Here is a 72,089-nt window from a genome sequence, read left to right as displayed (position 1 = left end):
TGATGATTCAGAAAGTGTGATTGTTCTGAATTTCGCTACCTACTATGGGAAGCATTATCTTTGACAAAGATCACTTCTAGGCTGATGAATAGTGATTTTTCTGTACCCAAAGTTGTTCATTTGATGAACAATAGTTTTGCTTGTATCCATCTATTAAGCATCATGGCAGCTTTATGAACAATTGACATGCAGTGGGCACTTCCTATTCTTTCTTTTATTCATTTATTCTCTGAGACGGGCGCGGTCAGTTGACCCAGGTCGACATCAAGCTCTTCATTGTTCGATTTCACAGTGCTCTGAGGCTCGAGACGCTCATCTGCCGGGGTGCCGCACCATGGCTTTACTGTGGCGCCACACCGAGCCTCCAATCCGTGGAGCTGAGAGTTGTGGATGCTAGCAAAGGGGAGCACAGGCTGGCCTTCTTCACCAGGGGTATTCATACAGTTGAAGAGCTCACTTTGTTCTCAAGACCGAGGGTAAGTCCATAAGAAAATTAGCTCTACAATTAATTTGTTAAACTGCAAGGCATTATCATATTTTGCAGGTACGAATCATTTGACTAAAGCTTTAGTTACACTCTAAACACCTTAAAACAGTGAAGTACATGAACGATCTGAATTTAGAAATGAAGGTAAATTGGTAATCCAGAGTTTCAGTTAGTAAATTCATGCGTTCATCCTGGATAGCAGTAGCACAGTAGCACATATATAAATTGCACAATTTCGAAGTACATGCATCAAACAATGTAAGTTATGTAAATAAAAATGATTTGTTTTAAATAATTTAAAAGTTTTTTCTCGAACACGCAAGAGAGTTACGTGTCATTATATTAAAAGAAAGAAAGCGTCCAAATACAAAGCTATGTCCGAATACAAAGCTATACCGACTTCCGGGTTAGTTTTTAGTTACATGCGCGCCGCTGTCGTAAAGAAAGCAACCCCGACCTAAGACTCACGGCAACAAGGACCGCAACCCCACTACTCCCCCTAAGCACCAAATTCTAGCTTCCTCATTGATTTTTTGTAACAGAGCCGTCACCACAGACCAAGCATTCTCGAAGACACAACGATTATGAAGCTTCCAAATGGCCCAAGCCACCAAGATAACCAATGAGTTCAACCCTCTAAGAGCCTCCTTGGGAGTCCTTCGGTAACCATGCCGCCACCATTGCTGGAAGTCACTGTCAATAGCTCCCGGCGCCAAATCTTGTAAGCCAACGTGTTGTAGCGCCTTCAACCACACCTCCCTCGCAAAGACGCACTCTATGATAAGGTGTTGGATAGATTCATCCGCCTGGTCACAGAGAGGGCAACTATGCAGGTGTTGGAGTCCGCAGCACGCTAGACGGTCCGCCGTCCAACAACGATTGATCGTGGCTAACCAGGTGAAGAACTTAGCTCGCGAAGGTGCCCATGACCTCCATATCCTCTTGTAGGGATCGAAGTGGATGGCTCCTATGAAGAACTGACGGTAAGCCGATCGAATTGAAAACCTGCCCGAGGCCGGTCATGAACCAGCGCAACACCTTGTAGCATATCCCAAACCTACAGGTACTCCTCTAGCGCTGGCAAGGACAAATCATCGCTGATGTCTTGTATCCAGGTCGTCCCGCAAGGCCTCATAGACGGTACGCCTGGCAAAAGCTCTCTTCGCCACAAACTGGACCAGAGACAACGCAAAGTCAACTAGGGAACGTCCATGTAACCACCGATCAGACCAAAAGGACGTTGATCTCCCATCACTGAGGAGAGTAACTACCGACAACGTGAACATAGCACGGACGCTGGAATGTACTGTAATGGCCAGCGTCATCCACGAACGAGCCGATTGCGTTTTTAGTAGCCACAACCAACGCATCCAAAGAGACTAGGCAAGGAACTCGAGGTTATGTATGCCAAGGCCCCCGAGTTCTAGCGGTCTGCAAACTCGCGACCAGGCGGCAGAACAGTGACCTACATGAACATCTCGCTTGCCTTTCCAGAGGAACGCCCAACGCCGCTTGTCGACCTCTTTGTGCACCCATTTCGGCACGTCCAAAGCCATGAGCGTATAAATAGGCACATCGGTGAGCACGGTGCGCACCAAGACAGCCCTTCCCGCAGTATTCATCAACCCCGCCTTCTAACCCGGGAGCAAATCGTCGAGTCTATCTAATAGCGGATGCAGGTCAAACTTGCGGAGCTTACTGATGGACAGCGGTAGACCCAAATACCTGCAAGGGGAGCCGAAGATTGTGCACGGCAATTTGGACCGAACAAGTTCCAAGTTGCTTTCCGTGCACAGGATTGGGACGACAGAGCTCTTGCTCATATTGGTGATCAGACCAGACGCTGCTCCGAAGCACTCCAGGATGACCTTTGTTGTGGAAAGATCCCTTGCCAACGGATGGATGAACAAGACTATGTCATTGTACATGGAAACTGGGTGACCAATGTCCCTGATCACCAGCGGCAATAGCAGCCCATCTTGGTCGGCTTTCCGGAACAGCGCATTCAACACATCCACGATGAGGATAAACAACATCGGCGACAAAGGGTCACCCTGTCGAAGTCCTCGGTGGTGCTTAATCACTTCTCCTGGCCAACCATTGAGGAGAACTCTGGTTAACAACGACGCCAGCAAGAGGCACAACATGTTCCTCCACCTGGGTCCGAAGCCCAGATGGACCAGCACCTCGAGTAGGAAAGGCCACGAAACCGAGTCAAATGCCTTGGTGATGTCGAGTTTGAGAAAAATCCGAGGCTTCCGCTGGTTATGAAGGAATTTAGCCATTTGCTAAACAAGGAGGAAGTTCTCATGGATGCAGCACCCCTTGATGAAAGCGCTTTGGTTCACTACCACCATCGATGTCAGCTTGAAGCTATGTATCAAGCTGATTGGCTGGAAATCCCGGACCTGCTCGGCGTCAGGTGATTTGGGGATCAAGATCAGGAAAGCGGAGTTGAGAAGATGTAGCTTTCTCCCATCGCCGCCATGTAACGCGAGTAGCGCTTCCAAGACATCTTCTTTTATCACAGGCCAGCATTCCTTGTAGAATCTGCCCGTGAATCCGTCTGGTCCCGGCACTTTGTCTGACGGCAAACGCTTGATGGTTTCCCAAACTTTGTCGTCGGTGAACGGCAATTTTGAATCACCAAGCTCTAAATTCAAATGGTGAAAGGAAGCTAGGTTCAGAGAGAGGTGCCGCTGGTGTGGTGAGCCAAGCAGGTTGTTGAAGAAGGACCACACGACAACTTCTTTGTCTTCTCAAGAGGTCAAGACCTGATCGCCAACCCTCAAACTAGGCACAAAGTTTTTCCGCTTGCGATAACTCGCGTGCAAATGGAACAACGCAGTGTTCGCATCCCCTCCTGTAGCTGGGAAATCCGTGACCTAGAGTGCACAATGGTGCGGTGGAGGGATGCTAGAGCCAGGATTGTTTCTTCAGGCGACGGCGCAACCAAACTTTCGGACGCGACAAGGCCCTGCCATCTTGCGCAATGTCAAGCCGGTGGAGTAGCTCTCTCGCTAGATTGAGCTGCAAGGTCATCTTGCCTATCTTATGCTGACTCCAGGACTGCAAACTTCGACTAAGCCGGCCAAATTTTGAAGCTAGGCGTTGGAACGGGCAAGTACCCTCCACCGACATTATCCAGGCCTGGGTCACGGCCTCATGGAAGCTGTCAAGCCCCAGCCAGAAGCCTTCGAAGTGGAAGCGAGCTCTGCCCCTCACATTCTCTCTGAGGCCCAAGATTAGTGGGAAATGGTCCGAGATTCCAGCGGCAGAGCTCTGGAGGAGGCACTCCGGAAAAAGATGTTCCCAATCAGGTGTGCAGAACACACGATCTAGGCGAACAGGGGTCAGCGATGTATGCTCGTTGGACCAAGTGAAACGTCTACCCAGGAGGTCGATCTCATGCAATTCCAAGTCATTTATGAGGTGGCGGAAACAACCCATCATTGCCCGATCGACGTTAGCATTGCTTTTGTCCGTCAACCTGTAGATTAGATTGAAGTCCCTGGCCACTGCCCAAGGCCCCACGCAATTGGACCGCACGACCCTCAACTCTTGCAAGAACAGGAGCTTCTCCGCATCGAGCTGTGGCCCATAAACACTCGTGAGCCACCATTGCCGACCATCTCCAAGTGCAAAATGGACAGAGACGGAATAGGAGTCCGTCCTCGAGGAGATGGCCGGGCAGACGGATCCATTCCAAGCTAACAGGACACCGCCGCACAAACCCGAAGCCAATAGCACCACATGACGATTGAAGTACGAGCCAAGTGTGGTGAGAAGGATCCTGTTGGACATGTCGGCCACCTTCGTTTCTTGCAGTAGACGATGTTCGGTCTCGCCGCGGCCACGACCTCGCGCACGGAGTCCCGATGTGATTGATTGTTGAGACCACGCACATTCCAAACTAGAATATTAGCAACCTCCATTAGGAAACAATCATACAGACGACCAAAAAGGAGTACATGCGAACATAGCCGATAGCTCAGCACACGACAGCGGTGAAGACCACCGATCGCACCTGCCCGTCCTCCGGCACCACCCAACCAAACAACGCCGCCAGAGCAGCCAAATGGGCCCTGGAGAGGGGTTTACTGAAAAGACTTGCGTAGTCATCTATCGCCTGCTGGTCAATGTGATCAGTGTCTGCAATGATACCTAGCTTCTTCATGAGTACCGGTTGTGCCTGACGAAGCATGTTGGTCTGAGAAGCGCGGCCAAAGTCAGCCAGCCACTTGCTCCTCTGGCAGGGCAACACTGAAGACGATGAAGCCCTCGGCCTGTGCTTGGGAGTGGGCGGTCAAGCGAGCGCGGGTGGCGCGGGCCTGGTAATCTAGGCAATGAAACCAGACGTAGGCGACCCTAGAGGGGGCGACGACGTACGTGCTGGTGATGACGGCGTAGACACAAGCGTAGCTCACAAACGACATCTATGATATACTAGGCCACACGACTTGGGATGGTAGACACGTGGAGAGCGATAATCCGACCCGTTTTGGTTTTAAGCGACCGCGTTAGCTGCTACCATCTGGGCGACGATCATATCTGCTGCGACCAACGGCGCCTGGAGGTCTCGTCTTGGCACCTCTGGAGTTACATCCCTCGTAGATTCTTGGGCGAAATCGAAAGGGCCTGATCCAGAAGGTAGGGCAGGGAGGGTAGCACATGAAACCCTCCCATCTAGCCCACCATCCAGGGACCTCAAGTCCAACTCCGGGATGAGAGAGACGCACTGGAGTCCTGACGGATTTGAACCGCCACCAACTAGGCAAGCCAAATTCTCCTTCACATGGGTGGCAAGAGGAGAAGATGGCTGGTTATCCATGATGGTTTCACCACATCTTCCTGACCTCTGTGGCACACCATGGCCAGGACAGGTAAAGCAGGGCTGCGACGTAGACACGAGGTTTCCATGAGTGTCGGGTCCCAATCTCGTGACGGAGGGACGTTGGAGTGCCTAAGCACATCCCCCAGCACTAGAGGACACGCGGTGCTTGCAAGGAGGGTGGGAAGCACACTCCAAAGACATCAGGTCAAAGGAGACCGGAGGCAGAACCCGATGCACAAAGAGATCGAGGACAAGCAGGGCAGAGGCATGGATTGTTTCTCGCTGTGATCCGGTCAGGGAGCATCTGCTTTTTGTTTTTGCAGTTGTCAGAACCCGCCCATGCCAAATCACAGACTGTTCTCCGTTTACGCGACCAAACCGAAGCAGGGCCGGCAGGGACCAGGACAAGGCCGCTGGCGAGCTGCCACTCCGACCAACAACCGGCAGTGGAGGAACAACGCCCTGGTGCGCGTCAACGTCGAGAGACCGAGAGGCCACACCCCGGACGCCGGCATCCCCCGTACCGACGCCACCAGCACCCCTGCCTACAGGTGGATCATGGAGCCTCGTGTGCTTCGGCCACAGCCTGGACCGGCCTTTAGGCTAAAACCCAGGATAATCTTGGCCATCGTTGTCCTAGGTATCAGGCGGGGTACCATCATCGGAGGAGTCCGGAGGCAAGGTCCAATCCTGGATCTCCCTGAGGCGGATTTCAAACCTGTAATGGAGACAGAGTTGTTTGGAATGGATAATTTCTTTTAGTCACAGAAAGAGCCTGTTCTCCACGTACTCCTCTGTGGGTTCGGGCACGAATAGGGTCACCTCCACGGGGATGAGGGTAGGATCAACACACCAAGCGACCACCCAAAAAAACGACATAAATCATCTCTGGTGACTGTGTCCGACATTGGCAAGAGATTGGAACAGGTAGAACACAAGATACGCTCCACTGTGGAAAGGTGCCAGGCATGAGCTAGGATTCCCCCGAGATCCGCAAGGACCCGGAACAACAACGACCCCGCCTCCGTGGAGGACTGATGCGTCCATGGCCTGAAGCTCAATTGGAACAACAACCTTGAAGGCATGGCTAAGTGGAGCACCCAGTCACGAGACACCCGGTTATGGAAGACAATCAGGAAGCCCTCGAGGCAGCCGCGATGGACCGAGAACTCGGCAACGACAACACTGTAGGAGTTCTCCAAGAGCGTGGGGACCTGGTCCACGCAAATCGAAGGTCTCGCACCAACAATAAGCGCCACTAGCGCGTTAGCGAGGTCGGCCTCATCTTGGATTAGATTCCCCAACTTGGGAATGAAACACATCTGATGACCCGGCCGATGCCCCTGGATGCCAAGGCCCGGGCCGGGAGGGGAGAGAGATGGTCCGAGGAACTGCAGCGTCGAGGGCGGGATCTCAGCTGCACAGATAGCCAGTGGAGAGAAATCTCTCCCCGTCGATTGGGAGTCCGCGGACGGCGTCAAGGAGGGCGCCGACGGGGAGGTGAGAGGTGGCGACCGGACTGGGGAAGGAGGCGCATGCAGCGAAGCATGAGCTTGGTGCGGCACACGACAGGAACGCCTAGAGAGGGGAGGTGGGCGCACGACCTGAGAGGTGTGAGACCTCGACAGCGACATGGACGTGGAACGAGGCCCCTTGCAGTGGATCACAGGACCTGAATTATGTATTGTAAATTGAATTTTGCCTGAAGTCAGGGGATCAGCTAGGAACCCTAGGAACTTTTAGATTTCGCATACATTTTTCCCCTTTCTATTTAGTGAGGAATTGATTTCAGGATAGGAGAAGGATTTGAGTGATTCAGAATTCCTTAACTGCTTTTCAAGTTGTTACATACGCTGTCCAAAGAAATTATTCAGCAGAAATGGTTTTTGAGGACCATCTTTTTCCTGCAACAATGGCAGAACATGTAAGTGGGAGATTCTAACCTAATCAATGTTCTAAGTTTTTTAACTGATATTGGCATGCAAATTTGTGATAGTTGCAGAACTCCATGAAATTTGACTGCTACGATTGTGCATGAGACTATAATTTAAAGTCTTACCTTTCCATCGAGCATTTGCAATGAAAAAAAATCATACAGGGAGCATGGGCTGTATCCTGTAGATTAACTGCATTGTGCAATGTAATGCTTATGTGTTTTACCATACTGCATTTACACAAATTTGATTTGTTTGGTTATATGCATTCTGTTAAGAAATAATGTATCGACTTGTGTTTTTACTTATTATATAGTGCTGGTTTCCTCCTAAAATCATCAGCTGTTGGTGGCAACTGAAAGAAAAGGTACCACTAAATTAAAATCTTGCAACTGCCTCTCATAACACAAGGTATTTCTCAATTTTATATTCAGAATGCCATGTTCAACCTAAAATTTGCTTAACTGATCCTATGTAGCATAATTTGGGTACACCATTTTTTAGTTAAACGCATGGTGATATTCAGTCTGATTTTACAGACCCACTTTTGCTGGCTTACTGATTGTTATTAATATGTTGTACTCCTCTAACCTTTGATAGCATTGGATTCAAAAGCTTTTAAGCAAAAGGGATCCACTTACTGTCAAAATAAAAAATGCTCAGTTTGCTTAAGTTTTGATGAGGTAGTATTCAACTTAATAATATTATTCTGGGGTTGCACTTTTCAGCATAGCGAGAGGTCAATAATAAGATGGATAGGTATAATATATTGTAATCCTATATATGATTGTGATGACCATCATTGTGTTTATAGCAAGCTGGCATACTCTGATCCCACCTTTCAGGTTGTCAAACATGTATTAAATAGGCAATGCTATCGAAACAATCGCTTTTCTGTGAACGGTTGTTACATGCAAGTATTTGTTCCCCCAAAAACTTTATTTCAATCATACTCTTGAAAATGTTCACACAACTGAACTCACAGCTAATGATATCAGCTATGTTAAAAATATCATCTGATGAGTAAGGATTTTCATATTCATGCATATTGAACATAAACATGTACTAAAGAGTATATAGGTTCCATCGACTATTTATAGAAAATTGGGGGGGGGGGGGGGGGATCGTCTCCAAGGCCCGCTGCGCCAGTACTATTTCAGTACTTGCTGTTTCCTTAATGCTAGGATTCCATGCTCCCTTTAAATATTTCTACATTATTGCAGTATTGATAAAATCTTTCCTTCTTTTTCCCCTGAAATGCATCTCACTACAAAAGACATTTATGGTTCCTTCATTTCAGAAGAAATATTGGAAGTGCAGCCTAAGGCCTCGTTTGGTAGAGCTCTGGGAGCTGATTCCGCGCTGGAATCGCTCCCAGCGCTGCCAAACGGGCTGGTTTCGGAGTGATTTCGCACGGGAATCACTTCCCGTTTTGTATAGCGAGGTGGGAGCTGAAAAAACTAGCTTTCACTTGATTTCTGACTGATTTTCCTCGATTTCAACACAATATTCTCTCAAGAATTACTTCCACCACTAGCATACCAAACGATTTTACAAACAAAATCACTTCCACCACAGAATCACTCCCACTCTACTTCCACCATAGAATCACTTTCACCACAGAATCAGAGCTTTACCAAACAGGCCCTAAAGAATCTAAGTGGGGTGATAAATTCAGCGTGTTACATGTTTCTATTTTGGTTTCTTCAATAAAATTGTTCTACTCAACGCAAACTGTTTGGTTTCTTTTAGACATCCAATTATAGTTTGTTTCAAACCATTATACACTATGATTCGAAATACTGTTTCATAGAATTAGCACACACACTATGTCTGGCCATAGGGCGGCAACTGCCGTGCCGAGCTTCTAGTTCTAGTGGAAGTGGCAACATTGCTGACAGCCCATATTGAGCTTAGCCCAGGCCGAATGCACGGCACTAGATACGGAGGCCACGTGGGAGGGCGCTACCAATGGAAACCCTAAAAATGGCGTGTCGTTTTTAGCTTTAGCATAGGTTGCTTTGAGATTCGTGTGGGAGCGGAATGGGAAGACACGATAAGGCGTGACACGGGCACGGACGCCGGCGGCAGAATTGCCACGTGGAAGACTGCGGTTGGTGGAGGTGGGTCAGTGGGTGCGGGAAATGACTTTGGATTTCAAGCTTTGAACACCTTTTTTTCTCTCTTAAACTGTAGGTCTAGCTTAAAATCCGTTTTAATCATGGTGTTTCTTATGATTAATTTTACAAAAAACAATCCAATATGAAAATTTTCATGTTTGTTTTTTAAAATTTCAATGTTTGAAATGTAGTATTTCAAATATTGAAATACACTATTTCAACATTTCTAATATATTATTTGAAAGATTCATACAATTTTTTTGAACTAGTTTCCTTAAATTGTTGGATTAGGTTTCATAAAATGTTGAATAAGATTTGAAAAAAATGTTAAGTGCATAAAATGTTGAACATGTCATATCAATTTGTTGAATTACGTTCAAAAAATGGGAATAAAATATTTAAAATTATTCAATGCATATAAAAGGGCACAAAATCATGTAATCTAGATAATAATGAATTAATGACAAAGATTGAGAAAACAAAAAAGAAAAGCGTACCCCCTCTCTTAGGCTGCGTCCACTGGGTGCTGCTCTCTTGGGCTAGAGGTCCTAATCTAGTTGTTTTCTATCTATTCACTTTTTTCTGTGAACACCGGAAGATCCGTCGTGCATTGGCTCACACGCCAGATCATTCGGTGTGTACCTTCTTCAGATCCCTGACACGGCCAGCTATTATTAGCCGTTGCTGCTTTGAAATACACCGGCGAGGTCTTTGCACTCACGTTGGACAATCCGGCGTGCATAACCACGCCAAACCGACTATTGACATCCTTCCTGAAAAAATTTCTCCAGCGAAGTCATTCTTCGAATGCTGGACCATACGACATGTACACTCATTTTTTTAAGTAGAAATTCTAGTTCTATATAAAAAGCTCTGGTGTGTTTCATCCTCAGCACCGGACCATCCGACGTATTGACTTGAAGCGCCTCTTCAGACGAAAAACACTGGCGTGTTCAACCTGTAGACCGTCAGACCAGACGTTGACTTGTACTTTTTCTAGCTACATCACTAGAAAAATGCTCCGGTGTTCATACCTTTTGTGTTACCGAATCATCTGGTGAACTCAAAGGATTTCTAACTTAAACCATGAATGCTTCGATGAGTTCAACATGTTAATCGCTGGACCATTCGGTGTAGGCATATTCTTCTGAATTCATCCAATTCAACCATTCTCGAATTCTAACTTCTCGACATCTCATCCATGGACTTCTTTGAGCTACCTAGTACTAGAATTTCACAAGTGTGTATCCTACCAAGTGTAGACTAATCTAGGTCAAGCTATTAATCTTAGACTCTTTTTATAGTACGGTCAAAAGACTAAGAAAATAGAATCTATACTACTATAAGTGTCCTTTATCTCCTTGTGATATTTAGAACTAGAAGATCTTTAATTTTGATGCACATATCATTTGATCGTCCATAGAATCGTCTTAGGGACCAAGAATACTAGAATATCATTGTGAACTAAATTTTTGATACCCTTCAAAACACACTTGTTAATCACAATGATAGGGTTGTCATTAATCACCGAAACACTTACCACTTACCTAGGCGTCTAGATGCTACAACGGCCTAACCTCGTTCATGGCTTTTCCAGGGATTGAGAAGCACGAACTGACGAAGGTCTTTCTCATTTAGTTTGTGGTATTTATGTCTTGTACTGTTTTGTCATCTCCTGTACGTTACTAATGGATGAAGATATTTGTAATTGTTTGTTACTGGCAGATAACATCTACTTACTGGCAGGCGATGAGGACGTGTTCCACCACTTAGATGCATACCTCTTGTGGTTGTTCGGATGGGTCATGTTCATCGAGACTCACGACAACACAGCCTTGAGGAGCATGATCCCCTATGCTAAAGAGGTCGTGGACATCGACACGGGGGAGGTTTCACAGTACAGCTGAGCTTCTGCTATGCTGGTTGTGACGTACCGTGACCTGTGTGACGCATGCATCAAGACAGATGACAATGCCATTCTCACTAGGTGTCCCCTGCTGCTTTAAATGTGGTCCTACGAGCGCATTGCCATCGACAGGCCCGTTCTGGACCGTAGCGCTTACCAGTTCCCTGCGAACAACGTCGACGACCCGACGATGGGATCATTGTGGTGCAGACAGAGGGTAAGAGATCTGAACTTTACATGTATTTGTTAATTACTTTCTTTCTTTGTTTGTCTAACTTAGTTTGATTGCATAGACATCTTGGTCCAGTGTGCAGACACACCGCGCATATTCGGACTTCGTTCACCAGTTCGATGAGCTGATGATGAACGACAGCCACTGGAGGTCGTACACGGCAGAGGACGTACATCAACGCACTCCATTTAGACTTTCGGTCATGTGCTTATGGGACTGAGACTATTGGTTCATGCGGTGCGCCCTTATCTGTGACATCTATGTTGAGGAGTACTCACCGCATCGCATGATATGACAGTTCGGGAAGTTCCAGCCGTTCTTGCTCCTGATGACTAGGACGGTGCCTACCAATATACACAAGTGTTTAACAATATACTTATCTTTTCATTGTACATAGTGTAATGCGTTAACTCATTTGTTTATGTTTTTTTAGGTTAACACATAAGGGGCTAATAGCATGAGCACATTTACGACTTGTGTGCAAACGTGGGTTGACAAATGGGACCATGATGTTGAGAACATCGTCGACGAGGATCGGATGCAGTCTGAGGAGGCGTACGCGGAGTACTTGTCCTGGTTCGTGGCTAGGACGTGCACCCGGGTCAGGTACACACCGGTCGAGCTTCTGCGGCACGTCCCCAATGTTCGCGACATGTATTTGATGCACAGGGACCAAACACGCTCGCTTGAGGTACGTACAATACTACGCGACTCCTCATTTACTACACTTGTTGTTAAAAAAAATAAGTAATGAAATGAAGCTATTATTTGCAGAGGGATATTCTACACCAGATTGACGTCGTGGCATGGGGTGACCAAACTCCTGATCGCCGCGTTAGGCTGAATTATCCAGCAGGTGAACAAGGTGTTTAGGGCACTCAACTGCAGGTCGTCCTTGGACGTTGAGATGAGAGCACGAGCATCTGCTCCTCTCCTGGCATGCCCATCTGCGATGTTCGCCATGCCACCGCAACTACTGGTGCGTTCGACCTTCGCCGCTGAACTGTCGAGGCCGTCTTCCAACCTGACTTCTCAACACTACTACAGTGGCCCCTCGGCAAGGTAGTTCTTTTCCGGGGCCACTGACCCGCACTACGGTGGTGCCTGGGCTAGCATTGTTTCTTCGGCGCCGGTGACCCCCGGTACGGTGTCACAGCGTTCAGGCCAGTCTTCACCGATGTTGGTGACCACTTCTACACCAGTAGCGGGTCCACGTAACCTTCTGGCGCAAACCTAGGTCTTTCGACTTCTCACATCCTCGGCTCGGGTTCGATATTTCCTTCATGCATAATCAATTGTTACGTAAATAACACTTTATCGGTGATAACATGTTATCTTCATTGTTTCATGTGTAGAGATCGACGATCTATGGATGTAGGGATGCAGGGTAGCTACATGGAGTTGCTCACCAGTGAGGGTACTCAAGTCTTTGGGTACTTATACATCGTTGCGTCGTAGCTACTTGGTGCGCCAGTTATGGGGACACAACCCTCCTAGAACTGCTACGCCATGCCACCGCCCGCTGCATGACCTACACAGACGAACGTGCCATAGGACCCGCTGACATACTCAGTTGACCAGGTGAGAGCGCAGAGGTGCAGGGTCCCAAGGGCCAATGTGACCGAGGGGCGTTCCCAAGAAGGGGCGTGACCTATAGGCTACTAGGTTATTGTTAGTTTTATGGTCTTATGTTATTATTGGTGTTATGGTACTATGACAGTGCTAGTGTAATACTATTTTTTTCATTCTACTTTGTTATTGTTACTGTTATAATATCTTTAATATACCATATTTTTATTTTGTGATTCTATTCAGTCCATACACTCATACCATGATCATTCCGTAATAATCATAATAAACATGTCAATCGAGTAAATGGCATATATGATACCCCTAGTGGTGTACAAGAGTTTCGCCTAATATGCCTAAAGGAATGTAAAAAGTTAGAACATCGATGGGACGATACACAAAATACAACGTCATCATAACAGTGCTTCCAGTCGTACTGATTTAGAGTGAACTGCGAGGAGGCACATGAGTCCCAATAATCTCCAGCATTGTATTGCGTTTACAGAGGAGGACGAAGAGCACGAGGTGGAGGAGGACCATCCCTATTGTGGCACGGGCAGGTGCACTATGAATCGATGCATACAAAAAGTGTACTTCAGGTGTATTACAGGAGGACTTGGCATATTATCAATCTCCCTCTGCAAGTCGAAGATTTGGTCTCGCATGTGGTCCACTTAATCTTGGATATGCTGCAGAACAGGATGATCGACCCATCTCGTGTCCATATGTATAATGTTTTCAAAAAATGACATGGACGGTCATGGTGATATAGTTCTCACCCTACCAAGAGGACATTGGAAGAATCGACACCCCTCATAAAAGCTCCCATCGTACATCTAAATAACGCAATCGTAGCTATGGGAGCCTTGGGTCACGGCTCATTCGGGTATTTGTAAATCTTTAGATGACTTGGAGGACAAAAATCACTCCTATCCTGCAAAGGAAAGTTGTATAGAGGCTCATCATACTCGTTAGACCAAACGAACCCTCCTATCTCATCGTTGGCCTAGCCGCCCCCTTTTTCCTCGCCCCTACCCTCCATTGATCAATGTTGCTTCAGTTTCTAGAGGCATGAGACTTTTATAGATTTGTTGAAGCAACATACGCCCTTTAAACGCGACATAATATTTGTGTTACCCGCACACATGCAACCGTGATAATAAAATATGTACTCCATTTTCAGACATATCTTTTTCAAACTGTGATAATAATTATCTTTTCTTACCGCCTCAAAACAGGTTGTCATGGATTCCTGTAGGAACCACCCTATGGGATTGCCACAATGGCATGAGCGTCCATTGTGCAGGTGTGGTGATTGAGCTTAAATGTCGATGTCCTTCGAGGTCCAGACTTTTGGTAGGTAGTTGTTTATGTCTGGAGCTTGATGACGATTTCATGGTGCGTCTCTCTCTTTGCCTTCGTCCACACCTCCTAATTATAACTTCAGTACATTACTTTTAACTCTGGGTTTGTTATCCTAAGCCTTGTCGTTTTAATGAATGGATCAACCTTGTCAGGCCTCCATACTGTGGGGGCTACATCACAGAGACTGAAACAAAACGTGAGTACGAGATTAGGATGGAGGAAGCACGACTGAGGTAGGAGGCACAACATGAGCGACAACAAGAACGTCAATGCCAAGAACAAGAACATAAGTGACAGACTGAGGAACTTTAGAGGCGTGAAGTGAAAATCGTTTTCGATAGGACATTCTACGGAGGTAGGAGGCCAAACTTCAAAGGCACGAGGAACACCTACAAAGGTATGAAGCACTTCTGCACCAGCAAGAAGATGCTGAGCGCGAAGCAACACGTTAACCAAGGGGGAGACATCCCAAGTCCACCCAGTAGAAGACTTTTTTATCCGCATCAATGTAATATTACCGTCAACTTTGTATTACCCGCACACATCCAACTGTGATAATAAAATTGACGATTTCTACTACAACTTGTCACGTTACTAAACATGTACTCTATTTTCGGACTTAGCCTTTTTAGAATTAACATTCTCATCACTTCTCTTTTCAGATATAGCCTTTTCAGACATAGCCTTTTCAGGTCTAGATTTTTCAGAAGTGGCCTTTTCAACGCTAGCCTTTTAAGACGTAGCCTTCTCAGATGTAGGCTTCCAGAATTAGGCATTTTAGAAGTAGGGTTTTCAGAAGTAGCTTTTTCAGAAGTAGCTTTTTCAGAAGTATGCTTTTCAGAAGTAGTCTTTTCAGTTGTAAGCTTTTTAGAAGTAGTTTTTTTTTTTCAGAAGTAGCATTTTCAGTTGATACGACCACATCTTATTGCAGAATCAACCACTTTCTAGGACTAATTTCCATGGACTTAGTCCATGAACTAGGACGAATCGTTGTATAAATAGACGATCTCCTGCCCACATGTAGAACCACATTAGTATCCTCAACCTCCAAAACTCGGACGAAAATGGCGTCCGATCCATTCCCCAAGAAATACACGTCGGATAGTACGCCTGATGGTGTCGAAGTGTCTATGTGTTGGTGTGGAGACCTTTATAGGGTGATGAAATCTTTCGAGTTCTTCTACACCTATGGAAGGAGGTTCTTCATGTGCTGCAACTACGAGTTCTCGATTCTTGAGTCGGCCGACCGAGTCACTGACGGGCGAAGCGAAGCGTCACCACCGACCATGCCAGGCACCTTGTGAGAATTTTTTATTTTTATTTTTCAATATTTGCAAAAGTATATGTTTATTTTAAAATATTGCATATCTAAGCTACCGTCGTCTGTTGGAAGAGCGACAGCGAGGTGTTGCTCTTCCAACGGGCGACACTTTAAATAAAGATATCGCCTTTCTAACCAGCGACAGTTTAAAAAAAATACACACTACGTTTCATTACTCTTAAAATTGAAAGACTATCGAAATAGTTATGACCAATTCTGAAAAAAAATATGTTGTATAGGATACAATATTTTAAAATAGACATGTATTTTTGCAAATATTAAAAATAAAAAGATTCCACCTTGTGATGTGTAAAGAGTAAGGACGAATACGCAGTAGTACGAGCATAAAAACAGTGCGGTTTATAAGCCAACGAGTTCCCATACTTTAACAGTACATTTATTTCTTGTGAAAAATGGAGGTGCGCATCAATGGAAGACACGAGCACAAAATACAATGGAACGAAGATACACATGTTCGTACCTGAAACGTGGATGAACAGATAAATACACATACAATTACTGTGCAGCTACCATATATGCAAATTTGGAGCAGTTGTATCTAAATATGTTTTTCAAAGTTGTTGGACCGCAACCCGCAAAAAACAAAAAACAAAAAAAATGTTACACCGCGCGCGCGCGCCATTCCGCTGATCACTTGCTCGGCACAAGTGGTGGAATGCTCTGCTCGTTCCTGAAGTAGTCATCGGGGTCGATCTCACCCTTCGCGACCGCGAGCCTCTTATAGTTATCCTTGAAGTACTTCTCACCCCAGACCTTGCCGGCCTCGTAGCTGCTGACGTTGCGCACAACGACGTTCTCGCCAAGGCCAAGGTCCCTGTAGTTAAAGTACGCCTCCCTCGGATTCTTGCTCACGTACGGCTCCATGAACGCGTAGAAGTCCCTGATCCACTTCGTATGAGCTTCTCCGTCTCCACTAGCGAACCAGAAGTTCACGTACTGGATGTTGTATAACACGCCGGCACGGTGCGGGAACGGCGTCGCCGACTCCGGGATGCTGCCGATCGCCGCGCCGTAGGGGTCCAGGATCATGAGCCCGGCCTCGGGCTCCGAGAGCCAGGTTAATATCTCCGGCCACACGTCCCGGGCGATGGCCTGCCGGACGTAGTCGGACGTGGCCTTGGTGTATATGCTCAGGGAGGTGGTGCGGTTCAGGATGTCCTCCACTGTCGCGCCGCTGCCCAGGAAGAAGTATGGCACGGACTGGATCCAGGTCATCTCTTTGCAGTGCGTGCGGTTCACCCCGAGCTCCGGGAAGCGGCTGGTCATCACCGGCAGGAGCGCGTCGCACGTGCCGAGGTACAGGGACTGGAAGTTGGCCGTCTGTTTCTGGACGAGAACCCTGATGAACAGGTCGTCCGGGAGGGCCGGGGCGACTTCCTGCCATTTGGTCACGATACCTACGGCGCCCTGGTCGACGGACACTGGGACGCTGAACGCCGTGACCGTTGGCGGGACGGGCACAAGCCTCACCTGCCACGACAGCACTATGCCGAAGCTCTCGCCGCTGCCTCCTCGGATGGCCCAGAAGACGTCGCTTCCCATGGCGTTTTTGTCCAGAAGCCTCCCCTTGGCGTCCACAAGCACGGCATCGAGAACGTTGTCGATGGCAGCGCCGTACTTGCGCAGCAGCATGCCGAAGCCGCCGCCGCTTAAATGCCCTCCCACTCCGATGGTTGGGCACAGGCCGGCCGGGAACGCCAGCTGGTTGCTCACCTGCCCGATGGCGTAGTACAGCTCGCCGAGCGTCGCGCCGGAGTCTACCCACGCGGTGGACGTCTGCTCGTTGATATGGACGGCGCGGAGGTTGGACAGGTCGACCACGGCGAACTCCTCGGGGCGCTCGGACCGGTACGACAAGCCCTCGTAGTCGTGCCCGCCGCTGCGCACGCGGAGGCGCACACCGTGCCGGCGGCCACAGACCACGGCGGCCTGCACGTGGGAGGCGTTCGTGGGCGTGACGATCCAGAGCGGCCTCACCGTTCTAGGCGTGAAGAACATTGGGTTCCTGATGGAGGACACCAGGACCGACGTGAACGAAGGCGAGCTCTGAGTGTACACGAGCTGGCTGGGGATGTTCTTCGTGAGGCATTGGAGGAAGTCACCGGACGAAGCTAAGGAGTAGATGGAGAGGTAGCAAGAGAAGAGGGTGAAGATGACCGGCGCTAAGCTTTTGGTCATGACCATCTTTGCGTCTTCTTGCAGCGTCGCAGTGTTTGTTGGCATGCGCTGGGCTCGATCCACATATGTAGCCCTACGAGTTGCGACTTCGAAACACGTGCAGACTGGTCTCCTTTCCCGGAAACGGCCGTGCCTGGTGCTCTAGCACGTTACTCAAGCTGGAAACGTAGAAAAGTAATGGTCAAGCGTCTAGATCGCCTCCGACCTGGCGACAGTTAACTGGCTGGGTAAAGTCAAGGTATAATCTTAACTTGGATCCGATGACTGACACCTATCTTCTTTCTATATACAAACGCTCCCACGTACGCCCCCACCTTATTGATTTATTAAGAGTTGTTTTATGTCCTTGGGAGGTACCAAAATTTGCACTAGCGGTACCTCCGAATTCTACCACCGGTATATCTTTTTTCACGAAGAGGTGTCAAAATTAACGTCAGCAAACATGGTACCTCTCTAAGAACCGCAAAAGAACTCTTAATTACAGATGTAAAATGTTAGAAATTCTTACATTAATCAGAGAAAAATAAAATAAGATAGGTATTTGTCCGTTAAGCACCAAAAAATATATAGAAGATGTGGTCCATTGAGTTCAATTTGTCAATACGTTTTCCAAGGTAGAAATTTTAAGTTCACATTAATAGTAAAAAAGAGAAGGAAAATGAAGCTAGAAATTCTAAGTGCAGATAGTATAAATGGTTCGTCCCTAGGTCCACGAATTACTAGCTTTGTATACGCTTATACCTATCTGCCAGAGACGGGCTCAAGAAGGGGCATATATGTAAATATGCACATCCAATTTTTCTTTTACAAAAAATTTCATATATATCGTCTAGCCCAAGCAGCCCAACAACTCACAGTGGAGAAAGAAAGCGGTCCGAATAAAGAAATTAAGCCCACGGTCCAAATTGCAAACTGCCCGTTTGTGACCCAAATCAATTATCCAAGCCGTCCAACTCACCCTAACGCATGCAGCAAGCCGGCTATGCACCAGAGAAGATGGAGGAGGGTAGTGCCGGGGCACGACGGCTTGAGCCCTCAGGCGAGCGTGGGCGGCGCACTAGGTGCAGACGTAGGCACAGGCGCGGCGAGCGCGTCGAGCACGGGCAGCACAAGTGCAGGCATCACGAAACCTGGGTGTGACCGGAGCATCGTACTGTTCTCATTTGCTGTTACCTCTACATATTTTAGTGTTGCACATGTGCTGTTGATTTGCTGCATCTTTGCTCATGCATATGTATCTATTTGTTTTCTTGTACTACCACAGTGAGTTCATAAGAACAGTATGTGTTTATTTGTTTTCTTTGCTCATTTTTTGTCTCCTGTGAGTGCCCCCCCTTCTTAGCCCCTCTCTGCTGCCCTCTCTAGACTTTTTTTCTTCGATTGTGTCTACATGGACTAAGTGAAATAGAAATTTTGAGAAGAAATACGTATGGACAAGTTCAATTTAAATGATGTTTGTGATTCAATTCGTGCTCAATATGATCATGGCGTTGGTCGCGCTTTGTTGTTCATGCCGTGTTCGAAGTGCTGCTGTGTGGTAAAAAGGCTACCAAGATAGAAAGTACATATAGCTTTTGCTGGATTGGCACGCGAACAGATAACAAACCGCTACGGCGAAATTATGAAGAAGAGAAAAAATGATTCACAAATACAGTAATGAAAATGACGGTTCAGCAGAGAAAGAGGAGGTCAGACCATATAATGACACAAAAGCTAATATATGCCATTGATCCAAACTGTGGCGCAGGCACAAGCACAAGCCAGGTGGGGCGCGGCGGCGGCCATGCGGGCACGAGCGAGGCAGGGCGTGGCGGTGTTGGTACTAGCACAAATCCTGATCCCGCTACTGCTGTCTGCAGCTAAGTTGTTTGCAACATGATTGTTGATTTATCTACAAACTGTCGTTGCATGTACCATCCTTTGTCTATCTTTTAACGTTGGTTGTTTTTTGTTTCAAGCTTATTCAATGATTGTGGTTGATTGAATATCTTCTCATCAAAAGGATTTCCAAAGTCAATTATATGCAACTTTGCCACTAAATTATATTGCCGTAAATCCGAATTAATACATAAAGTATTATTATAAAATTATTTATTTCCCATGCCAAATCTACTAATATCATTTTCATATGTTTTAGCTGTAACATTATAGAATGTCAAGCTTTTTGGCTGAAGGGAGTACGACTCACCAAATAGAGGGTCAAATATTTTGCCTTTTCCTTTTAGAATCTTCTATTATTTATTAAATGGAAAAAAGAGTCTCTACGTTTAACCTCAAGGGATAGAAATTACCATGTTAATTGTAGAAAAAGAAAAAAAAATATGTACCATTGATTTGGTGGGTCCTAATTATAACGGTGTAGATTGATTTGATGAGATAGCAATAGTTAGAACATTCCATATGTATTTGAAAGGAATAAAAGATGGAAACTGAAACTAGATCGCAGCAATAGTCCAAGGGTTAGGCATAGGGGTGGATTCAACGAGGGGCTTGAGCCCTTTACTCTGAAAACACTTAAGATCTTTTCTACAATTTTTTGGTACGAAAGAAGAAGGACAGAAGGAGAGAAGGAGATGAGGAGAAGGAAGGAGAGAAAAAAAAGGAAGAGGAAGGAGGAGGGAGTTCTTCCTAAAATTTAGCTTTGCATAGCCACTGGTTATACAGTGTCGTCGTGGTCATGGATAGGGGTGGAAACGGATGGAAGACGCATGAAATCGAATTCGGATAGTACGATTCACCATATTTTAATTCGAATGCACGGATCCAGATATCCTCGAATACAAATACAAATCGGATAGTTCGAATACGAATCCGCATTTGGATATCTACTCGATCTTCGAAATTTAGGTTGGAAATTTAAATTTTTGAAAAAATTTGACTGAAATTTGATAAAATTCAACTGAAATTTGTTCTAATTTGATTGGGCCGGAATTTTAGAAATTTGTTCAAAATTCATGTTGAAAATTTAAATTTTTCATCAAATTTTTAACTGAAATTTGATGAAATTTGACTGAAATTTGTTCCAATTTGATTGGGTTGGAATTTCGTTCATATCTGAAATTTCTAAAACTTTAGCAAAATTTGGTTCCCTGATTGACGGATATAGATACAAATCAGATACATCTCGAATTCGGATATCCACATTTGAATCCGAATCTCGAAAATGAATTCAGATATATCCATTTTAGTATCCATTTCAGAAACGAATACGGATACGAATATCCATATTCGTATTTTAACAGATACGAATATCGAATAATTCGAATTTCCTACCATACATTTTCACCCCTAGTCATGGACTACGCACGGCAGACTTTTATTATCTCTAAGAAAAGAACTGTATTGTAGGGCTCGATCTATTGATGGCTGAAGTATTTAGCGTTGCGCCGCTTAGACCTCGCACCGGGTCGTCCTACTTCCGTGCCCGCCGCCGTGGAGGAGTCTGAGTCGCAAACGACGGCCGGCAGCCGCGCGACTTGACACGAAGCTGTGCACGACGAGAGCATCGCGAAATCCCGCCTGGTCTCAGCAAGCGCGGGTGCTCGGCTGCCCTTCTTGCGCCCTTCCGGAACCACAACAGGTGGTGTCCTGTGCCAAGCCAGAGCTGTGTTGCTTGCTGCGGTCATGGCACGGGAGACCTGCATACCCGCACGAGCGGTGGCTCTGTTTGCATGCCTGATGCAATTAACTCATAGAACAAAGTAAGCACATTGGGATGAACATGTATACAGGATGATGACACCATGGCCACAGATGGGATCGGCTCCCTCGTGCTGTATCTACGACCGTACCAATTGTCCTATGCGGCAATCTTACAATGCATTGTCTGGTATCAATCTGCTAGAAGTTCGCCTTTAGGCTATGGTATCTCTTGGTTCGTCGATCCCCGTTCCCGTGCGGGACCGCGTCAACATGACCGTGTACCGTCCACCCGGCGCGATCGGCATACATGCACCAGAGTAACAATAATCGGCATAAGCTCCATGAATCGTGCGAAGGAGCGGCAGGACTTAGCAAGTCGGACTTTGGGAAGGTGAATGAGGATTGGTAGGGCGGCAGGCGAGACCGTCGGCAAGGAGATCCACACACAGCGCCACCCCTCTCGCTGGAAAGACGTGGGTATTAACAAGGAGAAGATCGGGTGGTGGGAAAGGATGCATGTCTGCGGCGGTGGCATAGTCGCAACACGTGGCTAGCAAGCTTCATGGCGCGCACGTGCGAGTGCATCGCGTGGCAATGCTGCCATTTAGAGACAAATGCAAGGGCAGGCGAACAACAATTCACAGAGGTATGCAAACTGTTGGGGGAATGCTGCCGCGACCCTTGACTTTGGTCATATCAGCCAATCCTAAACGCAAGGTAGCAATACTAATATCGCGATAGAGATATTTTTACTATGCTCTGTAGGGATAAAGTCGAATGACATGTAACAGAGGACAGGAGGTCCGGGGGTGCAAGCGATAGTCCTGAAGGGAACATGCGGAGCGAGAAGCCTGAAGGGCGGAATCGATAGCGAAGCCCGGAAGGCGACCAGGCGCGAAGCAAAACCCAAGGCCCGGGTGCAAAACGAAGGTCGAAGCTTGAAGGGCAGCGCCGAGAGGAGCACAGGGGTCAAATAGGGTCTAGCAGGAAGACGAATAGAAGGAAGTTGAAGTTAGGCCCGAAGGGAGGCTCGGAACGTGTCCTTTAGGACACGTGTCGGGCACGGCTAGGTTAGAGTTTTGCAAATGTATATGGACTGTAATACCTAGGAATATTCTGGGGTTATCCTTAGGATAAAGGGGGATATTCTTGACGATAAGGGGTATAAATGTAATGATGATTAGGGTGGTTGAGATATAATTATAAATACCCCCACCCAACTAATATGGTATCAAGGAACAATTATTACACAACTTATTTCTAATCTATTATGTGAGCATTGTTCTCTATGTTGTGACTAAAATCTTAACATTTAGTATCGTCCGTGGGGATCGAACCCACGACCGCGTGGTGATCCATCATGCCACCGAAGACTAGGTAGGGGAAAGCGCGGGAGACGGAAGATGTCAAAGGTGGTTTTGTCACCCCTTCGTAGCGAGGAGAGGCCACAAGGTCCGGAGTTTCGGTTGAGGCCCCAGAGTCGAAGCACCTAGAGGAGGCGGAGTTGATGCAAGCGAACTGCACTGAATGTTCACTAGGACTGTGGGGCCTGGGCCTGCGAAGGCAACAATGCTCAATACATGAAGCAAGTGGAAGAGGCAAACAAGAAGATACAAGAGTTACACGAAGAGCTCAGGTCTCTCTGTCAATCCATGTCCTCCTAGCAAGGACCTTCGGGAGGACTCAACGAAAGCATGGATCTAGAGGTGGCCCATCAGCAAGACTCAAAGGAGCCTATCCACCTATGAGCAATAGACCAAAATTCCCCGCTTTCCCTCGGTCTACAAACACGGTTGTGGCCTTTGGGATTCAAGATGTTGTGAGTGCACTTGTACTATGGTGAAATAGACCCAAGGGAGTTTGTGACAAGCTTCAAAGCCAGAGTGGAGTCCGGTGGGGGAGATGATTCCACCATGGATCTTGGAAAAGGATAAAACATATTGAAGAGAAGCTTTCACAAAGGCCAATAGCCGATAGTTGATGTCACTAGCCTTAACTTCTTTATCTACTGGATAAGGGCTTCGTCCTTGCCATCAAGGGGATCGCTCTCTTGTGGTATACTTCCCTCCTTCTAGGGAAAATATACTCTTGGGAACATCTTCGAGAAGCATTGTTCTTGCATTTCTAGGGCAACTATGCAGCTCCAATCACCGCTGGGGGTCTATTTGCGGCAAAGAAGGAGGTGAAAGCCTAAAGGAATCCACCCATCATTTCGTGCGAGTGAAGTGTCAAGCAAAGGGTCTCAACGATGACATAGTGATAGACACGGCACAATAGGGATTTCGGGCTAGGGCATTGGCATCACGCTTGCATTGGCATGGAAGCCGATCAAAGACATTCATGAGCTATTTACCAAGATGGAAGAATACTCGAGGGCCAAAGAGGACAACCTTCGGAGGCACGTCGATAAGCCACCTTCAAATGCCCGAAGCCACAAGACGAGTAAGGAAAGTAAACCCTGGGAAAGAAAGGGATGAACACCTTAATGGGACCCACCGGTCCTTGGACAAACACATGTCTCACCACCACTTCCATCAATCAAGGGGCCAAAAGAAGCATGTTCAACATTGAGGATGATCAAGACAGAAGAAGGCAGAGAGGTTGGAGGTCGGTGAGGGGTCATGGGCGTCGCACCAGGCACCCCAGGTCGTTTTCCTACGTAGTGCATGGTGAGGATGACCAGACCACTAAGCCATGCCCCCATGTCGTGGCCATGAAGGAAGGGATGAGCGGGCAATATTTGGGACCTCATGGTTCTGTACCTTCTTATGATCTCTAAGTGGTGCACCATATGGAAGTGCGAAGTAGTCCGACCTTCAGGTCGCCTCCGATGGCTTCTCACCCAGCTTACTACCCCATGGCCTAGACTGAAGTGCCCCCTCATGCCATTCCTAGACACCCAAATTATCACCACTGCCACCCAGAATGGCAATCAAGGCACCTTTGGAGGGGCGAAATCAATCCTGAACGTGGAAGGAGCTAGGAATGTGATATTGGCTATCTTCGGAGGATCAAACTATGACTTAGGGTCAAAAGGCAACAAAGGTAGTATGTGCAAAGGATCAATCAAGTGGGAACAAGTTCACCAATCGTCAAGTCTCGATGGTCTCACTAGCCGATCACTTTTTCTTAAGAAGACATGCAAGTTCTCGATTACCCACACACGGATGCCTTGTAATTTCTGCGGACATGTCTAGGTTTGATGTACACCGAGTATTGATAGATGAGGGGAGTTTGATAGATCTTTTATTCATAGAAACCTTTGATCAAATGGGATTTTCTAAGAGCCGCTTGTGACCTGCAGGGACCCCACTACAAGGCTTCGGAGGAAGGTCTATTGAAGCTCTCAGACATATTTTGCTCCCTGTAACCTTCAACGAGGGAGGGGGAGAGCAGACAGAAAGCATTATGCTTAATGTGGTGGTTGTTCCTTACCAGTACAATGTAATCTTTGGGAGAGGGACACTATCTAGCTTTGGCACAGTCATCCATCAGGGCTACCTATGTATGAAGATGTTAGGCCCAGAGGGGGTTATTTCTATATGGGGGGATCAAGTCATGGCCCAAAGGGTGGAGCATAGTCATGCTCCAGGTCAGTGAAGATTACACTTGTTGTTTGAGGCATATAAGGAAGAACAAGAGACCCCATCATCAAAAGCCAAGGCAGAGGGCAACATTAAGCGAATCTTGTTGTGTCCTAAGAACAAAGATAGATGTGTGCACATGGGCACTGAATTACCGCTTGGGCAAGAGGCGAAGCTGTTGTCTACCCTTTGGGCCAATGAAGATATCTTCTCGTGGCCACCGCAGGACTTGCCAGGGGTTCCTAGGGAGCTGTTAGACAAATGGGTAGCCGAGACATCCCCATTATGCATCACCTTCGTGGCACGCATGACCATAAAATCCCAATCCTTGGTATATTTAATCATTGATTGGATGCCTAGGGCAGGAGAGCCGAAGGAGTCACAGCCTGACCAGATATGGACCATAAACACTAACAAAGCCTGGGGACTTTTGGGTGCAGGTGCGGCAGTAGTAATCACATCGCCCGAAGGGTCGAGTTTTGTTATGTAGACAAGCTTCGGTTTGATGCTACAAATAACATAGCCGAATCTTAAGCAGTACTATTGGGTCTTCAAAAGACGAAAGCCCTAGGTGCAAAACATGCAAGGGTGAAGACAGATTTGCATTTGGTAGCGAGCAAAGTGGACAAATCCTATCAAAAAAAAACTGGAGTTGGCCAAGTACTTTCAATTTGTGATTAAAATGCAAAAAATACTTCTCGAGTTTCACATTGAGATCCATATCGAGGGGACAAAACTAGGAAGGAAACGCCTCGGCAAAGGCCGCGACTCAAGGTACCCCTTTACCCCTTCGAAGTATTCTTTGACATCCTCGAAGCCCCTGCCTTAGGATCCGATGAGCCTTCAACAAGTGTTGCCATGATAATAGAGTAAGATTGGTGGATGCCTTTATTGGCATACCTTCAGGATCAAATAGTACCGGGTCTGGAGCAATAAAGAGGATATCATATCGGGCCTGGAGCTACCGGGTCATTGATGAAAGGCCATAAAAGGGGGTGTGCATACCTTTACTACGATCAATATTGAAGGTTGAGGTCATAGAGTTGCTCAGAGAGATACATCAAGGACTGTGTGGATCTCACATGGGCCCGAGGGCCCTCATCGCAAAGGTGTTTCGGCAAGGTTTCTACTGGCCCACAACAGCTTTGAACATGAAAGTATTGGTTTGATCCTGCCCTAGGTGCTAGTGAATGGGAAGGCAATCACACGTTCGGCAATACGCTTTGCAACCCATCCCTCTTGTGTGGCCATTAGTGCAATGGGTAATTTGACATCATCATCCCATTGCCTCATGCGCCGGGAGATATTCAATATGTAGTGATGGTAGTACACTATTTCTCCAAGTGGCCTGAGGCTACGCTGCTTGCCCGGATCACAGCGAGAACATCCAATGTTTCTTTTGGCAGTCCATAGTATGCCAGTTTGGGGTGCCTCATGAAGTAACCATCGGCAATGGAATGCAATTCAATTCCACTTTGCTTTGAAATTTCAGCGAAGGGTTAGGAGTGAAGTTATGTTTTTCACCAGTTTGCTGCAATCCAATGGAGTAGTAGAAAGGGCCAATGGAGGCATCTCCACTGCACTAGCCAAGTGGTTGGTAGGATCGCCAAAGGGTAAATGGGTGAAAGAATTGTCGAAGGTTTTGTGGTCCCTCCGCACAACAGTCACTCGACCTACAAGCTTTGCACCCTTCCACTTGTTATTTGGAGACAAAGTCATGACCCTAGAAGAGGCAAGAATCAAATCTTTGTGGGTTTCCTCCGCAGTCTCCGGGGATGAAGCACTTTCAATAAATCTCACAGAAGAGACTCGCCTGGTAGTGGTGTTAATCCTCGTGAAGTACCAAGAAGAGATACGGCGATGGGTATATAAGAAGGTTGGGGGCATCACATATCAGCTCAGAGACCTCGTTCTCTGACAAAATCTAAACCATAAAACAATGGGAAAACTCCAATCCAAGTGGGATGGCCCCTTCATTGTGATGGAATCATGAAGACCAGGGTGATATCGTTTGGCCACATTGGAAGGCAAAGCACTCTCTCACACATGGAACATGGATTCTCTCTACAGATTTTGGGTCTGAGGACTACCCCTCGTTTATGTGCTTTAATAAATAGGGTTAGTTAGGTTGTTTTTACTTTTCTGCGAAATGTAAAAGTAGATGTCTTTGGAGCTATACTCTTTTCCTTACAAGGGAATCCCTACCTCGGGGTGCAAGGTTTTAATGAGACAACCTCCTTGTGTAATCCCTAAATGAATTAAGATATATTCCTTGAAGAAATATTCGACTTTGCTTCATGCACAAAGGGTCATAGTCTAAGGACTCCCATGTGGATGATGTCTAAGGACTCGCCACTTCAAAGACCAGGTGAGCCTAAGGTCCCCGGAGGGCTAATGTTGAAGGACTCACCCATGACGACAAAGGGTCATAGTCTAAGGACTCACCTGTGGTCGATGTCTAAGGACTCACCACTTCAAACACCGTGTGTGAAGAGCCGTCCAAATTGTATTCAAATTAACCAAATTGGGTGATCGTCCGTTAATATGAGAGCTAGCACACGCCCGCCTCTCAACATGCCATGTGCTAAGCCACATCTCAAAGCAACAATTGCAGTCACGATTAAGGTGAATCCAATCCCAGTAGTCCTAGTATGTGTTTAAACACAAGATCCGAACACACAACTTTACAACATGCTTCATCATATCAAGGTGCAATAAAGAGCAAGTAATGTAAATATATTACAAGCTTTTAAGTAATTACAAGTTCAACAATTTAAAGTACTACTTGCTAAAATTAAAGGATGAGAGCCATTTAAACAAGTTCGAGCTCTCTACATAACATCAACAAACACTAGAAGAACAAAACACAATAAAAGAGGTGATGCCATTTGCCCTAAGGCACCAGCGAGTTTCCACAAGTAGCCCACCACTACTCTTGCCCATCATTGACATCAGCAGGCATAAAGTAGTTGTACACTAAATCATCCTCACATGCAAAAACTCAACGATAGTAACATGAGTACTATCAACGATTGGTGAACCACCAATCTAACGAATATGTTGAAGAAGTAGGGGATGCTTGAAGTAGACGAATCGCAAGGGAACACATAGGGTTTTTATACATGTTTGGGTCTCCCTAAGGATAATAACCCTACATCCTGGTTGTCTTGTATTGATGTGAGCCTGTTATAAGGGAGTTTGTTGCTAGCCTAGATGGATTCAAACCTAGTCGACGACTTCCTCTCAGCTTATGTTGGCTTGTATAGTTTTTGATGACTTCATATTGCTCATCCTCCGTAGGGCCCCTTGGCTCCATATATTTATGGGGATGTCATATGTCCTCTAGACTCCTCCTTTTTATTCTTGGCGATAAATCTTCCTGATTACAGGATGCCTTGGATACATATAAGTAGTTCCCTTTCATCCAGGGATCCTCTTTCTGGAGATAAAGATATGCCACAAGAATTACGAGAAATCCTGGGGGCACCTAAATATATTAACTATCCATTATTCATCATCAAGCCCTCCATCAATATGTGAAATGATGGCTCTGATGGGTCAAGTATATGGCCAACAAAGATAAGTTTTTTGTTCGACCATATCATCGAGTAGAACTCGGGTGCCCGATTAGGGGAAGCTTTTAACCGTATTTTTTGATCTTCTACTTGGGATTCCGAATGCCTCTGAGTCCCCAGGAGTCCTCAAGAAGGTGTTCCATCTGGGTAGATTATCTTGTCAGTCTGTAAAAAAATCATCCCATCCTTGCAAAGGTACGAGGGAGATAAGACTCATTGCTAGCCAGGCTCGGAAGTTGGACTGTTGTAGCGTAAGTTTTACATGGTGGTGAAGAGATTCTTTCCTTCTTTCCTGGCAAAAGGTCATGATGACATTTGGAAACTAAGCACATTTGTCAGTGTAGTGCGTCAACTCTCCTAGTATTCGTACCAATAGCCCCCTCATGCACAGAAGGTCATAGCTCTGAGTAGGACTCCAAACTGCCGCGGTGGCTAATTGGATAATCTCTGAGACCTCTTAGGCTTTCTTCTGTAACATGTGCTTAGGAATAGAAACCTATTCTTTTATTAGTAAAAAACAAAAAGAATGTAAATGAAATCATAGGACTTCTTAGGAACTAGATACTAAGGAGATAATGACAACCTAACATGCTTAGTGTTACTCGCTTCCTCCTCTGGCTTGGGTAGGATGACTTGGTCACTAATCGGGGAGCTTAATCGAGTCAGCCCTAGGTCCGGTGTGAGTGGGAAGCATCATAGCCCCCGAGCACTTAGGGACGTGATAAGGAACCTTTATCACATCCCGCAAGGTCATAACTTAGAACATCGTCCCCATGCGAAGGAAATCGCTTTGGCACACGCACATATGTCGTCGTTAGCTCTTGGTATCTTGTATTCATCCAGCCATGATTGGTTATCTGGGAAAAAACTTAGATAAATAGTTCAAGATAATAAGATAAAAATATTGATGGCCATTGTAAATCAGCTGGCTGAGGTAAGAGAAAAGAATTGAATGCTCATACTTCCCCTTTGGTCATAGAAATTCTTGTTTCCTGAAATTGGTTCTCGTGTGACCTTATCCAGCCTTATCCAGGTGCGTGTGATAGGTAAAGGTACCCAAATTGTGGCTTACCGCTAGTGTAGCTGTCTTATAGGTGCCAGACGTTTAGTTTATGGAAGACAAAAATGAACACAAAGGGATTCAAGTGACCTTACGGGAAAGATGAAGATTTACTAATGTAAAATTACTTTTAGTACTTACACATTAAACTTTTGAAGTTAGTCAATATTCCAAGAATTTTTAAGGACTTAACCATCCTCCATAGCTAACCTATACGACCCTGGTCGATTGAATTCAACGACCCTATAGGTACCTTCCCATTTCAGAGATAGCTTGTTGCTATTTTTCTAGCTTTTTACAAGTCGTAGAACAAGATCTCAGGGCTCAGAAGATCTTTTGTGGATGTTTTGGTCATGGTAGTGTCAGAGAGCTTGTGGTACCTTGTTGATCTTACCAACATTTGTGTCCTTTTTCCTTCGAGAACATTGAGGTCATCCTGTCTTCTCGATATTTCATCCTTGTTGATGTATAGTTAACTTGGGGAGATTGGATCTTTAGTTCACATGGCAACATTTCTTCAGCCCCATAGAATAGGAAGAAAGGTGTTTCACCCATTGCCCTACTGGACATCGTTCAAAGTGCCCAGAGTATGTTTGGCAACTTAGAAGCTCAAGCTTTAGCGTAGGTGGATAAGTAGTTTCAAACACTGGTTTTGATTCCTTGAAGTACGAGGTCATTTTTCCACTCAACCTATCCACTACTTTGTGAGATGTACCACAGACACAAAGCAGACTGTAGTGCCGTGGGTCCTAGGGTTACACCTCTCCGAGTCTGATGCGTCTCATGATGGGGGATTGTCTGGACTACCCCGATTAGCACTATTTCTGGCAAGGGCCTAATGAGAGTTCTCTGCCTGGATGATGATCTCCTTTGTTAAGTTGACCACCGAGCTCATCTAATCCTTACCGGCTGGGGTAGCCAGATCTATGGTTAGAGGGCGTATGTGGTCCTCTTGTAGAAGAATGATCCTATTAGCTATTACAGATTTCAAGCGGTCAACCCCATGTTGATGATCGAGAGACTGTATGATCAGGGCTCTTTTAAGGACTAAGGTAGGTGTGCCCACTTGGGACTGACCATTGCCTGCCACTAGAGCCGAAGGAGCCTGTCTGTTTGTAGGGTCATCATCATTATGACCCAGATCATCATCCCCATCTCTGATAGCGAAAACCTCTCGGGGCTAACCTTTACTAGAGGTGGTGTCAAGATCCATCATGGATGCTTCATCGAATTACTTCAGGTTGGTACAATCCATGTTGTCAGAAGCTGTGGGGATTGATCGCAACTTGTTGTGAATTGGACATTCACAGTTGTCTTGGCAGCCGAGTTATTCGAACTCGATGCTGTAATCTTTGGCGCATTGATCCATAAATCGACCTACCTCATTGTCAGAAAGTTCATCATCAAAGTTCACCCAATCGATCACAGGCTCGCAAGGAAGAGTGGTAAAGTTGTCGTAGAACCCCTCATCCGAAAAACCAATTCTTAGCAAAGGCTTGGGTGACACTAACGACATGTTCTGTGTAGACTCTTCAACGCTTATTGTCATGATCCCCATAGACGGTGCCAACTGTTCATGATTTGTGAACTACCTATCCAATAAACTTGTTAGAGAGGTAGGGGATGCTTCGAGTAGACGAATCACAGGAGAACATATAGGTGTTTTTATACAGGTTTAGGCCTCCTTGAGGATAATAACCGTACATCATGTTTGTCTTGTATTGATCTGAGCCTATTGCAAAGGTGTATATGGCAAGCCTAGACAGATCTAAGCCTAGTCAACGACTTACTTACTCAACTTCGGGTGTCTTTTGGCTTGAATCGTTTGAGCGACTTCTTTGTCTTCTAATGGCTCTCCTTTACCTCAATTGGACATGTCTTCCACAGGAGACCCAGGATTTGTATATATATGGGGGTGTTGTATGTCCTCTAGAGTCTTCCTTCCTATTCTAAGAGATAAACTTCTCCTTTTAAGGGATACGCTAGGTACCTATGGGTAGTTTTCTTTCATCTAGGAATCCCCTTCCTAGAGATAAAGATATACCTCAAGAATTACGGGAAACCTTGTGGTGCCTGGATATGGTAATTACCCAGTATTCATCATTAATCATAGTCTAAGGACTCCCATATTGCTGATGTCTAAGGACTCACCACTTCAAAGACCAAGTAAGCTTAAGGGCCCTGGAGAGCTGATGCATAAGGACTCACCCGTAATGACGAAGGGTCGTAGTCTAAGGACTCCATTGTTGCTAACGTCTAACGACTCACCACTTAGAAGATTAGATGAGCCTAAGGGACTTGAAGGGCGGACATCTAAGGATTCTTGAGCGGTTAGGGTCTGAAGAACCGCTATGCCTAAAAAGCTAAACCGAGCGAAACTAAAGGCTGCAAAGGCCAACACCATGCCAACACCTAACATATAACTAACTGCAACGAAGGGTCCTCGCACCTAGATATCTCATTTTGAGCAAAATAATCAAGCGAGACAAATTGAGCAGCGAGTTGAACAAGTTACAAGGAAGGCAGAGGTTTGTTTGAGGATCTCGAAGGTTCGCTCGCAAACATCTCCCTGTACTTAATGCATCAAGTATAGTCACCCCAGGCTCTTCGATAGGCCCGTCCTTTGGAATCAGAAGCTCTACCTGTAAAAAAGGTTGCACACCCCCACGCTTCCTCCAGACCTCTAGGACAAAATCATCGAAGCACTCCCAGAACTCTTGAGCCTTGATATTATAGCCCACCCTTCACAATAGTAATCTTCGAAATCCCCATCGGGATGTTGAAACAGAAACCTTCACCAACTTGCACAAAGCATGTAAAAACCTTTATACACCATAGCCAAAGGTAGTACATCAACAGAGACCTCTTTGGATCGGAGCCTGAAGACAGGGTCTTCTCCCGCCTATAGGAGGCTGGGGACGTTGTCCAATCGCGTGTTTGAAACATTGAAAGGGTGAAGGTGTAGTATACAAAGTAATATGTGTAGCCAAATTTTTTTTTCATTAATAAAAGCATGTTTACAAAAACTCAAAAAGATTAAGATATTTACAAAATAGAAGCAACGCTTTGGCATACGACATATCATATGACCTAATTAAAGGATTGGCAGAGCTAGGGTCAAAGGTTCACACCTAGGCTCTGCCAAGGACTGTCCAAACATTATTATAATTAATCATGAATTCAATCATTTACTTAATCACGACTTTAATGATTAACCAGAATACTATCCCAGTAGTCCCAGAACGTGTTTTGTGCCCAAGATCGAAACACATGCCTTTCCAACATAAGCAATCACAACCAAACTTAATAAAGAGTGAGTAATTAAATTATATTATAAGTTCTTAAGTATTAACAAGTTTAACAATTTACAGCAAAAGCGATCTAGGAGGAAACTAAACCTGATCAACTCCTAGCCAAAAGAGAACTACGCAGCGGAAACAAAATCTATATACCACAAAAGGTGGGTGAAGCCATATGCCCTTAGGCTTCACCCCAAAGCATGACCACCGAGTAGTTGTCTGCTCATGCCCGTCACCCTCGGCAAGCGTGAAGTAGCCAAACACCGCATCTTCCTCACTTGAAAAACCTGTAGAGCACCTGAGTACGAAGGTACTTGCAAAACTTAATCCATATAGGATATATATAAATAACCTAACTCCAAGGATCATGCATTGATTCATTAGCAAGAAAAAGGCCACAAGGTTAAGTACAATAATATGCTTGTTGGAGCAAGACTTTGTTTTTCCCCAGCAAGTACGATGAGAGTTTCTTCTAAGGAGGAAACTCAAGCTTGGAGACGAAGTTTAAGAGGAAGGAATACCACGAATGTATTGATGGTAGGAAAAATGGATCGATCTGGGGTGAGTATCATAGGTTCGCTGTGATGCGTGTTCTGTGCCCGTCCAGCCCCCCTTTGCCCAGAGGACCATGGCCTCCTATTTATAGGGCCATGCATAGCTTGGCATACAGGTTATCATAATGTACAAACATCCGGGATCCGGCCAAATTACTGAGCCTTATCCCGAATGACTACCTTCTATCCTGTGGGGAGATAAATATCCACCGTGGTAATTATCGTGGTGCCTGCCCCCTGAAGGGGGCGAGTTGGTCGCCAATTGCGGCCCAGGGCCGCACTGTCAGGAGTGTCAGGATAGCCCTTATCACGCTGAGGTGTCAGAGTGGCGTCTATTCAGCCTAGGCCTTTAATGCCAGTCACTTCCTTGTAGGCAAAGCATGATTGACGCTCCCCTCTCAGCAGATGTTCCTAATGCCTGATGACTCACCCAATAACCTCTGGGAAGCTGGCCCGGGTAGCGGGAGGCCGAAGCCTCAAGGGCCGGGCCTTCGGGAGGCTAAGCTCCGGAAGGATGGGGCTTCAGAAGGGGGAGGCTTCGGGAGGCCGAAGCCTCGGAGACAGAACCTTTGGGAGGCTAGGCTCTGGAAGGTTGGGGCTTTAGAAGGAGGAAACAGGCTCAGCCTTTGGGAGGCTGAGCTAATTAAGCCAAGGGGCCGTCAGGGGTCCTTAATAACGACCCCCAACAGTAGCCCGTTGCGGGGCGGCCAGCGGAGCAGTTGGGCCCGCAATTCCTTCAGAGAAGGGCCCACTGCGGTCCCTGTCTTATGGTTGATGGCTCATGGTTCGAGAATCGCTTGGCTTGCACAGGATGATTTGACCCAGGTGACGGAACGGCATGTTTGATGACGTTGGCAATGGAGGGCATTGAATGCGCCCTGGGGATAGGTGTAGTCTTGCCCTATCTGGCGGAGCATGGGACGCATGTCATCTTGTCATTGGGGGGAAAGGGAGTTGCTTTTGCTCCCCCATGATTTCAGCCTGGCAGGCAAAAGGACAGCGTGTGCACCCGCCGCCTGGAGGGGGCAAGTTGCTCCCTATTTGTAGCAGGAGGGGGATTGCCCAGAGCAACCCTTTTGTCAACTTCTCGTTCTCATCTGCCTCTGTCTTCGGTGCCTCTTTCCTTGCATGATTTGTTCCTTGATCTCTACTCCTCTCTCTCTCATAGTTTAGTGCCTTTCTCCATCCTCTTGCGGTTCATATGGCTGACCTGAGTACCCCGAGTGAAGCCGAAACTAGGGCGGCGGGTGAGATGGCCGGAGTAGCCACGGTGGGGGACCCTCGGGTGTCATCGGCTTCCCCGTTGCTAATGGGGCCGCCGCTGGGAGTGGAGCTCCGGTGTGCTAGCAAAAGCCACTCCCGGCAAACCACCGCGCTGGGATCGTCTGTCATTGGTGACGAGGAGCTCGAACGGATGGTTAGGATCCCCTCCCGAGCCGTTGCTCGGCCTTCGCTGGGCGAGGAGGTCCTGAAGCCTCTGGCCCATGAGGTCGTGGTGTTTGAAGCCTTCTTCGATGCGGGCCTGGGTTTTCGTTCGGTGTCGTTACTTGAAGAGGTGCTCCACCACTTCTACGTGGAGCTCCCGCAGCTCCACGCCAACGTCATTGCCCACCTAGCCACCTTTGAGTGGGCCATGCAGGCGGAGGGGTGTGAAGGGAGGGCGAATTGCTTTGCAGCCCTCCACTTTGCCAGTTGCCAGCCGAAGTAGATCAAGGTAGAGGGGACGAAGAGGCCCCTCAGTTTCAGGAGTATCAACTTCCAGATACGGCCGCAGTATCGTGATGCCTTCCCGACGGCCATCAACGGCCGGTGGTATACCGACTGGTTGCAGCAGTGGTTTTAGTACAGCATCAGCCCTGCATGGCCCCTTCGCTCCATGAACCGGAATATCGCATATGTTCCAGAGCCGGAGACAGGGATTACGGATGACCAGTTCGCCTCACGGCTGGCCCTTCTCCGTAGGGTGGCCGAGAAGATGAGCATGCGTGACCCCATGGAGGAGTTCACCATGTTGTGTGTCTGGCCCCACCAAACAGGCTAGAACTGCATTTTTGAGCAAGGTGCGGAAGAGTGACCGAAGGTGTATTCCAATCTCCCTGTCAGCGCTAGTGAGTTCCTTTTGTACCATGGTTCTCGATCTGCCGATATGAGCCTTCTTTTTTTCTTTCAGAGAGCTGCCTCCCCCTGGAGCGCGCGGCAGAGATCGTGGAGATGATCCTGGGCCCCCTACTATTGTAGAGCAGGAGCGGCGGGTGGCCCTGGCATGGATTTGGGAGCTGTACAATCGTGTCTGTTTTTACCTTGGCGTGGGGGTTTCGGCATGGCGGGATCCTCCAGAACCTAGGATCCTCATCTGCCTCCATGGACTTCAACTTCAGTCTTGTTCACTCAGATGCTAAGGATGCTACGGGTCCTCTTGTAAGAGGTTCAGGGGAACCAGGTGTGGTTTGCTTTGTTAGTCATGCCCTTTTGGTCATGCGCTGGAATCTTAATTTGTATTTCTTTTTTCTAGCGACCTTCGAGGTGGATGCGACCTTGACTCCACCCCTCGGGGCCTTAGAGGCCCAGCGGAGATCGTGGACTCCTCCAGAGGGGTCTTCGAGGGCTGTCTTGGGGGACGTGGCTTCATTCCTACGGGGCCCAGAGTTAGCTGGTGGCCCGCCCGTGGTGGCTGGTGCCTGTGGCACCATGCCCTCTGCCGGGAGTCCCGTCGGATTGCTTGAGGGGGCCCTGGCCTCGGGATCCTGACCCCGGACAACTTCGCGTTGTGCCTGGAGGCGTCAAGGGCTTTCACTGTGGCCTCCTCTCTGCTTCAGAGTGGGGAGGTCGAGCGAGCGTTGGCCCAGCGTCCCCTGGAGGAGCTGGCAGCGCGATTGGCGACGGTGGCCCTTCAGATCGGTAGTGTTAGTTATGATCGCCGGGTCTGGTGTTGGGTCCTAGGTAGGTTATCTTGTCTTTTTCCATCTTTTTTGTGGTGCTTTGTAGCAAGTAATTTTGACGAGGACGCTGGGAGGTGTCGGACGCCAGGCTTTGGAAGAGGCCCAAAAACGGGCGGTGTCCGCGGAGGGCTGTCTTCATGAGGAGATGGTGCTTCGTGAGCGTGCGGAGGCTAAGGCGCGGAAGGCTGCCGAAGACCTCCGGGAGGCAAAGGATGTTGCTTATGTGGCCAACGTAGCCCATGTGTCTGCCGAGAGTGACGTTGACACCCTTCGGGCGGCAGTGGTAAATATGCGGCGAGAGCTGGAGGAGGTTCAGGCATCAGAGGGGGCACTACGTTCGAAGTGCCAGCAGTTAACGGTGATAGCATCAGAGGTCGCCTAGATTACCTCTGATGCCTTAAGCAGCCTAGGGGCTCGGTGTCCGCCACTACCCTCTGACTTGGAGGCGTTGGTCATGCTGCTCTTCTGGCTTTGATCTGTCGTGAAGGTTATGGTTAGGGCCACGGAGGCCTATGCGAGGTCCAGCGCTTGTGTGGCTATTGTACTTCAGCTGGCCCTATTGCACCAGGTGGGGGTTGGTCCCTTCGAAGCACTGGAGCGGCAGGTGCCGAACTCCGTGGTCGAGGCCTTCCAGCCGGAGGCACCTCCGGTGGAGATTGGCGCAGCCTTGGAGGGCTTCTGTCGCGGCATATGGGCGAAGCATGGCCGGAGCTTGACGTTGCGCTTTATGGCCGGTCAGGGGACTCCGGGTGCCTCGCGGGGCCTTCGCCTGAGTTCTTCTTTGGGAGGCCTGGAGCTTCACTCAGAGTCTACGGGTGCTTCGCGGCCCTCTGGGGGAGCTTTGTCTGGCTCTGTTGCCCCTCAGGAGCCAAGTGTGGATGCCCCGAAGGTGTAGCTCTATCACGGCTGTCTTTGTTTTCTTTTCTTTCCCAGGGAGGGGGGGGCTGACTTCTAGTATGTTTACCGCCTCCTTCTCCTTTATGTATATAATCATTCCTTTATTTGATGGAAACCGCGCTTGTCTTCCTGTGTTCTACCTGTGTTTGTTTTTGGGACGTTTGAGCCTTTGAGTTTTAACCGGAGTCTGCTCTGCGTGTATAGGTACGGCGACCCGAGGCTGGAGGAGGCCTCATCCGTACCTTGGATAGTGCCTCCAGGGAGGGATCGAGTGCATCTGCTGTGTCAAAGGCTACTCCGTTCGTTCATCGGTGAAGTCACTTTGTTATGCCCCACGATTCCGATGGGCGTGTTGACCTGCATGTGGCTGCTGATGTTTTGGTTAAGGTAAAGCCGAAGGATCCCCTGGTGTCTGCTCCGGATGTTTGATTTACCACAAGAGATGACTGGTGTGTGGCCCGAACGGCTTGGGAGGTTGTCGGCTCACACTTCTTACGGTGCTTTGTCCTTCCCTAGGGTTCTGACGGAATGGTGCCTTCGGAAATTCTCTAGTCTATCTTGGGTGAGGTGAAGGTGGAGGAGGCACAGGCCGCGGAGGCCTCTTCGGCGGGGTAGGGGAAAGAGCTAGACTTCTCAGCCTTCGACTCGTATCCCTTCCCAGTGGATTTTTTGTCTTCCCAGGGTCAAATCTCTGTTTCGGGCAGTAGCCCCTTTGGTGGAGGGGGCTCGCGTCGGCCTCCCGTGCGTAGTTGTCATGGATGACTCTCCAGGTCTTGTGGTGTGTCCGGGAGGCATGGCGATCAAGCACCCTCATCTTCTCGTAGTGGTACAGGGGGGCGTAGTAGGCTAGCCAGTTTGCTGGGCATAGATTCGAAGTACAGCGGTTAACTGTATAAAAAGACTTTTGTATGTTCTTTTTCCTCTCCCTTTTTATGATTAATCGCACCGACGTTTCGCCTGTGCCCCTTGTCCCAACCCTTTTGCATCCTGTGGTTGTCTGGCAGCCACGTGCTACAAGACTTCGAGGGGCATCAAAAGGGTGGGTGAGAGACTCAGTTTTTTTGGGGGTTTTATCCCCTCGCCATGCCTAGGGCGACCTGGCCTTAGAAATTACTGGGGGTGTTATGCCTGTCCAGTATGAAAGCACTACCTTCAAGATGCCGGAGCAGTCTTTGCCTATCCGACATTTTAGGTTTGCTAGGCCCAAATGATAATGGATCGAATGCCTGTCCAGCACAGAGACTTTTGTCTTCAAGATGCTGGAGCGGTCTTTGCCTATCCACCACATAGGTTAGCTAGACCTTAAAGATGGTGGACGGAATACCTGTCCAGCACGGAAGCTTATGCCTTCAAGATGCTGGAGCGGTCTTTGCCTATTTGCCGCGTAGGTTAGCGAGACCATAAAGATGGCAGACGGAATGCGTGTCCAGCACGGAGGCTTATGCCTTCAAGATGCTGGAGCGGTCTTTACCTATCCGCCATGTAGGTTGGCGAGACCTTAAAGATGGCAGACATAATGCCTGTCCAGCACGGAGGCTTATGCCTTTAAGATGCTAGTTTTTTTTGGGTATTGAGGTTGGGGTTCTTTATACATAATACTTGCGGAGGGTCTTTGCGCTCCAATTGTGTTCGAGGGGGTCCCCTCTGCATCGACTAGTCGGTAAGAGTCGGGTCTGTTAGACTTGAGGACCAGGTATAGGCCTTCCCATTTGTTGCATTGCTTTCCTAGGGCTAGGGCGCGTCGAAGCACAAGTTCGCTGGGTTTGAAGTTTCACGGCGCAACCCTTGGATCGTACCAAGCCTTTGTTTTCTTAATGTAGTGATCTAGGTTCTGAATGGCATGGAGCCGTGAGCCTTCGGTAAGGTTGAGGGAGAGCTCCCTTTCTCCCTCAGTTTGTGGGAGTTGTACCCTGAGTGAGCAGGCCTTGACCTCGGTGGGGGTCATGGCTTCGTCTCCGTATAGGAGGCAGAAGGGTGTGAACCTGGTGGCCCACGTGACAGTGGTGTGGACGGACCATAAAACCTTGGATAATTCAGTGACCCATAGGCTTCGAGCTAAGCCGACGAGGCGTCGATTTAGACCGGAGAGGATGTTGTCATTGGCCCTTTCAATGGCTCCATTGGATTGAGGGTGTCGAACTGCTGTGAAGTATAATTCGATGCCGAGGTTGTCGGTAAACTGTCTAAAAGGCCCGGAGTCGAATTGTGTGCCGTTGTCTACTGTGAGCTGTCATGGAACGCCGAAGTGGCAGATTATGTTCTTCCAGAAGAATTTCTGGACATTTTTTGATGTAATCGCAGTGAGGGGTTTGGCCTCGACCCATTTGGAAAAATATTCCAATGCGACCACTGCGTACTAGAGGTTTCCTTTGGCACGGGGAAATGGCCCGATGAGGACCATACCCCAAAAAGCTAGGGGCCAGACAAGGGCGATTGGTTGCAAAGGAGTTGGAGGTCGGTGGCTTCGTCGTCCCATCCATTGGCATCCTTGGCAAGTGCGGACGAGTTCTTCTGTGTCGGACATGATCGTAGGCCCATGAAGCCCCTGGTGAAGTGCCTTACCGGCTAGAGCATGAGGCGCCAGACGACTGCCGCACAGGCCTTCGTGTATTTCTCTAAGGAGGGTGGCTCCTTCTTGTTTAGTAATGCATCGAAGGAGGGGAGTGCAGACACCTGTCCTGTAAAGGGTGTTATTAATGAGGTGGTAGCCCCTGGCACGATGTTGGATGCAGCGGACTGCAATTGGGTCATTCGGTTCTACTGTTCCTCTCTGGAACGATAGGAGGGGGCCCTCCAGTCCGCAGTTTGGATGGGGAGGATGGCGACGGCTATCTCGTCAAGGGTTCTGGCGGTTGGCTGGTGCAGGATCTTGAGGAAGGTGTCTATTGGTGGGTTTTTGCTCGTGGTATGCTTCATACGGATACACCATGGAAGTGTGCCTCGACTTTGTGAATGGCCTCGAGGTATGTTACCATGTCTTGATGGCGGACTTGGAAGTCCTTGTTGATGTGACTGACGATGACCTGAGTCGGTTCGGATGATGACTCTGGCTGCTCCTAAGGCTCGGGCCTTTCGGAGGCCTAGGAGGACGGCCTCGTATTCGGTTTTGTTGTTGGTCGTCTTGAAATTTAGGCAAGCGGCGTATTGGACCTGCTGGCCTGTGGGGGAGATGAGGACTGCGCCAGCTCCAGCACCCGTGGAGCAGTATTCCCCGTCAGTGTACATGGTCCAGATGTCTTGGGTGGGCGTCGTGTTGGGTTCGGTTGATGCTGGGGTCCATTCGGCGATGAAGTCTACCAAGATTTGGGATTTTACGGCGGTGCCAGCTACAAACCTTACGATGAAGGGGGCTAACTCTACCGCCCACTTGTTGATGCATCTTGTCGCCTCCCGGTTGCGAAACATGTCGCCTAGCGGGTACGAAGTTGGGATACTGATGTCGTAGGCAAGGAAGTAGTGTCAGAGCTTGCGCGAGGCCATCATCAGGGCGTAGGCTATTTTTTCGAGCTCAGTGTAATGTGTCTTGGCCCCAGCTAAGGCCTTCAAGACGTAGTATACAACCCTTTGAGTAGGGCTACCGCCACTTTTTTTCCTCTCGTACTAGGGCGGTGCTGACGGTGGATGCGGAGACGGATAGGTATAGGAGTAGTCCTTCGCTGGGGAGGGGTATCGCGAGTGTTTTGAGGTGGGAAAGGTGCGCTTTTAGGGCCTCGAATGCTGCCTGGCAGTCCGATGTCCAGCTAAATGGCTCGGAGCCCCTTAGCGTTTTAAAGAAAGGGAGGTTGTGCTCAGCGGATTTTGCGAGGAAGCGACTAAGGGTTGCCAGACGGCCGACCAGGCACTGTACTTCTTTAGGATTGGCGGGAGGTGACATTTCTGCGATAGCACCAATCTTGCCCAGGTTGGCCTCGATGCCTCTTCAGGAGACAAGATACCCTAGCATTTTTCCACCTCTAGCGCCAAATATGCATTTTTATGAATTTAGCCGTACGCCAGCAGCTCAGAGGCTGTTCAATGTTTCTTGTAGGTCGGCAACGTGGGTGGCTTCTAGTTGGCTTTTTATCACGATATTGTCTATGTAAGCCTCAACATTGCGACCCAACTACTATTGCAGCACTTTGTGTACTAGGCGGGAGGACGTGGCCCCAGCGTTTCAAAGACCAAAGGGCATTCGGACGTAGCAGTATACTCCGAAGGGGGTAATAAAGCTGGTCTTGCTTTCATCCTCCATTGCCATCCACACCTGGTGGTATCCGAGTAGGTGTCGAGAAAGCTTAGCATTTCGCAGCCGGCGGTAGAATCCACCAGCTGGTCGATGCGGGGGAGAGGGTATGGATCCCGGGGGCATACTTTCTTTAATGAGGTGAAATCGATGCACATATGCCATTTTTCGCAATGTTTTTTGACAGGACGGTTTTGGAGAGCCAATTAGAGTGGATAACCTCTCAGATAACACCGGCTTTCAATAGCTTCTGGACTTCTTCTTTTGCGGCTTTTGCCCACTCTGGGGAGAGCTTGCAAAGCCCTTGGCGTACGGGCCTTGCCTTCGGGTCGACCTGGAGCGAGTGCTCGATGATGCTGCGGTTGACTCCTGGGAGGTCCTGTGAGGACCATGCGAAGATGTCGAGGTTACTCTATAAGACGGCCAGAAGTTGGGTTTCTTGCCTGGAGGCGAGGTCTGCCCCTATTTGGAAGGTTCGGTCGGGTTGGTCTTGGTGTATGGGGACTAGCTTTATGTCCCCTTCTAGCTGTGGCCTCAGAGGGCAGCGGTGCACGGGGTGCACCGATGGAGGATCCTTTGAGTCCTCCCATGTCATAGTGTGGATATGGCAACTGGGGAGCGGAGCAGGGTGCCCTTACTCGATGTGTCTAGCCAGGTCTTGGTCATCGTGGATGGTTATTAGCCCCTGGGGTCTGGGTATTTTCAGGTAGAGGTAATTGTGATGGGGTATAGCTTCGAATCTGTTCAGGGTCCCCAGTCCTAGGATGGCATTGTAGGCGTATGGTACGTCCATAACGTCGAAGGTGATATCCACATATCATGATGCAGATCCCTCGCTGAAGATGACTGGGATTTCTATCTATCCCAGGGCGTTGAGGGGGGCTCCATTGAATCCCTGGAGGGGTCTGCTGCTTGGTGAGTGCCGGCTTCGCGGAATTCGGAGCTGGTCGAAGGCATGCATGAATATGAGGTCCGTCGAGCTGCCTCTGTCGACTAGTATTCTTCGGACCTTGACTTCGGCGATATTAGCTGAGAGGACCAAGGCATCGGAGTGGGGAAACTTTACCCCTTCGGAGTCGTCGACGGTGAATGTTACAGGGGTGTCGGCCTAGTTGGGGGCCTGTCGGTGGATGCTAGTTGCTCCGATATGGTGCACCCCACCGACGTAGTCTCACCGCTGTCGTTTTGAAGTGCCTCCGGAGCTCCTTCCGCCAGTAATGGCGAGGACGATCCGTTTTCCCCGCGCTCCATCGTCACCATGCGGTTCTAGGGATGACTGGGGTGGTGAAGGTAAGGCTAGTTACGGAGGATTTTGTGGGGCCAGGTGGTCTACCCGTCGGTTGGCCAATGGCCTGCGATCTTCGGACTGCCCCTTGGGGGCCCCACCGTTGGAGGCGAGGGTCGCCTGCCTCCCGAGGTACTCCTCTCGGAAGGTGGTGAGGGTTCGGCGGTTATCGGTATTGTGCCCTCGTCCCGTGCCGTGTAGAGTGCACCAGAATTCTTCCTCAGAACGCTGGTTTGGGGCGTGGCTTCGCTCTGGGAGGCCCCCGGAGCGTCCTCGGCTATGTCCCCTGGGGTGGCTTTGGTTCGGAGCCCTGTGGCTTGGGCTGATATTGCTGATGTTTCGGTGTTGCCGTTGCCGCCCCCTTTGGGACCCGGCCGTAAGGGCCTCCTCAAGCTCCTTTTTGTCGGGGGAGCCGAGGCGTGTGACGATCCAGCCTGTGAGTGTGGTCTCTCAGTACTGGCATGGGAAGCTTCACCAGCTTGTGAGTGCCTCAGGCGGAGCTTTTCCTCCTCTGCCCGCGCATCTTCCTCAAACTTGCCCATGAGGATTTCTACCGTGCGTATTGGGCGCCGGTTTAGTCGATCATACAGGGGGCCTTCGGCCAGGCCCTAGGTTGCAGCATCGATGATCGAAGAGTCTGATATGCCCCTAATCTGGGCTTTGGTCTGGGAGAACCTTTGAAAGTAATCCCAGAGGGTTTCATCTGGCCCCTGCCTGATAGTGAAGAGGCTGCCAGAAGTTACTGGTTCGATGAAGGTGCCCTGGAAGTTGCTGCGGAAGAGGTCTCGGAGTTAGGACCAGGTGTGAATGGTGCCGGGGTCCAGCGCCCAGATTAAGCGTATGGCCACCCCTTCTAGGGCAAGGGGGAAGCATTTAGCCATGGTGGCCGGTCCACCCCCGTTGGCCTCTATGGCTAAGGTGTAGGATCGAGCGAACTCGTCGGGTTCTGAATTGCCTTTAAACTTGGGCAACTTTGGGGTTTGAAAACCCTCCGGGAAGGGTTGGGCCTGCAGGTCGGCCCGTAGGGGAGAGTCGTGGTCCTGCAGGGGGTCCTCACAACGCTGGCCCGGGGCTCCGGGAACGGGTCGTGTCCTTGCGCCGAGGGGCTCACCTGTTCATAGAGCTTGGGTCAAAAATGCACTGGCCGTCCCGGGAGCAGCGGCAAAGATGCGGGCAACTTCCTGCTCGGCCCGTAGGGCCTTCGTAGCTCGTCCATCTATGCCAGGAGTGCCGCCAAGCGTGATTGCTGCTCGAGCAGAGCGGTGTTTCCGACGGCAGCGCCGGCCGCAGCCCCTAGGGGCGCAACGGGGGCCTCGCCTTGCTGCTGCTGGGTCCCCCGGGTAGAGAACCCTTCGATGTCACCTGCAGCTATAGTTATGGTTGGGTCAGTGGTGGCTGTAAGGTTCCCGTTCCCCCCGGCTGGGGGGCCGTTGTCGATGCAGCCTTGGTGGTCTTTTTCTTGAGTGGCATCCTACCTCTCTTAGAACTTCTATGTTCGAATCCCCACGAACAGCGCCACTATTGGAGCAAGAGTTCATCTTTCCCCAGCAAGTACGATGAGAGTTTCTTCTAAGGAGGAGACTCAAGATTGAAGATGAAGTTTAAGAGGAAGGAACACCACGAATGTATTGATGGTAGGAAAAATGGATCGATCTGAAGGGAGTATCACAGGTTCGCTATGATGCGTGTTCTGTGTCCGTCCAGCCCCCCTTTGCCCAGAGAACCATGGCCTCCTATTTATAGGGCCATGCGTAGCTTGGCGTACAGGTTATCATAATGTACAAACATCCAGGATCCAGCTAAATTACTGAGCCTTATCCCAAATGACTAACTTCTATCCTGTCGAGAGATAAATATCCACCATGGTAATTATCGTGGTTCCTGCCCCCTAAAGGGGGCGAGCCGATCGCCAATTGCGGCTCGGTGTCGCATTGTCAGGGGTGTCAGGATAGCCCTCATCACGCTGAGGTGTCAGAGTGGCTTCTATTCAGCCTAGGCCTTTAATGCCAGTCACTTCCTTACAGGCAAAGCACGACCGGTGCTCCCCTCTTAGTAGATGATCCTGAGGCCTGATGACTCACCCAGTAACCTCCGGGAAGCCAGCCCGGGCAGCGGGAGGCCAAATCCTTGGGGGTCGGGCCTTCGGGATTGAGCTCCGGAAGGCCGGGGTTTCAGAGGCTAGGCTCTGGAAGGCCGAGGCTTTGGAAGGCGGAAACAGGCCCAGCCTTTAGGAGGCTGAGCTAATTAAGCCAAGGGGCCGTCAGAGGTCCTTAATAACGACCCCCAACAATGCTTAAGCAACCTAGACATATATGTGTGAGCACTTATGCTTAACCAACATACCCTGTAACAAACAATTTGCACATAAATGTGAATGGACACATAGCAATACATCAATAGCCAACAGACCATCCATGCCAACATCCCATACTCATAACTTTATGACCAGTGCAGATGGACAGAAGCATTCTCATGACTGAGAGCATGGCAATTCGAATTATTTTTACACCCTGCAGGGGGTACTCCTTTACCTACACGACTTGAGGACCATACGGCTCATGTGCCCACACAGGTCCATGAAAGGGGGTACTCGAGTCAACCTTTCCCAATAAGCCCAAATCGTTTGCTCATTCGTCGATAGGTGTGGGGGTTATCCAAAACTACTCCCGGAGCAAACTGGATACCCCTATGTTGGGGGAAAATGGACCAGCCTGAGGATAATAGTTGACGGTCACTATCAAAGGTCTCTCTAGAGCCTTCGTCCTCCAGACTCGGTAGGAGGCCCCATCCCCGGAGGCTACAGGTCCCTTCGGACCACTTCTCTAGCTCATGGCCTTCCAAAGACTCGAAGCTATAACAAGTACACCCGGAGCCTTCGGCCTCCAAACTTAACAGGAGGCCTTATCCCCAGGGGTTGTGGACCCCTTCGGGCCGCCCCTCCGGTGCCCATGCGGCCTTCCGAAGACTAAAGGCGCAAACGGCCTCCGGAGATAATGTCGGGGAAGAAAGGACACCCCCTCTCTACCACCGACCTGACGCGAGGTGAAGGTTGATAAATGCCGGTGCAAGTGGTGCTTATCCTGACACCCTAACATGATGCAAGTCATCCTAACACCCCCGGCAGAGCGGCGTCGGGCCATAATTGGAAGTCGGCTCACCCCTCAAGGGGAAAGCACCGATATAGTTACCATGGTAGATATTTATCTTCTATGTAGGATAAAAGGTAGTTATCCAGGATAAGGCCCAGTAATTCGGTCAGGCCCTGGATATTTGTACATCGTGATAACTTATACACTAAGCTACGTACTGCCTTATAAATTGGGGGTCGTGGTCACCTGAAAGAGAGAGGAAAAAAGAGGACACGCTCAACACAGCCCGGAGGAACATAATCACAAAATTTTTCATGTGATACTCCCCCTTAGCCCAGTCTATATTGTTACAATCAATACATTCATGGTGTTCCTTCCTCTCAAACTTCTTCTCCAAGCTTGAGTCTCCTTCTTAGAAGAAACTCTCGCCGTACTTGCTAGGGCAAGACGAACTCTTGCTCCAACACCCTACAAGCCAGCCCGCTCACACCTTTGACTCGCATACCAAAATGTCATAGCTACAAAGGTATTCGGCTTGTCGTTCCCATAATACGACATGTACTAAGTACGAAAAGTGTTAAAGCTAACGGCACCGACAGATAGTGCTTAAACGATGCAAAGCGGTGCCTAGGCTCCTCTCCCGAACTATCCCGAGGAACTCCTCCGGGGTAGAAGACACCCCTAACACCGCCCACATCTTGTCTCATCCTCACAACTCACCTAACAAACATCATCAATATTATCATCGTGAACCATAATTAAACCTATATCTCATGAGCGATGGAACACTCCACCACTCGACTTCTACTGGTGACCTATGCATCGGTAAGCATTTCGAATGACCTTATAAATTAGACATCAACAATATCGCCAAGGCTACAAGGATGTGGATATTCAACAACTCAAGGTAGAGGTAATGCAATCAACATAGGTTCTACCCACATAAATTCGACATTGACTCTCTACATATGCAAACATACATAGAGCATATCTTATCAATTTTAGACTCTACACTTCAATTCAAAGGGTGCAATATGCTTAGATGCTTGCCTTGCTGCTCTGGTGGTTACCTGATACTCCCCGCACAACACTCATATAACTCTGGAAGGTTGGTTTCACCTTTACCACGATCGTGTCATGCTCCAGTTCTTCGTTCACTAAAGAAGAACACATGCAATGATAAGCATGAATGAAGTGCAGCAATCCATGCTACAATATGTGTGTGATGAAATACCATAAAATATTATTCATAATGAATTAAATATTTTTTTAGCTATAACAATCCATACGAAGGCTAGCAAAATTGGTTTCACAATTTTTGGACTTGTAAAGAATTAACGGTGAAGTAATGAAGCATCAACCTAATTAATTTATCTCAAAACATGAATTAATTATTTCAGGGTTGGGGATAATTTTAATAGGTAGATTAGGGAATTATTAACCAAAAAAATTAGTTTCATAAGTTTTGGAGCTATGGAGAATTTATTATGAATTTTACAAGTTTCAGCAAACAGTGAACTGCGCTGAAACAGTATTGTCTAAGTTGACCACGGTCAGACTACCAACATGGGCAGTTAGACCGCTGGGAGTGGCAATCGGATCATGGGAAAATGCATTTAGACCGGTTGAGCCGGTCCGATTCCTAGAACGGTGGTAGAACCGCTATAAAACGCGGTCAGACCGCTGTGCACGGCCGGTGGAACTTGGTGAGTTCACCGGCGATGATTCCGGTGGCTTTTAGGTGGGGATTTTGGACCTAAAGCATCATATTGACTTCCTCTACCGCGTAGGATAACAAGCACATGCCAAAAATGACAAAAATAACCGAAACTCGGCTATTGCCTCTAATGGTGGTGGAGGCCATTGTTGAGCTTGGTGAGCTCAAATCCGATCGATCTAGCCATGGGAAAGGAATGGGAGGGGGTCTAGGGTGCTCACCATGTCTTAGCAAGCCCGTGATTCAATCGTGGAGGTTGGGGAATGGCCGGAGCTCGAAATTACCATCGGGGAGGTGGTGGATAGCTTGAGGAGGAAGAATACGTTGTCGAGGAGCTCGGGCTTGATGGGGAAAACCACCTCCGGTGGGGGAGCTCGCCGGAGACCTCCTCCTTGGCCTCCCCTCCTTGCTCCTCCTATCCTTGGTTCGGCTAGGGAAAGAAAGGAGCAGTAGCTCCTGCTGCTTGTTGTGGGAGAGGGAGAGAGTGTGGGAGAGTGTGCACGTGGGGGAGAGAGAGCAAATGAGATAGTGAGAGAGGCAATCGACCACCTTAAGTTGAGCCTTTGTGTGATTGCGGTCAGACCACAACTGGCTCCGGTCGGACCGTGAGAAATCCACATGGTAGCCCACATGGTAGCGTACCTGGTGCTCAGACCACGGGGAACCCCAGTCAGATTGCTAAGGGGTTCTTTTGCTGAAATTTTTCTAAGTCTCTCCTGATCAACTCCTTCTATTCTTTTCCTTTGCCAAGGTATTTAGGGATTTTCCAAAGCGCTCTAAACCATCTCTAAGGTATTTGAAACATGTTTAACTAGTTTTTTGATAGGCAAACACATGTAAGCACATGTGAAAATAATTACGCATGCTTAATTACAAATTTTTGGGATGTGACAGATCCCTCAGGGATGCCCGCTCCTGAAGTAGAAGTGTTGGCACGAACACTCTGGTGGGTAGCAAGGGCCTCCGCTTGGCCACGAGTGAACTAATATTTCTAAAAGGAAACCTTTTGGGCACTCTTCACCCATGGTCCAAAGCCTTCTTATCAGCTTACACTAGGAACTCATAGATTGGTATGCCAAGGACCTTGGAATGCACACACCTAGCAGCCTTCAGCATGACGAGCTTGGAGTTGATGGAGGCTCTGGTGTAGAAATAACTGAAGGAACATGTGTCAAACTTTTGGAAATGCGCAGCATGCCAGACCCAGCCGAGGGCTCCCTAGAGGTCAGCGATGGTCGTAGGGGGCGGGAGTGACACTCACACCCAACTCATGAAAGAGCTCAGACACCTTCGCTGAGACTGCATCAGTCTCCCCCACGAGAGAAACTAACTCCGCCCCTCAGGCCTCCTTCTCTTCCTTGAGGGCGGCTTGAAGGCCCTCAACCTCCCATTCAACACGCCAGCACTTGGCGAGGGCCTCCTCCAGCTAGGATCCAACTTCGGTAATGGCTTTCTAAGCTTTGCACGCCAGAAGTAGGTCCTGTAAAAGTTGAATACATTGTTTAGGTGTTGATAAGTAATAAGCTAAATAAACACACTCGAATCCTCACCCTTATGTGCATGGCGATGATTTGATCCATCAAAACAGAGGGGATGAACTCTGAAGCCTTCAGTACTAGCTAGCCTATCTTCGAGTCAGAACCAATTTCTTCAAAAGCTTTCTTCAACTCGGCCTCTGTTTGTGGAACAACATCCCCAATCAAAAGCAAAAAAGGCATGGTGTTGGCCTCCCGTAGAGAGTGGAGCAGTCGAAACCCTTAGAGACAGAGGCACTAACACTAGGACAGGGGACCTAAAAGGTTCCCATGAACCCCTTTCCCTTCCCTGGTCAGTGCGAAATGATTCTTCATGGATATGTACTCTCTATTACAAAATGAAGTATAAGCTAATGCAAAGGGAAAGTGAGGCGGGGGTATAAGAAAATATACCTGAGGTTTCCCTCCACCTGAACCAACTGAGTGCTCTTTGGGAGCGCCCTCGCGAGAGCCTCTAGGGGCCACGACATGAGGTGAGGCTTTGACTGTAGCGACCCCATCATCCGAGTCAAGGTCAAACATACGGAGGACATCCTGAATCTTGAGGCCCTCCTCGCCCACAAGAAGGATAGTGGTGAGCTGAACTGTGGTGATCGGGGGCTCCACTGTGACTTTCAGGATGGAGGAAGCAGTCGCTAGTTTTCCATCATTGGCGGGTCAGACTTGTGCAATTGGGCTTTCACCCTAGCCTTCGGCAGTTGTGGTAGCTTAGCACTTCTTAGGAGCTAGAGCATGCGCAACCCCAGAGCTGCAACGTGTTACCCATGGAGCATCAACGGAGGCAGAGGCATTGTCGGTGGCGACCTCTATTACCTTCCTCCACCACAATGTTTTCGAAGGCACTTGGTGTGGCATGTAGCAAAGCCCGCATGAGTCCAAGATGCGATTAAGTTGTGGGTCTTTCACCTTCTCGGTTAACTCATCATGCTCAGGCCATGTGTATGGCCCGAGCAGGGTCTCCACGGCTGCTTCGACCTCTTCGACACTCTTTGATAACAAAGAATAAAGTTCAAACAAAGTATCAAAGGAGATTTCTATACTTACCCAGCACCCTTTCGCAATGAATCTTAAACACTTGAAGCTCACCCACGGGCCGAAAGGTGGGTCATCGAAAGTCCACCCTGCGGTGAGCAACCAAACCCTGACTATAGAGTATTCCCGGATGAAGTCACGGACACTGAGACACTTCAAAATTGGTGCGATGGCCTTGACCTTCACCTGGATGGAGGGTATCATCTTCACCACCGACCTCGTTCAGAAGGTGATCTTCACGGCCTTTGAAGACATCTTGCAGCCTTTGGGAATGTATTGGTAGAACCAGAGCTCAGTCCAGTTGCTGCTCCACCGGTTCTGATATGCCTTCGCATACACCTCCTTTACCCCCATTGGGAACGAAGTACATGCTACTGTATGAGGCAACGCACTCCACTCTATTCACTTGTAGCTGCTTCGGCTGGCAGTGGGCGTAGTGAAGGTGGGAAAAGGCTCCAGAGCTGGGGGCTTGACCTTGGGACCGGCAGGCCCACGTGAAGGTGGACAGGTAGACGATGGTGTTCGGCATAAGTTGTTGGATCTCCAGCTTGTACCGCTCCAATACACCATCCAACACATATGACGACGGGTAGTAGAGGCTGGCCACAAAGAATTCAACGAAGACTACAACTTCGCCATCACAGGGATGCAACCTTGTCTCCTCCAAAGAAGGTACCCAGGCATCACTGGCTTTGCTCGAAGGCTCTTCGGTGAAGCTGCTAGTCCTAAAGTGTAGCATTGAAGGATACTTGTCGCTCATGCGCTGAATCATGGAATTCATCATTGTGCTGAAGGGAGTGGAGGAAAAAAAGCAAAGAGGACAAAGTACTAGTTGTGTAAAGGTTGAAGGATCACTGAGAGCTTAGTGAAGGCAAGGACGCAGACGTAGAGGAAAGCGAGAAAAAAAAAGTAAGTGGTTGAGCTACTGTCAGGGGTGCAATAACTCGTATATATACTGCCCCCAGATAGCACGAGTGAAAAAGCTAGGACACGCTAACACGCGTAGGGAAAATAGTAAAGTGAACATGTCCCAACGCACAGTTCTTGGAACATCCAAGAGGCGTATGCGCGGGAAAACTATGGGCTACATGCACGGCAGGCATTTAAAAAATGAGAAGTCGTGTAATGCTTTGAAACATCCCACACTTCTGTATGGAGCCATAAATAAGCATGAGGAAATTACTGTGACTCCTAACATACCATCGAAAATTGCAAGCATTGCCATTTACTCTAAGTAAATGTACTAGCATCGAGTTAAGTTGTGGTAGCCTATGACCTTTCACATCCAACAAAGTGACTTAGCTCGCCGCCTATAAATACCAAATCCATCCTGTAAATCATTCGTAATCTCACAAGAACACAGCTTCACTCATTTTTCTCATCCATTCGCCTACCTCAGTAGTAGCTAAGTTTCACCAAAGGCCGTCATGGATTGGACTAGGCTTCCATGGCACATTCTCCAAGATATCGCCACATGCTAAGTGGGTTGAATTTATTGAATCTTTTCCTTATGTTATCAAACACAAGAAAGGGAAGGATAACATAATTGCTGATTCTTTGTCTAGACGATATGCTTTGTTGTCCCAACTTGATTATAGAATTTTTGGACTTGACTCAATAAAAGAACAATATGTGCTTGATCCTGATTTTAAAGATGTATTGCTGAACTGTAAAGAGGGACGTACGTGGAACAAGTTTGTGATCAATGATGGATTTGTGTTTAGAGCTAATCGTCTATGCATTCCAATTGGTGAGCTCGTTCCTAAGCAACTCTTTATATAATTTTGAGAATAGATTACTACCTAATAATTATGTGTTGCTTAGGAATCATGGAGAGGACAAGAAGACACATAGAGGAAGGCTTGGAGGCGTGGAGGAGCAGCTAGGACGTCCAACAACAGCAGGAGGTCCAGTCCAACTCGAGTCCGAATCAGCCTCGACCTCCAGGACCAGCGAGCAGTAAAACGGACGCCCAGGACGCATCCGGACTCCGTTTTCGACGATTCACATATGGTTGGAAAGATAATTTCATAAGGAAACCAATGGCGTTGGTTTGAGGTCCAAATTCCTTCTGAGTCAACGGGAAACGTCGAAACAAGTCAGCGTCCAGAATCTGTCCCGGTGCTGCGTCACCGTTTTTGGTCCGTTGGGCCATGTATCGTGTTGGAGTCCATTAGGGACGCGTCCAGGGGTCCTTGGCCGACCCTAATCCTTTATATACAGTAGCCACCACCCTAATTAGGGTTGGGTTTTGCTTAGATTATTCTGTCAAGAACAGTTTCGCCGTTTCGTCGGTTTGTGAGACCCCAACTCGTGAGATTAATCATTCATCTGCAATTTGGTTGCATTGTTCCTTGTTCTTGCTTGTGTTCTTCGATTCGCAGGCAAGGATTTTAGCCTTCTTGGCGAGGTCAACCATGCAACGCCGGTTGATAACCAGAGGAGACGTGGTGCTGCGATTGCGGGGTTTCGGATCGTGTTGTTCGGAAGCCGGATCGACTTGTGTCTCGTTTCCACCAAATCGAGAGTTACCAGAACCTTTCGGAAGATCGGGAACCCTTGTTCATATTAAGTGGTATTCAGAGCTTCAGGTATACCGTCAGGTTCATATCTACCCTTAGTTTCGAGTGTTTTCGCCTTCGTTCCATAGTCCACTGCCATATCGTTTTTTTTTTCCTGTCCTACAACCCTTCCGCGCCTTTAGCTTTTGCATATTTCAGTTTCAGAGTTCGTCGTGTTGAGTTTGTGTCCTGGTCAAGGTCTTGTTGCTGGTTAGGTCGTGTTAGAGTCCAGTTCGTGTGTTTTTCCCTACCGTTTCCATCAAACCCTAGCCTCCGTCGCATATTTTCCCCACTTTGTTCCCGTTTTGTCCTCTAATTCGGAGTCGTTTCTTAAATCGGGCATAACTTTCGCGTACGAACTCCGTTTTCAGAAAATTCACAGAGTTTTTCGCATTGAAACGGCGTTTCGGATCCGTTCGTCCCCGCTACGTCGGGTTCGGCGAAATCAGAATTCCCGAATTCGCCTCCGAAGTTTGAGTTTTCAATTTCCAAATATTTTTCTCATTTTCCGGCTGAACTTCAGAAAATTCTACAGGTCACGTCTTTCACTTGTTTAAGCTCAAATTTTCTGTGGTTCCCTCTTGTGTGCTCCTAAGTGAAAAAAAAAATATCAAAAAAATAAAAAAGAAAAAGTCGAATTTTTCCAAAAAAACAACGACAGCCCAAAAAAATAGAAAAAAGAGAGGGGCAAAAGAGGAACAATATCTAGAGGAGCACATAGAGAAGGGCAAAGTGAGCTGTGTTAGCGTGTGCTATTTAGTTCTTTGTTTCTGTTGCTCTTGCTATCCATCATACTTGTTTCTCCACCTTGTTTATCACACATACTTGGTACTTGCAACACTTTAGGCCAGCAACGAGAACAAGTACTTGGGACTATAATTCAGCATTACTATCTGTTTCTGATTTGTGTTCCACATATACATATTTGTTCTCTTTGTGTGCCTTCCAAGCTCCACAGATTCTTCTGGACAGCACTGGTTTGTATCCCTGCAATCGCTCGCACGCCTTCCAGGTATCCTTTGCTTTGCTGGTAAGAACCCTGGTAAGAGCTTGGTAAGGTGTCTACCTTTGCTGATCTTGATTGAGAGGCACCACTCCACCTTTGTAGTACGATTATTAGGGATAACCTTCACTGTTTGTTGTTGTGTTTGTTTCCACAATGTCAGTTGAAGGAGATAAAACGCCAAAGGACTTCAAGGAGTGTGTCAGCCAAGAGCAGCTACAAGCTGTTGTAGACAATGCTCAGAAGGAGATGAAGGAGACAGTCATCAAGGCTGTCACTGAAGCGATAATTGAGATGAAACTCGCAAACGCGGTTGAGCGGGTGGACAAACGGTTATCTGAGCTCACCGATAGGGTAAATGCGTTGGAAAACCGTCCTGTGCACAACGAAGATGTGAATGGAAGCAACACCGGTGATGAGTTGTATGATGACGATGTTAATGTTGATCCAGCGGCGACATTGCAAAACAGATTACGGCGTCGTCTTCGCACTAACACCACAGGTATGGGTGGCGTTCCACATCACCACCACCATCGAGGTATGTATAATCGAGCTCCTGAAGATCCTTATGCTAAGGTTAAATTTACTATACCTTCTTTTTCGGGACATTATGATGCTGAGGGATATCTTGATTGGGAGATGACAGTAGAGCAAAAATTTAGTGCCCACCAAGTACCTGAACAACATAGAGTTAGACAAGCCACTAGTGAGTTTAAAGATTTTGCTATTATTTGGTGGACTGGTTTAGCTGCAGATGGTGCCACACCTCGTACATGGGAAGAGCTTAAGGTTGCTATGCGTGATAGATTTGTTCCCCCATCTTATCATAGAGACCTGCGTAAGAAATTGATGCGCTTAGAACAAGGAGATAAATCTGTGCAGGATTATTATGGTGAGCTTCAAAAGGGCTTGATGCGTTGTGGCATAGTAGAGGGAAACGAAGATTCTATTTGTCGATTTTATTCGGGTTTGAGACGTGAAATCCAGGATATTATTGATTATAAAGAATTTAACAATGTCAACCAGTTGTTTCAGTTTGCTATGCTTGCAGAGAAGGAGTTGCAGGGGCGTGAGCAGCAGGGCAAGTACAAGGCCAGCACCACATACACGCCGCGCACAGGACCATCCTTTGGGCTGTCCAAACCATCCACTTATAGGGCTCCCTCACCAGCGAGCAAGCAACAAGCAGCTACGGCACCAAATCCGGTCACTACACGACCTTCAGGCTCAGGTAAAAATTCTGTTTTGCAGGGACCTTCCAAGAGTGCTTCCTCTGTTGCATCAACGGGACGCACCTCTGGCATTCAGTGCCGTCACTGCCATGGATTCGGTCATGTGCAGAAGGATTGCCCAAGTCAGCGGGCATACATTGCAACGGAAGATGGGTACATCAGCGCCTCTGACATTGAGAAAGAAGAAGAAGAAGAACCAGTTGTTGAGGAGAGCAACAAAATCTTGGGCAGTGATGACACAGCGACCTATAGGAGCATCATTGTGCAGCGGGCGCTCAGCACAAAGGTACAACAACCAGAGAAGCTGCAACGCCATAACTTGTTCCAGATTTTCTTCGTCATCCAAAATCGACGAGCACGTGTCATCATCGATGGAGGTAGTTGTAATAATTTGGTGAGTTCAGATTTGGTCAAGAAGCTTGGCTTGACCACACGCCAACACCCCCATCCATATAACCTTCAGTGGTTTAATGATGCTGGAAAAGCTAAGGTAACACAAACTTGCAGAGTTTCTTTTTCCATTGGTTCCTATGCTGATTATGTTGACTGTGATGTGGTACCTATGGAAGCTTGCTCACTTTTATTGGGTCGACCTTGGGAATTTGATAATGATGTTATACACCATGGTAGAAGTAATACATATACTTTTATGCATAAAGGAAAGAAAATTACTTTGGTTCCTATGACCCCTGCTGAAATTGTACAAGCTGATAAAGAACGAGCTGCTAATTTGCGTGATACTAAATCTGAAAATCAGCAAGTTGCTAATTCTCTTTACCCACCTAAAAAGGATAAGTCTGCACCTAGTTCTAAGGTAGAGGGCATAAAATTGAAGGGTGGTGTTATGCTTGCACTAAAAAGTGACCTTGCTGAAATTTCTAATAATGATATTTGCTACACCTTGGTTTGCAAACGAGTTTTGTATTCGCTTGATGATGTTATTAGTTCGATACCTCCTGCTGCCACTAACCTTTTGCAGGAGTATCAGGATGTTTTCCCAGCTGAGATACCCCCGGGACTGCCACCTATGAGAGGGATAGAGCATCAAATCGATTTGATCCCGGGAGCAATATTGCCAAATCGTGCTGCGTATCGAGCCAATCCCGAGGAGACTAAGGAAATTCAGCGGCAAGTCCAAGAGCTTTTGGACCGCGGGTATGTACGTGAGAGCCTTAGTCCTTGTGCTGTTCCTGTGATTTTGGTTCCTAAGAAAGATGGTACTTGGCGTATGTGTGTTGATTGTAGAGCCATCAATAACATTACTATTCGATATCGCCATCCTATTCCTAGACTTGATGATATGCTTGATGAGTTGTATGGCTCTGTAATTTTTACAAAGATCGACTTGCGTAGTGGTTACCACCAAATTAGAATGAAACTTGGAGATGAATGGAAAACAGCTTTCAAAACTAAATTCGGATTATATGAGTGGTTAGTAATGCCTTTTGGTTTAACTAATGCACCTAGCACTTTCATGCGTTTGATGAATGAGGTTTTAAGAGCTTTTATTGGACGATTTGTGGTGGTTTACTTTGATGATATATTGATTTATAGCAAGCCTTTGGATGAACATATGGATCACTTACGTGCTGTTTTTAATGCTTTACGTGATGCACGTTTATTTGGTAACCTTGAGAAGTGCATCTTTTGCACGGATCGAGTCTCTTTTCTTGGCTATGTTATTACTCCACAGGGAATTGAGGTGGATGAGATGAAAATTGAAGCCATAAAGAGTTAGCCGGTGCCCCAAACCATCAAACAGGTGAGAAGTTTTCTTGGACTTGCAGGTTTTTATCGTCGTTTCGTGAAGGATTTCAGCGCCATTGCTGCCCCCTTACACGAGTTGACAAAGAAAGGTGTGGTGTTCCATTGGGGTAAGGCACAAGAGGAGTCCTTTGACACTTTGAAGGACAAGCTTACGCACGCGCCATTGCTGCAACTTCCAAATTTTGGTAAGACCTTTGAGCTAGAATGTGATGCTAGTGGAATTGGCATTGGAGGTGTTTTGATGCAAGAAGGTAAGCCCGTTGCATACTTTAGCGAAAAATTGCATGGCCCTGTTCTTAATTACTCTACGTATGATAAGGAATTGTATGCACTTGTACATTCTTTAGAGACGTGGCGTCATTATTTGTGGCCTAAAGAATTTGTTATACATTCAGATCATGAATCGCTTAAGTATCTTCGTTCTCAACATAATCTGAATCGTAGACATGCTAAGTGGGTTGAATTTATTGAATCTTTTCCTTATGTTATCAAACACAAGAAAGGGAAGGATAACATAATTGCTGATTCTTTGTCTAGACGATATGCTTTGTTGTCCCAACTTGATTATAGAATTTTTGGACTTGACTCAATAAAAGAATAATATGTGCTTGATCCTGATTTTAAAGATGTATTGCTGAACTGTAAAGAGGGACGTACGTGGAACAAGTTTGTGATCAATGATGGATTTGTGTTTAGAGCTAATCGTCTATGCATTCCAGTTGGTTCCGTTCGTCTTTTGTTGTTGCAGGAAGCACATGGAGGAGGATTGATGGGATATTTTGGTGCTAAGAAGACGGAGGATATGTTGGCCACACATTTCTTTTGGCCAAAGATGAGGAGAGATGTTGAGCGGTTCGTGGCACGCTGTACCACATGTCAAAAGGCTAAGTCTCGTTTGAATCCACATGGTTTGTATATGCCTCTTCCTGTTCCTTCTATTCCTTGGGCAGATATTTCGATGGACTTTGTTTTGGGATTGCCTAGGACTAAGAGGGGGAGGGATAGCATTTTTGTTGTTGTGGATCATTTTTCTAAGATGGCACATTTTATACCTTGTCATAAAAGTGATGATGCCGTTTATATTACTGACCTCTTTTTCAAAGAGATTGTTCGCTTGCATGGTATGCCTTCTACTATTGTTTCAGATCGCGACGCTAAATTTTTGAGTCACTTTTGGCGCACTCTATGGAATAAGTTGGGTACAAAACTATTGTTTTCTACTACTTGCCACCCACAAACTGATGGCCAAACGGAGGTAGTGAACCGCACTTTGGGTACCATGTTGAGAGCTATTTTGAAGAAAAATTTGAAGATGTGGGAAGAATGTTTGCCCCACGTGGAGTTTGCTTATAATCGGGCAACACATTCTACCACCAAGGTAAGTCCTTTTCAGGTAGTGTATGGTTTTACCCCTCGCGCTCCTATTGATCTTTTGCCTTTACCTACCACTGAAAGAACACATAGTGATGCTAGTGCACGTGCTGATTTTATTCATAAGTTGCATGAAACAACTAAAATAAATATCGAAAAAATGAATGAAAAGTATAGAATTGCTGGTAGTGAAGGTAGGAAAGAAGTCAAACTTGAACCGGGTGATTTAGTGTGGTTACATTTAAGAAAAGATAGGTTTCCAGAGCTGCGTAAGTCTAAATTAATGCCAAGAGCTACTGGTCCTTATAAGATAATTGAGAAAATAAATGATAATGCATATAAACTTGAGTTGCCACCAGAGTTCGGGGTTAGTCCTTCTTTTAACATTGCAGATTTGAAACCTTACTTGGGAGCCGATGATGAGCTTGAGTCGAGGACGACTCCAATTCAAGAGGGAGAGGATGATGAGGACATCACTCCCTCGGATACATACAATGATCCTCCATTGAACTTTCAAGGTCCAATCACAAGGGCTCGCGCACGACAATTAAATTTAGAGGTGAGCTCGTTCCTAAGCAACTCTTTATATAATTTTGAGAATAGATTACTACCTAATAATTATGTGTTGCTTAGGAATCATAGAGAGGACAAGGAGACACATAGAGGAAGGCTTGGAGGCGTGGAGGAGCAGCTAGGACGTCCAACAACAGCAGGAGGTCCAGTCCAACTCGAGTCCGAATCAGCCTCGACCTCCAGGACCAGCGAGCAGTAAAACGGACGCCCAGGACGCATCCGGACTCCGTTTTCGACGATTCACATATGGTTGGAAAGATAATTTCATAAGGAAACCAATGGCGTTGGTTTGAGGTCCAAATTCCTTCTGAGTCAACGGAAAACGTCGAAACAAGTCAGCGTCCAGAATCTGTCCCGGTGCTGCGTCACCGTTTTTGGTCCGTTGGGCCATGTATCGTGTTGGAGTCCATTTGGGACGCGTCCAGGGGTCCTTGGCCGACCCTAATCCTTTATATACAGTAGCCGCCGCCCTAATTAGGGTTGGGTTTTGCTTAGATTATTCTGTCAAGAACAGTTTCGCCGTTTCGTCGGTTTGTGAGACCCCAACTCGTGAGATTAATCATTCATCTGCAATTTGGTTGCATTCTTCCTTGTTCTTGCTTGTGTTCTTCGATTCGCAGGCAAGGATTTTAGCCTTCTTGGCGAGGTCAACCGTGCAACGCCGGTTGATAACCAGAGGAGACGTGGTGCTGCGATTGCGGGGTTTCGGATCGTGTTGTTCGGAAGCCGGATCGACTTGTGTCTCGTTTCCATCAAATCGAGAGTTACCAGAACCTTTCGGAAGATCGGGAACCCTTGTTCATATTATATTGTATATAAATGGTGCGAAGGGTATATTTTGGTTTCATCATGTGATAAATGAACATGTACGTTTCGCTTATATATATATATATATATATATATATATATATATATATATATATATATATATATATATATATATATATACTATGATAAGCGAAATATACCCTCGCACCATTTATATATATATAGTCTGTACTCCTAGAAGTACATACTATCTACTATGATATACCATATAAATAAACTGGATATACTCCTTTTTCACTAAGAGTATACTTATATACTCATTCTAACATACTCCAATGTGAACTACATGAAAAAATAGAAAAGAACTCCATAAATTTTATTAGATTTTGATAATACATTTGTATTTGTACATAAAATGTAATACACTAAAACAAATATGTGCAAACCACCTAAAAAACTATACATACCACTTGGATGATCTTATATACTCACATGTTCTATGTACATACCATTTATCACATGAGATACTTCCTACGTAATGAGATACGTATGTGGGAGTACTATACTATATATATGTATGTATGTATGTATGTATGTATGTATGTCTTCAACATGCATGTTAGTTCTATTAATTTTGGCGTTGACTTCAGCTGGACGAAGGGGGGATTCAGAGAGGGGGTACCACCCCACTGTTTAAAGATTCTTGTCTTTAGCCCTCCGAATTTGGACCAAAACCACGAAGAGGCCACTGTTGGGGGAATGGTACCGCGTGAGCCCCCTTTGTTGACTTTGGCCACATCAGCCAACCCCAAATGTGAGGTAGCAATACAAATGTCGCAATAGGGATGTTTTCATTATGCTTTGCAGGGATAAGGTCATAAGGTATACAACGAAGGATAGGAGGCCAAGAGGTGTAAGTGATGGTCTTGAAGGGAACATGCGGAGTGAGGAGCCCAAGGGCAGAAGTGATAGCAAAGCCTGGAAGGTGGCCGGGCGCGAAGCAAAGCCTGAGGCCTGAGTGTAAAGGAGAGGTTGAAGCCCATAGGGCGAATGGATGCGATGAAGAGACCCTTGGCAAGAGAATGAAGGGTGACCCTGAGAGGAGCACACGAGTCAAAGAGGGTCTAACGGGAAGATGACCAAAATGAAGTCGATGTTAAGCCCAAGGAGGCTCAGCACATGTCCTTTGGGACACGTGTCGGTCATGGCTAGGTTAGGGTTTTGCAGTGTACATAAACCGTAATACCGATGAATATTCTAGGGTCATCCCTACAATCAAGGGGAATATTCTTAGGGATAAGATGTATGAATGTAATGATGATTAGCGTGGTTAAGGTACGATTATAAATACCCTCACCCAACTAATGTGATATTAAGGAATAGTCATTACACCACTTATTGCTAGTCTACTGTGTGAGCACTGTTCTCTGTGTTGTGACTAAGATCACAATATAATCTTTCCAAACAATGAAATATCTTTGTGGTCTAAAACATCACGTAAAATGGTTGGAGTATAACAACAATTTTCTATTTGTAAAGTGGCCATTGGATTACAATATTACCATCACAATACATCTATGCCTAATTTTGATTAAGTAAAATACGCTAGCAGTCCCTAAACTTATCCGGCGGTGTCATCCAGGCCCTAAACTCCCAAAGTGCAGATTCAGGTCTTTAAATTTGATTACTGAATTGTTGATTTATATATAAAAATTTTCTTTATTCAAAGTTGTACAAATATTTTATGAATTTTTGAATATCTCATGCCAACGATCACAATTTGATAGGTGAATCGGAGTGCTTTTGGTAAAACAGATATAACTTTTACATACGGATTCCGTTTTTTATGTTTCTTTACTCTACGAACATCTATAGAAAAAGTTACATCTATTTCTCCTCTACTTTGCCCGGTTTGGCGAATTTTTCAAGGCTAAATTTGGTCTGAAAGATTGAGTCCTCACCTCTGAAGTTTCTGCACTATTTTCGGAACGTGTGTTTGTATCTATCATCGTCACACCTTACATTAAACTTGAGTAAAAATATATAATGGTTCCTATTCTAATTCTGCTAAGATGAGAAAAAATAAGAAAAAAAATAAAAAATATTCATATCATAAGTTATTGGTGTTGTACAAGAAAAAAATACAATGACTCGTCATTAATGACTGGTCTAGGACGACCCGTCACTGATGAGTTTTATCATTTATGACGGGTCACAACTTGATCCATCACTAATGACTAGTTAGGATGATTTGGTACTGATGAGTTATTATAGATGACGAGTCACAACTATGATATGCCACTATTATTATAAGTGATGAATCATATTACAACCCATTACTAATTTTATGTCTTATTTATTTGTTTTTCACGTAAGTACTTGCTCGATCCTTCGATATTCAATTCTCAGGTATGAAACATGATTATCGAGCTTGATACAAGCCACCCGGCTAGGAGGACAGGGATGGCTATTGTCCGGTTTAGAGAGATGAGGGGGCTAACATATCAGGTATTTAAGATGAGGGGTATTTGTTTTTCTATTGCGCATTGTAACAACTCGTGGAACTGTACCAGTGTTATTGATTGTCCTTGATCTTGTTTCAATAAATTCTTTTTGACAAAATGCATTTGTAGTTCTGCAGCAATCAATATTTCTCCTTGTTAAGCCAAGAGGTGTAATTTTCTGATAAATTATACAAAGCACGTGTGGTTCTGTGACAAGAGAGCAAAGAAGTGTTGTTTTGTGATAATTTTTCACACTTTGTGTAATTTTATGAAATTTGTGCCGCAAGATACATATACATACAAAGTTAAATGTGTAGCTATCAAATACGAAAAAGAAAGAGGCCAGCAAACTAAATTTGTTCTCAAATGTTCTGACCGCCGCCTGATCACTTCCTCGGCATAACTGGTGGGATGCTATACTCGTTCCTGAAATAATCGTCAGGGTCTATCTCACCCTTCGCCATCGCGAGCCTCTGGTTGTTACATTGAAGTACTTCTCTCCCCAGACCATGCCGGCCTGGTAGCTGCTGACGTTGCCCACAACGACGTTCTCGCCGAGGTCGAGATCCCTGTAGTTGAAGTACGCCTCTCGGGGGCTCGAACTCACGTACGGCTCCATGAACGCGTAGAAGTCCCTGATCCACTTCGTCTGCACCGCTCCGTTTCCACCGGCCATCGACCAGAAGTTCATGTACTGGATGTTGTACAGCACACCGCCGCGGGGGTCCAGGATCATGAGCCCCGTGCCGGGACCCACGAGCCACGTGAAGATCTTCTCCCACGCGGCCACGCGCCCCTGGCGATGGGCTGCCGGACGTAGTCAGACGTCGCCTTGTAGCCGCTGCTGAAGACGGCCGCGGAGGTGGTCCGGTTCAGAATGTCCTCCACGGTCGCGCCGCTGCCGAGGTAGACGTAGGGCACGGATTGGATCCAGGTCATCTCCTTGCAGTGCGTGCGGTGCACCCCGAGCTCCGGGAAGCGGCTGCTCATCACCAGAAGGAGCGCGTCGCATGTGCCGAGGTACAGGGACTGGAACTGGGCCACCTGGTTCTGGATTTGCACTCTGAACAGGTCCTCCGGCAGAGCTGGCGCGACCTCCTGCCATGTTGGAATAATCCTGACTGGTCACAGATGCCGCAAGCATCGCAGAGGAGGCACGAGTCTAGCAGAAGTACGTGGGCGTGAATGCGTGGCTGAGGATTCAGTCCTCAGCTTCAGTCAGAAGCTTAGGCTAGAAGTTAGCTTTCAGTTAGCGTCCAGTCAAAGTAGTTAGCGGCGGGAGCAAGAACCGGATCGTGGGATGGCACGTTCTGTGGCTCACTCGCATGTTTTAAAATACCTGTGTGCTCCTGCAGTTGATTAGTGCAATGAAAAACGCAATCAAGGTCTGATTGCTCAAAAAAAAATCCACTATGTTCTTCAACGCTGTTGTTGCCGTCCCGTACAGCCTTCCACCTTCAGGAGCGTTTAGTTCTTGATTGCGCCTCGAGATTGATTCAGTCGCGAGGAAGAGTGATCCCTCAGGGCCTACATGCCATTTGGTGACGACGTCCACGGCGCCCTGGGCGACGGATACCGGGACGCTGAACGCCATGACCGTCGGCGGGACGGGCACGAGCCTCAACTGCCACGACAGGACGACGCCAAAGCTCTCTCCCCCGCCACCTCGGAGGGCTCAGAAGACGTCGGTTCCCATGGTGTTCTTGTTCAGGAGCCTGCCTTGGCGTTAATCAGTTCGGCGTCGACGACGTTGTCGATGGCAGCGCCGTACTTGGGCAGCAGCGTGCCGAAGCCTCCGCCGCTGAAATGGCCTCCCACGCCGACGGTCGGGCACAGGCCGGCTGGGAACGCCAGCAGCTTGCTCGCCTGCCCGATTGCGTAGTACAGCTCACCGAGCGTCGCGCCGGAGTCCACCCACGCGGTCGACGTCTGCTGATTAACACGCACGGCGCGGAGGTTGGACAGGTCGACCACGGCGAACACCTGGGACCGCTCGGACCGATAGGACAGACCTCGTAGTCATGACCGCCGCATGTTAAAAATTTATCGTTAAAAAAAATCGATAAACCCGATAATCCTGTTTACCGGTGTGTCCGATAAGTTTACTTATTGATCAAAATTTTTGATAATTTTTGAATTTGATGTCTTTTGATTCTCGAAATGTACACAAGTGAAATGTTTTTTTTTGAAAGGACGGTAAGAGAGTTGTCGAAGTATATTAAAAGAAGAGGAGAATAATAAAAAATAAATAGTTCAACTGATCCTTATTAGGGTCTAAGAAAAAAAAAAGCCAAGATGACTTGGGCTCCCAAAACAACTAGTAGGCCATTGGAGGAAGTCATCGTTAGAAGCTAGGGAAGAGATGGAGGAATAGGAACACAAGAAGGTAAAGATGAGCACCGGCGCAAAGACTTTGGCCGTGGCCATCTTTGCTTCTTGCAAACTTTGCAGTGTTTGCATGGCACCGAGCTCGATCTATACATATATAGCCCTGCCAGTTGTGGCTTCGGCACACGTGCGAACTGTTTTCCTTTCTTAGAAACGGCAAAGCTAGCTACTCTAGCACACTATTCCAGCTGGATACGTAGAAAAGTTATGGTCAACTATCTACATGGCCTCCTACTTTTTTTTATATCAAAGAGCTTTGATTTTTATTAATCAGCACGATAGTAGTTCTGTTGCTCACGCTACAAAGAAAGGAATTGAAATGTGCTGCCATATTAAATGTGCTTGGCTCAACCAAATATTAGGCCGGTAGACCTGAGTAACCGGATATATCGGATATATTAGGCTGAATTTTTTTTCCTTGATTCGAGAGAGATGGGTACCATCTTGCCGAAGCGGCCCACTTGGCGACAGTTAGTTGGCTGGGTAATGTCCACGGTGTACACTGAAGTTGGATATCAGTCCAAAGAGATGGCCGACGCCGATAAATATCCCATGAACGTTCTACATATGTCACATCATTCCCGTTACATCTGAAGACTGGATGAGATCTGAAAGTCGGCCATATATGAACACATGAAAATACGATGCGATTCTTTTTTTTTTCTTGAACTGTAAACGTGAATTGGTCTGAAGTCTTCCCTCTTGTAACTGAGAATTAAACATGGCACTGTCTGTCACTAGGCTGCCGAGCCGCGTATGCTTACTAGAAGCCGTTGGACTTTTTGTGTGGCTGCCGTGGCGGGAGAGTACGGAAAACGAAGCTAGCAATGGTATTACATGCAGGATGGCCGCATAAAATTGCTTGAGCTTGGACCAGTATATAATCGTTGAAACAATGGATAATCTTGGAAAAACCAGAGCTGATTGTATCTGGTTGTACAACGCTGTCAGCACTTAATCGTCAACAAGCAAAGCAAAACGGCCGAATACAACTCTTTGCACTAGACCCAATGGCCAGTCAAAAACTCACATCCCGGTCCAAATGCTTCTCACATGTTGACGTGCTGGTGACATCGCCCTATTCATCTTCTACGAGCTGCGTACGGTGACAACTGACGACGTACCTCACGCGCAGCTACCACCATGGATGTAACCCAGGAACACGAGGTAGAAGGCTAGTCGCCATTTGATTGCATCGCGTACCCCAGGAGGAGACTAATGGAATTGCACCATGACCTAAGGCCGTGCAAGATTCGTCCGTAAGTAGGTCGAGATCAAGAGCTCAGAAGGTCAAAGACATGTCACTCAGAGCAATATACGAAGCACATCAGCACATGCGCATTGCGAAACTAAAACAAAACAAAGTGTATCCATGATTTCAGCTTTCAGTTCAAAACTGACTCAGGTAACAAGACTCGGTAGGATTGCACAAAGTAGACCAGAAAACTTGCATAGTGGAGGACTCCTTTGAGACCATAACAGTCTAACGGCTGAGAGCCTACACATCAGATTCTAAGTGCTAGCCTGGGCTTTGTTGAGGATAACACCTTCGTACTTGACCTGGAACCACTTCATGGAATCCTCCTTGGTCACCCTGTGCTGGATTCCAACACGGGACTTGCACCTGCGACGACGGGCGACACGATACCCAGCACGCTCAAGAACGACATAGAAGTCCATTCCATAAATACCTGTTGAAGGATCATACCTGACAACAAAGTTACATGGAAATGTCACTACCTTCTGTTAGTTGCAGCATGCAAATATGAAGAACGGGAATCAATCAATGATGATATACACAAGCAAATATAGTTTTCATCCATCAACAGTTGTAGTCAGTTGCAATGGTTGTCATCCTCGACGTTTATAGGAGTATCAGACAAGGTTATGTTCATTTTGAACAGCCAAGCACTGCAGCACAATCAATGTGCTGGAAACTGAAACAGGAAACTCAAGATGTTGATGTTCAAATTAAATCATATCCACACATTTTTTTAAGAAAGAAAGTAATTTTGTCAAGCAAATAATATGATCAGATATTCATATTGTTCAACATGTGTAATGCTGACTGCCTATAGTCAAAGAAAGAATTAACTAAAACAAGATCAAACACTGTTGACAATGCTAATAGAATTGCTCAAAATCAAAAATAATATCAGACGACCAAAAGCTCTAAAAACAAATAAGAAGAGATATTTAAGCCTCAGAGTTAAAGGTGCATCAGTAGTCCAGCAAATGCTAGGCTTCAGATGGTACGGACAATTAATTCAAATCATTGGCCCAATAGAACAGGAAAAATTATCTGGAAGTTATGCTAGGATAGAATTGTATAGGTTCATACGTAGCATTAAGTATTAGAAAATGAGAAAATTATTGACTTACTACTTATTCAGATAGGAAGGGATTAAAATCAATCCTTTCAAAATGGAAGAAAAAATAAACTAATATCCCTGCCGTTCCAAAGAGATTTGAACCAAATTCCACCCATCCAAACAGGTACTTAGGGTGAATATTGGAGTCTAAAAAAATACATGAAATACAACTAAGCCAAAAAACATGTGTATGAATGGAAATTACAACTAGGCCATGTTCAAAGTTATAAAACATCAATGACTGCAAGTTCCAATCAATTATAAAGAGAACAGGTTACGGATCTCACTTGATGCCGAGATCAATGTGCTCCTGGATTCCAAAACCAAAGCACCCTGTGTCACTGAAGTTCCTCCTCAGCAGTTCATATTCCTTGACCTTCAGTCCACTCTCCAGAAGCTGCATTGCCTTCTCACCCCTTACAGTTACATAGCACGCAATCTTCTCATTACGCCTGATACCAAACGAGCGAACAGTGTATCTAGCTGGAGAATATGAAGAACCACAAAATGTTATCCAAAGAAGAGACTTCTAGATGCTATGAAAACGAGATAAGAAACAGTAATAAGAGGAAAGGCAAATATACCCTTAGAGAACACTGGTGACTGTCCACTCAGTTGCTCCAAGACCTGCAAGTGTGGAAGCAAAAATGGATTTACTGCTACTTGCTGAAGGTAAGACTAATGCTATGAACAAGCTGACCAAAACCTAAAACACTTTTGACTCATTTGGTCATGAAACATTTCTCCAATAAAAATTATGGTTCCACAGAGCCAATTAGTTACAAAAATCACTGTTACATTAAAAAAGCACACCTTTGCATGTTAGATAGCCAAACAAATATGTAGCATGATACCGACTATCCAGCTTCAGGAAACCACCTGCGAGAACTACATTGTACACTAGAACAGGCCAACTTTGATATGCAAAAACAGCATAACAATCTCCTTGTCTCGTGTTACAATCTCAAATCATTCAACTTTGACTCTCATTCTACTGCCAATGATCAACATTTCCAAAATGGATATAAACAAAGTTATCACGTCAGGAGAACTATCTGAACAACTGGCAGCTGACAATAAAATAGCTCGGCAGATTCCTAATCCACATTGAGCTTTGAATTCTTAATCTATTGTCAATGATCAGCACTTCCAAGTTCTAACATGATTATAAAAAAAAAAAACTTATCTCCTATATGATGCCAGGAAACTTTTCTGAACATCTGGACAGTTGAATAGGTAGGCAGGTTGATAAATTACATTTAATTTAAAGTCCGCCCGAACCGACTCCATTCTACCGCCACAAGAATCGCTTATTGATATAAACAACTCTGAGCTCACATTGCTACAGATTACACGACCATATCAAACAAAGATAAGAAACTACCAAAAAGCGCATCATATTCGAGGAAAATAGCTCGCAAGATACTCAGACGATAATAAAAAACTAAACAATTTCCAGTTCCAAGATCTGATACGCGAGAATGGGCTGGGGCCCAACCTTGGCGGCACGGGTGAGGCGATCCCCGCTCTCTCCGACGGAGATGTTGAGAACCAGCTTCTGCACCTTAATTTCCCTCATCGGGTTTGACTGTTTCTTCTCCGACGCCTGCGCGGGGCACAACGTCGCGCGCAAAGGTTAGCTCCGTAGAAATGCGGAAGCGTGAGGCTTGGGGAGGGAGAGTTACCATGGAGGAGGAGGCGGTGGTGACGGGACCTTCTGCGTCGGCGGCGGCGGAGGGGAGGGTCGCGAGGGAGGCGTGAAGTGGCGGCGTGGGATTAAAAGAGGGAAACCCTAGAGAGAGAGGGGAGGGTGGAGGTGGGGTGGCGAGGAGGGTTTTGAGTGGGCCGGGTTATCAGCCAGCGCCCGTGAGACCCATGACGGCCCAAACGAGTTGCGGATTTGCCTGCTGGGACCTTTTTGTTTTTATATTTTTAAATCAAAATATTATAAATATATGTGACTGTTTTAAGAAAATTGCAAATCTAAACTCTTACGACGACAATATGCTTTCATCCTTTAACAGGCGACATGTTAAAAAATAAAAAAAAAAATATTTTAATACTCTTAAAATTCAAAACACTATCGAAATAGTTGTAAAAATATTTATGATGTAGATAATGCTATCATCTGTTAAAAAAATATTTTTATTTTTATTTAGAAAATATAAAAAATCACCTGTCGGAGGCTTTCGCCTTGAGATCCAAGGAAACGGTTGGGCCACGTTCTGGTTTTAGCCCATCAAACATTTGACATTACTTTTATTTCTTTCACGTGTTCTTTTATGTATTGAACAAAAGGTCAATAGTTAGGTCTTTCGGAAGTGTTGAATAGGGTATGTAAATTGTTGCTGAGGTCTTTTATTAATTGTTGCATAGGGTCTTGATGAATGTTGCTTAGATCTCACAGATTGTTACGCTATATCATTCCGCAAGGTTGAATATTTCTCGCTAATTTGTTGCTTAATACCTTCCAAAATTTTTGCACTAGCCCTTCAAAATGTTTGATTCAAAACGAAGGCATGGAGATCTATTTCACAGAGGATAAACTATACTAAGAAATAGATGAAAATGTAAAATAAAAATGGTTAAGAAAGGTTAAATGGCCACGCGCGCCTAGCATAAAAAGCAAAGCATGGCCCAATTAAAGCCGAGCTCAAGCCGTTCTAAGAAAATCAGGCCCAGCGGCAGTCCAGTCTGAGCCTAACCTGGCCTCAATCGGTCCAACAAGTGCTGACACGGCAGGTAGCAGAAATATATCCACGTCGGTCCCAGTCAGAAAGCGTGCACCATGATGGCTCTCGGAACCTCGTTCACAAATACGACGAATATCGGTCAAAAATTTGTGAAATTCGCTCAACTCGAGCCGTATCAACTTTCTAAATCGAGTGAATTTCGAAATTTAAATTCAATTTTTTTTAAAAATCACATATTTTCTAAAAATACTAAAGATAATTCTAAAACTTTATGTGAAAAAAATTTCAAAAATAATATCGTTTGCATCATATTTTATATGGAGGAAGTTTAAAGAAATACTGAAATGGGTCATATAAATATGATAATTTGACATATCATGTTAAGAAAAAACTTAACATGCAAATACATATTTTTCTTATATAAGACATATCTTAAAAGGATTTTAAAAATATTTTATTAATTTCTCCATGATTTTTATGAAATTCACAAGCATAAAATGAACATGTTAGAAAACAACACTGTAATTAATTTTTTCATGTTTATCATTATTTTTCTTACATAAATCATAGTATAAGTAAACTAATAAAAGTGGTTTCACTAATTTTGGATGTGTGATGGGTTAGTTATGAATTAATCTAATTGTAACACATTTACACAATCTTGTATGTTACAATAACTATTTCATGAGTTCATGTATTTTAAAAGACATAGGAACATGTAAGAAGAATAATAATATTGTTTTATGATTTTTAGATTAGCAAAGAATTAACTATGTATTTAACCAGTTTTAGTAAATACATTTTCTAATAGAAAATATTCAATGTTTTCATGACTATAAATATTTTTATCATGTAGATCATGTTACCAGGAAACGAAAAAAATTTGTTTCACTTGATTTTAAGCTTAGATGAATTAGTTATTGATTTTACAAGATTGAGCTATATTTTGTTTTTTTTAACTTCACTGAAATTCAATAAATGCTCCTAGTAAATTGCAAAAACCGAACGATTTTCCAAGAATTAGAGCGGTTTTCTAAATTGATCGAAATACGATGAATGTGATCAAATACCGACAAAACTGATTGAATTATCAAGAAAACTGGTCGTATTTCGAGAGTCTGATTTGAGCGTTTTTTTTGCCTTAGTCAACCGGGTTTGATCGCACAAATTCGTTTGGAACTTGAGAAGAAAGATTCAAAAATCAAAGATAAGGTCATCGGTTGAAGAAATTCTCCAAGTTGTTGATCTAGAGGCAAGGGAGTTCAAAACACATGAGTATATACTCGTATATGATTTTTATGCCCCTAGCAACAAGAAGAATGACTTGGCAAGGTGCTGAAAATTCAGCCTAAAAACCGATCGAATTATCGAGAAAACAAGCCGCATTTCAAGAATCCGATTTGAGCATTCGAATCTTTTGAATTTTTGCTTGAATTTCGTGCATTTCGAGAATGCACGGGGGTTGCATTTCGACCCCGTTGCATTTGTGAACCCTAATCACAGTAGCAACAAAAGCCACTTCAACCAATCATTTTGATGCAAGGCGCCCGATCTTCTCGACGTAGAAACTGGACACACTGTGAAAACCAATGAAGTGAACGAACAACATGCAGCCCATGCAACATGCCTTTTACCTCGAATTCGTAGAACTATACGCTATGATGGATTAATCCACTTGACCACGCTGAAGTGGATGAATTGTTCCCTCAATTCCCAGCAGAACAACAAGAATCGATGGTACCTCCCAATTCCCTATCTAGATTTCGGTTTGCAAGAGGTTAAACCATAGATGAGAACAAGAGCAATTACTATGAGTTTTTCAATAGAATAATATGGTCTAACCCCTAGGGGTCGTACACAAAGGCTTATATAGCCATTACATGACTTAGAAACTAACTGTAAATCTAATACATACAAAAGAAAATGCTATCTATACAACTGTTAGTTTGTTTCAGCTTTTGCGGTGAAATCAAAAGGAATTAGAGTCTTGAACCCTATCCATCATGTGGGCCATGAAGTTAGCTTTACAACAAGTACTCACACGTCCAAAACGGAATCCGGACGTGAAAGTTATGATTGTTTTAGTGTGGGTTTGTCCAGCCTGTCCCAAACCAAATCTAAATTGAATACAATTTTTTCTATCTTCAAATCCTTTCTTTTGAAAGGCTTGAAATCCGTGAGAAACTTGTAGATAAGCTCCTTTCCAACCCAAGATTTATCTTGAAATAGAAAGAATATATCCGCACAAGTTGTACACGACATGGACTCTTCATCTTTGCCATTTCTTGCGTGCCACCCGGTATGCCTGTGCAGCGTGTCTTTATTTGTTGATAACTTTTGCTAAAGAGCTCCAAATGATATGTTGTTTGATCTGTTGGAAAGTAAATTTAATAAGCTTTCCAAATATGTAAGCTATATATACTGAAAATCTTTGAGTTGATATTGATTGTATCATAAACT

General features: G+C 46.5%; 2 protein-coding genes, 1 non-coding gene and 1 pseudogene across 3 annotated transcripts; all 4 read right to left on the bottom strand.

The window, feature by feature from the left end:
• Positions 1–16,143: 16,143 nt before the first annotated feature.
• Positions 16,144–18,006, bottom strand: LOC133930303 (berberine bridge enzyme-like Cyn d 4). Its single transcript, XM_062376932.1, has one exon. It carries the CDS (start codon positions 17,971–17,973, stop codon positions 16,420–16,422), a length of 1,554 nt encoding a protein of 517 aa, XP_062232916.1. The 5' UTR covers positions 17,974–18,006; the 3' UTR covers positions 16,144–16,419.
• Positions 18,007–62,405: 44,399 nt separating this feature from the next.
• Positions 62,406–64,636, bottom strand: LOC133930106 (berberine bridge enzyme-like Cyn d 4; annotated as a pseudogene).
• A 1,278-nt stretch (positions 64,637–65,914) lies between these two features.
• Positions 65,915–68,771, bottom strand: LOC133883619 (large ribosomal subunit protein uL5-like). Its single transcript, XM_062322993.1, has 5 exons — positions 68,622–68,771; positions 68,435–68,542; positions 67,521–67,563; positions 67,224–67,419; positions 65,915–66,272 (listed from the first exon to the last, which is right to left on the bottom strand). The coding sequence occupies exons 1-5, from the start codon at positions 68,622–68,624 to the stop codon at positions 66,077–66,079; spliced, it is 546 nt and encodes a 181-aa protein (XP_062178977.1). The 5' UTR covers positions 68,625–68,771; the 3' UTR covers positions 65,915–66,076.
• LOC133883808 (small nucleolar RNA snoR117) lies at positions 66,763–66,845 on the bottom strand. Its single transcript, XR_009903012.1, has one exon. It is a non-coding gene; the product is annotated as a small nucleolar RNA snoR117 (small nucleolar RNA).
• Positions 68,772–72,089: the final 3,318 nt, after the last annotated feature.

The sequence above is a fragment of the Phragmites australis genome, chromosome 10 (genome assembly GCF_958298935.1).
Source record: "Phragmites australis chromosome 10, lpPhrAust1.1, whole genome shotgun sequence".
In the NCBI taxonomy this organism is placed as follows: Eukaryota; Viridiplantae; Streptophyta; class Magnoliopsida; order Poales; family Poaceae; genus Phragmites; species Phragmites australis.
Note: the sequence above shows the minus strand (reverse complement) of the source record. Positions and strands in the feature narration are given on the sequence as shown.

Bases quoted from the DNA above. Each gene is read 5' to 3' on its own strand.
- LOC133930303 (XM_062376932.1), bottom strand. From the start codon at position 17,973: ATGGTCATGACCAAAAGCTTAGCGCCGGTCATCTTCACCCTCTTCTCT.
- LOC133883619 (XM_062322993.1), bottom strand. The intron at 67,564-68,434 runs GTTGGGCCCCAG...CCACACTTGCAG, and splicing joins GCCTCACCCGTGCCGCCAAG to GTCTTGGAGCAACTGAGTGG. The intron at 66,273-67,223 runs GTGAGATCCGTA...CTTTGTTGTCAG, and splicing joins CACATTGATCTCGGCATCAA to GTATGATCCTTCAACAGGTA.